This window comes from Aplidium turbinatum, chromosome 18, assembly GCF_918807975.1.
Source record: "Aplidium turbinatum chromosome 18, kaAplTurb1.1, whole genome shotgun sequence".
Taxonomy (NCBI): domain Eukaryota; kingdom Metazoa; phylum Chordata; class Ascidiacea; order Aplousobranchia; family Polyclinidae; genus Aplidium; species Aplidium turbinatum.
This window is the reverse complement of record NC_137489.1, coordinates 13,450,411-13,522,499: the sequence shown is the minus strand read 5'-3', so window position 1 is coordinate 13,522,499 and position 72,089 is coordinate 13,450,411. Positions and strand designations below refer to the sequence as shown.

Here is a 72,089-nt window from a genome sequence, read left to right as displayed (position 1 = left end):
ATCTCAATGAAGAACGTTTTTCCGGCTTATAATTACGATTGTATAATCGTAGTCCCGTAGCCAGGAGAGATCCCGGGTGTCACGACCAGTAGTCTAGTGTTCATACTTGGTAGGGGTCTAGGGAATACTTTGGACGCGAGTCCGAAAAGATTTTAGGAGGCTAGAGTCTTTTTAAAGGGCCAGAGAGCTGGAAGAAAACACCACATATTCTTTGAAGTTTAATAGTGGTATAACGGATTTGTAGTGCACCGATTCCGGAGTCTATTTTAAGAGATAACTCTTTGATGAGTAACTTTCTCTTTCCTAGATCATCTTCGTTTGTAATTTCCCATGTAATATTGTCTTTTTTTTTATAGTAGGCTGTGACAATGAAGCCAAAGTTATCGTTTTCCCAGGAAAAGGTTAGGATAATTTGATGACCATTGTTGCTTCATAAATTTAGGCAAGGGGTGTCCAAACTTTTTCACAGGCAGGCCAGATTTGATGATGCAGAAGTGCCCGCGGGCCAACATTTGACAATCTTGTTTTGGATAAAAAAATGTGCATCTATAGTGATATAGTGTTATTTAATGTCATTTTTATATAATAAAGCAATATGAAGGTTTAAGTATTTTGTTATATATGCTACATACCACGAGATGTAATAAGTTAGGCTGTATAAGTTATCTGCTTTTCCACCAAAAACTTTGTAAACACAGCTGTGTTATTGTGAACTTGTGAAGGATGAAACTGACGCCTAGATTTCTATACCTACAGTAGATCTAGTGTTGTTACGGCCAATCTCTGTACAAATCAAACGTCATATAAAACCGTTCAAGTCTACTGAATATTACGTCATGGAAATTCCTAAAGCATGTGCCAAAATTGCACCATCGTTCATAAGACCTGTTTGGACCTGTTTGGGCCTGTTTAAACAGGAAATATTACATCAGCTTAAACACCTGTTGGAATGACTTCATAATTGTCTTTCATTAATTGCGTCACAGTTACTTTCTACGTGAATTTGAGATATTGATATCTATTCTGGTCATTCGTAAAATGATTGTTTGAAAGTTGGCCGCACATTTAACTGTTGGCTTAGTGCTTGCTAGCTGGACAAAAGTTCCGTCTTTTATCCAAGTAATCTGTTGTGTAGTGACAGTTTAAGTGGTGTAGGCGTTGCACCCCCTCGTTTTCGGTAGCCTCGGGCTAATTTTACAGGAATACACTGTTTGAAAAGAAGTTCAAGTGTGTGTTTCTTCGGTCATTATATGCAGACGAAAGGATCCGGGAACTTTAAGTTACAATTTTCCCACGAAGAAATTATGGTTTACCGCTGTGACCATAAAAAATAAAAGACGATTCTCTGTCTAGTGTTTGGCACAGAAGCACTTAGAAGCAAAAAAATAAAAGACGAAGTTGGTTAGTTGGTAGGCTGAGAAGCACTTAGAAGCAAAGAAATAATAAAAGAAGATCTTATTGGTTGGTAGTCTAAAGAAGTAAAGAAAAGTAAAGACATTTCTTCTCAGTTTGGTACAGAAGAAAAATAACTTTGACATTTATTGGCAAGAAAGAAGATTAAAGGCAATCCATCTGTGCTTGAAGATTCAAGTGGAAGAATCCAAGCAAGTTTTGTGGACGTTTGGACTTCACATACTCGTACAGCTACGGTATCGTGCATTTAAATTCTTTTTTGTATTTTTTACGGTCTTTGCAGTTAAGTTTTTTATAACTACTGTAATTTGTGTGTTTGTGTAACTTAATTTTTTAATTGTTAAATTTAGCCCTAACATTTAATATGTCTACACTCGGTGGCGACAGGGACTCGACCGCCGTCGACTCGACTGAGTTTAAGCCTGATGATGTTCTTTGCAATCGGGCAGGCCATTCTGGGGAGGGACCCAATAACGATGAGGCTAAGTCAGTTCGAGAGGCCCGGCATCTTAGACGGGATATTTTGACTCAAATTGGGAAACTTTCTGTGGCCCTAGGTTCTTTGAGTGATAAGCAGGAACTGTTAATTTTTCGATCTAACTTATCTACATTAGAAGAGGAATTACGGCATTTCCATGCTCTCTTGAGTAAAATTTTTAACTCTGCAATCTTAGCAGAACTTCGTGATAGGGTAGATCCCGAATTTAACTCGTTAAAAAATAACTTTGAACAAAAAGAAAGTGAGTTCTCAGATATGTTGGATGCTGACATACATCCTGAAGATAGCGCCTCAAATGTAAGCACTAGGATGTCTGAGAGCTCGTCACGGATAGTTGCACAAATTAACTTACAGCTAAGACGAGAGGAGCTCCAGATACAAGCCGAAGCCGAAGCGAGAGCTGCTGAGGCTGCCATGAGAGCTGAGGCCATACGAACTGAGGCTGCCGCGAGAGCTGAGGCCATACGAGCTGAGGCTGCCGCGAGAGCTGAGGCCGAAGCGAGAGCTGCTGAGGCCGCCGCGAGAGCTGAGGCCGTACGAACTGAGGCTGCCGCGAAAGCCGAAGCGAGAGCTGCTGAGTTCGCACTCAAAGACGCTCAGTTGAGGGCTGAACAACGTAAGGAAGTGGCATTAGCTGAATATCGATCAGAGGTGGGCTCCCGGCGTAGCTCTAAGAAGGGATCTTCTAGGCATTCCAGAAGTGAACATCAATCACAGTTTAATTTACATAACCTTTTCCACACGCCTGTTCAATCCGTAAGTGGACCTGTACAATCCACATGTTTTCCAGCTGTTTCAGGAGGTCTCGGGGCCGCGGCTAAGGATCTTCCGAAGGCTGTAGAGCCAAGGTCTGCAAATTACAACCGAACTCCTCCCCCAGAGCGTACAGGTCACGGGGCCGCCATTAGCAGTAATGCTTTGCCCCCTTCACAGTTTTCAGCGCCGCTAGTTTTTGATCGCCCAGCTACACGTAATTTGGGTGGTTGTGAGAGGCGTATCGTGTCTCCTGATTTTAACGTATGTGAGGATCGTGATCGGGCTGTGCATGTGACTGAGCCCACTCAGCCCATTAAGGGATATAGCTTGTCTTCTCCCGCTAAATCGAGTTCTCAACAGCAGGATTGCTTTTTTGAATACCAAAATAGTAGGACGTTCTTCGATAAGGCGGCCTTGATTGGTTACGATGGTAATAATATGCCATTTGTCTTCTTTAAAAATCGTGTTATGGCCTTGATGGCAGCTTCGCCCTTTAAGGGAACTCGTTTGACTTTGTTGCAAGCAGCTTGTGTTAGAACAGCTGCACAAACGATTGCTAATTTGGTTTCTGACACTCCTGGCTTGTCAGAGGAAGACAGGATAGAAATGTCGTTAGCTCGCTTGTCCCAACGTTTTGGAGTTCGAGGAGGTCTTTTCGCAGAACCAGAAATTAGAAAGTATCGCTATGGTAGCAAATTGACTTCTATCTCTTCAAGTGATTTGAAAGAGTTTAAAGATGAATTGTCGCAGTGTTTGCTTTACGCGAAAGCTTATGGTCAGCGTGATAAATTAGAAGGACGTTTTGTTTTGGATTTGGCTAAGCGACTCCCGTTTGACGCTAAGCAGCGTTATCTTGACTTTTTAGGTGATCAGTATGGTAGCACTGAGGAACCTACCTTTCAGAGTTTGTTTGATTTTGTAGTACGGGAGGAAACGCGCAAGTCGACTGATTTTAGCATTATGCTAATGGGCGATTCTGGTGAGTCGCAGCATTTTAAAAAGTTTGGCAAAGGAAAATTGCCTTCATGTCCGGTTAGGCAGACGTCGGTAAAGCCCCATGATAATGTGATTTCAGGGAGTTCGCAGTACTCGACTGCTGTTGGCGCACCGCGCGGCGGTGTGGCCAGACATAGTGACATACCGGCGTGTTTTCGTTGTTCGTCACGTGGTCAAGTTGAATATCATTTTTTGTCTAATTGTAAAGAATTTTTGCGCTTGACACCTAAAGATCGGAGAGATGTCATTGTGAAAGCTGGCAAATGCTTGAATTGTTTGCGCCAGCATATGGTTAGAGACTGTAATCATGCAAATAACTGTCGTAAGTGTGGACCTACCAACGATAGGAAACACTATTTTCTTCTGCATGATTTTTATGTGACGTCACGTGATTCTCTGGATTCGGTCGGTAAAGATGATGCTGGTGCCAGAGTTCCTGTGCGTAATGTTAAGATTGGAAATGTTAAAGCAGCCTTTAACCGCGTTACTGCTGCTAGTGTTTTGAATCCAATGACTGGCAAATCGAAGTTGGTGTATTGTCAGCATGATCCTGGTTCGCAGTTGACCTTTGTTTCGAGTGACTTGGTGTGCGAACTTGGTCTTAAACCGTATGATAAAGCGTCGTTTAAAATAGATACTCTGGCTGGTCAGAAACCTACTTGTGCTGACCTTGTTAAACTCAACATCCAGTCGTTAGAGACTGATGAACTGTTTTGTGATATAACCTCGGTGGTTAACCCAGCTTGGGCTGACGATGTTAAAACTTTACCTCATAAACAAGATTTAAGTGGTTTCCGTCATTTTCATGACGTGAATATGTTTCATTTGAATGATTGTAGTACTGTAGATGTACTGATTGGCAATGACAACGCTTATTTGATGTGGGCAAAAGAAGAACGTGTTGGTGAAAATCGCAGTGAACCGCATGCTTTACTCACTCCTCTCGGTTGGTTGGCTTGTGGTGGTAAGTCACCCTTAGTTGAAAGCGTTGCTAAAGTGTGCAGAGTGCAGACGTCTTCAGAGTCGGATGTCATCTCTGGCTTTCAGCGTAAAATTGAGTCTCGCGATATGGAAATAGCAGACCTGAATAAAGTCATTCAGGATTTGACTTTGCAAAATGAAACCTGTGAATTGTCTCGCAATGATATTTTGGCTAGAGAACTTGTCGAACCGAATATCGAGTTGATAGAGTCAGCTGAATTTCGCGGCGCCCTGAGACGGAGAGAGATGAACTGGGAATTTGTACCTCCGTGTGCTCCGGCGCAAGGTGGCGCCTGGGAGGCAATGGTGAAACAATTTAGAGTACTTTTTTCACATTTTGGACTCTTCAATTCGTGGGCCCAATTTTGTTGGACTGCTTGCGTGCACGGGCGGTGCCGTTCGGATCGTGGGCGGGCGCCCTTTGGTGCCTTTGAGTGGCGACCCTGGGGATTTTGCTGTCATCACCCCTGCCTCACTTTTGACCCCATACTTAGACCCATACTGTGCTGTTGGGCAACCACATGATCGTGACCAATTAAGAAGGGATTATCGGTTTAATTTGTCACTTTCTCAGCAGTTTTGGAGTAAATGGATCGATTTTTACTTGCCAGGTCTTCAGGGCCGGAAAAAATGGCTAAAAATGGCCGAGAATTTGGAGCCTGGTCAACTTGTAGTGGTAGGTTCTCTCCAAGACATTGGTAAACGTGGGAAGTATCAACTTGGGAGGGTGCATGAGGTAGTTCCACAAATTAGGAAAGGGAAGCCTGTGGTTCGTAGAGCCAAAGTTGCCGTCTGCAACTATGATGAGAGTACGGGGAAAGTGAAAGTAGACTACGTGTTGAGGGATATTTCGTGCCTCGCCCCCGTAAAGAACACCTAAGTGTTAGGGTTTGAGCCTGGTTTTGTCTGCGGTGGCCGATACTTGTCTGAGCCCGGAACAGTCGGTTATTATCGCAACTATTGTATATAGCGTCATTTAGCGTGTACCTATGGTACCAATTTCATGTATCGTCGTGTTTATTCTTATTGCTGTTCATTCTTTGCATGCCCTTTGTATTTGCGTATTAACTTAAACGTGAGTGATTCAAAAAATTTGTGTATCGTGTGTTTTATTCATTGGCTCACGATTGTCCTTCAATTCTTTTTTAGTTATGCCATGTTAGACTGTCATAACTAGGGGCCGCTATGTTACGGCCAATCTCTGTACAAATCAAACGTCATATAAAACCGTTCAAGTCTACTGAATATTACGTCATGGAAATTCCTAAAGCATGTGCCAAAATTGCACCATCGTTCATAAGACCTGTTTGGACCTGTTTGGGCCTGTTTAAACAGGAAATATTACATCAGCTTAAACACCTGTTGGAATGACTTCATAATTGTCTTTCATTTATTGCGTCACAGTTACTTTCTACGTGAATTTGAGATATTGATATCTATTCTGGTCATTCGTAAAATGATTGTTTGAAAGTTGGCCGCACATTTAACTGTTGGCTTAGTGCTTGCTAGCTGGACAAAAGTTCCGTCTTTTATCCAAGTAATCTGTTGTGTAGTGACAGTTTAAGTGGTGTAGGCGTTGCACCCCCTCGTTTTCGGTAGCCTCGGGCTAATTTTACAGGAATACACTGTTTGAAAAGAAGTTCAAGTGTGTGTTTCTTCGGTCATTATATGCAGACGAAAGGATCCGGGAACTTTAAGTTACAATTTTCCCACGAAGAAATTATGGTTTACCGCTGTGACCAAGTGTGGTTTGAGCTTTTATCTCAAGCGCTTGTTCAAGTTCATAAACGAGAACATCTGCTTACACAACAATAACTTTATCGGCAGCAGTGGCCGAGTGGTTAGCGCGTTGGGCTCGCAGTCGAGAGCCTGCATGTTCGACTCCAGCCACCCGCACTTGCTGTTGTTTCTCCGGGCAAGAAACTTTACGATAATTGCCTCTACCCAGTGATCGATTTCGAGTAATGGGTAGTACCAAATTTAAGTCATAAGTAGAGTAGACAACCGGAAACAGACATTGCAGTCGGCTGCAGCGTGGGTCAGGTGTACGTCGGAAGGCGTACACCGATGCATAGCGCTCAAGTCCGCTTTCCCGCAATGCAGGATAAAGATATGAAAAACAAACACAAATAGGTTGAGCCGAACAAGCTCAACATTTTGTTTGGAAACTTTTGCATTCCTAGAAATTTGTTTTTATCCAGCTGCTGGTAAAACGCACGAAAGAAAGATGAAGCTCATTTAACTGCGGGTGAGCTGGAGCCTCATCATGGTTCAAGCAAAAAGAAATGGATAGCAATAAGCTCTTTACAACTGCGGCAAAATGTCGAAACCGATTGCTGAAATTGCCAGAAAGAAAATGAATAAATGCTTGACTGTTTTCATGACTCTTTACTACAGTCTTCAGGCTATAATAGTTGATTATACAATTATGACCAGGGCCGACTGAGCACCATCTTACCCCCCCCCCCCCCGGAATCCACTAGTGAAATCCTATGTTTTGTGATGGCTCTTAAAAATAGGACAAGAAAGCTTTAGGTTATGGCCGCAAACTCTTTCAATATAGGAAAAAAATTCACAATTATCATTTCACCTGAGAGTAAACAACAAGGTTTTTTTTAGAAAAGGCTAGTAAATATGCCAACAACTCAGTAGCGGATCTGGAAAAAAGTTGGGAAAGAACTTTTAACAAAGTAAATTTATAAGAAAAATGGACAATACAAAACTTAAGATTTGAAAAAGTAAAGGTGGATTAAGGGGTGTGGGGGGCTAGCTCCTCGGAAAATTTTGACAAATAAGTTATGATATTGTTTTGGTCACTTTTTAGCCATTTGTGGTGCAATAATGTTTTTTTTAAGATGTACACTTTGTATGTAACCATAGGTCGTGTTTTTGTGTAGCCTACACACATTCATAAAATTAAAACTAGATTTGCGTAGAAGGTTTGGTTTGAAATACTTTACCATTTAAAAAAAATATGTATATTTCCGACCACAAAAGCATTTCAATTTCTTAAAATTTGCATAGCCTAGTACGCTATATGGTGTAGCCTATCAGCAGTCTAAAACTTCGCAAAATCTATCTGAGGTATTCTGACCTTCGCTTTATCTATACTATTTTCGCCGTTCATTCTACTTAATAACCTAAATCCATTATCACGGAAATTTATCAATTTTACTGTCAATTAACTAGGCTATTTAAGTGAGCAGTATGTTTACTTCGGAAATTTACCTTATTTTATTTTTTTGTTGGACACAGAAAACGTTTTACTCCCCACTTCTGAAACTATGCATGTACTGCAGCCTATATTGTCCAACAGCGCTGATTAGGTAAATAAAATATGGTTGAGCGAGCAAGAAAATTTTACAAAAATGGAAAAATTCCATACTAAATGTTACCGTACATGTGAAATTACACACCGAAAAACGCCGTACAAACTAAATATGCGTGGGCCCCCAGACGGGGTTTGAGCAGTACATAGGCTACGGCCTTGCGTGATAAGCTATCAATTATCGAGTTTATGTAGCAGACTTTTTTATTTTAAATAGTTAAAAAACATTATACAGATGAAAATGAGTGGGCTAAACAGCCGTGCCCCCGGACGGGAGGCACGTGGGTGGTTAACACGGCCCTGATTATGACGCAATAATAACTAACTTTTCTCGCCGGCTTTTTGTTTGTGAGAAATATTGTCTTCACAATCCTTGTTAAAAATGAAAGTTGAATTAGTAAGATTTCTTTGTGTCTGCGGGCCAAAAATAACAAATATGGCCGCGCCATTGTGCAACAACAAACGCAGCCATAAAAAATATATTGCGGGCCAAATTTGGCCTGCGGGCAGGACTTTGGACACCCCTGATTTAGGTTAACTCAGCATTGGAGACAGTTAAAATCTCACGTCAGATAATATAGGTTTAAAAATATATGATAACGGTAAATTTGTTGATCTAGTAAGTATGGATCAGGTTGCAACCGGATTTGTAGAAAGAAACGATTTATGAAATTTGAAAAGTTTTTTCAGCTAACAATCCTTATTTCAATACATTTGTCGGTAATAAAACACGACCTAGCCTATAAACATCGGTCTCTTTTTTTAAACTTATATTGCTTGTAAATTCTGTGCTGGCATAAAAAAAAGAGTAATAATAATAAAATGGAGGGAGTTCGCCCCGATAGCTCAATTGGTTAGCGCGTCACTTCTGGAACAAAGAAGATTCAAGATCAAGAGGCGCTGGTTCGACTCTCGGGGTGCACTGTGCGCTTGAGCAACGCACGTTAAGGACTGCTATTCAGCGGCATCTAATGGATGGAATAGTTCCCCGGCAACACGACTGCAACAATCGGAAACTTCACTCTGTCTATCTCGGTGACCGGGCCTGCGTCAGTGATTCAAAGCCTCTACAGTCTACAAGTATGCGAAACTGCCAGGATTAAGCTCTGCAAGAAGCTTTCCAAGTCCGAGGATAAAGATTCAATCAGTCAATCCAAAGGAAGATCACAGCTGATCAAACATGATTAATCTGTTGAAAAAGAATAAACATCTATGGACGTTTGAAGATAAACTTTATGTTTGTTCTGTTGATTGAAAAAAATTAACCGCTCAAACCTGATCTCGGGCTTCATTCATTGTAGTGTTTGTTTCCATTGTTACTTCAGGTTGCACTTTAACAAACCACACTCCGATCACGAACAGTTCCACTGAGGTCAGAGATGTCGCAATGATTACCTGAAAAAAATCATACTTAAGAACGTGATTCTACGTCAAGAAAGCAGTCAGTATAATTATATTTTTAGGTATTGATTGTAGCGTTAATACAAAGTGCTCAACTAGCGCAGTGGCAGTGCTAGGGGCAAAGCAGTAGTACGACAAATGGTATTAATACTACAGAAGAGTGCTTAATGCCAAGCGCAATGCTGAGCAAAGATATAGCCTACCAAACAAAAAGGGGGCTTGGTATTGAGCACTCTTTTATAACATTAATGCCATTTATCGTACCAATTATATTTTTATGTTGGTCAAGGATACGTTGTTCACGAATCAAAATAAAACAGGATTTCATTTGAAGTGGTATAAATAAAGCTCTTTGTATCACTCCAACGAAAAAAATTTCTCAGTCAAAATCATAAAAAAGTTAAAGCAAAAGTCTTGCACCGGTATTGCAAGGTATTGGCATTAGCTGCTGTTAAATATAACCTAATCTCGATCAATAATTTAACCATTATACCTGCTTGACATATTGAAGCAATATTTTAATACGTTTTACAAGTTTAATTTATTTTTGTCCTCAACGTGAACTAGTGGTCAAGAATGTACTAACAGGTATGGATTTCTTTTCTTGCTAGTTACATTTATAAATGTTTTATGTTGCGACCCATTCTTAGAGCTAACATTAATCATGTGCTTACAGTAATTGGTGATGTCAAGCAACTAAGCTTTCATTACATTCTTATTGGAGATTGACTGCTAAAGATTTAGGACTCACCTGTGGCGCAGGCTCAAGGAAGCGTTTGTAACCGCTAATCAATTTTTTTCCCAAGCTGTTGAAAATATATGATATTCTCACAGTCTTCACTAATAGGCCTGCATAAACCACGGTGAAGCACATTCCGGTGCATACTCTCCTGTGGAAGAAACAAACAATTGCTTTTTCTGCATTCAGGCCAATACTATAGGTAGTTGAAAATAAAAGTGAACAAGTAAGGAATGTGTAGGCAAGGCAACCAAACTCCGTGTCCATCCTTCAAACGTATTATTAAGTGTAATGTCAAAACAAAGACGCAACAGGTGCCAAACCTGCGCCCTTACGATTTTAGTACAGGACTCTAAGCCATTCGGCAAAGCAACTACCAGCTAGCAAAAGCATTGGTCACGCAGACTGACAAAAACAATGGATGAAATTTATTGGCTACTGCAAATATATTGGCACGCATTAAAGCTGACAAAATTCTCATGATCAAAGCCAATGAGTATATTTGTGTTACAGCCGATATAAAGTGAATGTATTAGCCTACTCTTGGTCAATACGATTATGTCAACTTTAAACTTTATATTTTGTAATTTTAAATTTTAACGCAGGACATAACAATAAAAATAACTTACCGTAATGTGCAAAGAAGAACAGTAGGCTCAAAACAAAACAAAAAGGAAACTGAAAACACCAAAACCAGTCCGGACAAAATGAAAACAGAAAGCTCCCTTCCAGATGCTTTTATCAGAGGCGTGTTCCAAGCATACGCGTAAACGATTGCAGTGAAAATGGTCAGCATTAGTCCCAGGCAACTTGCAGCCGCTACACACCAACCGAGCGGCTTTTCAAAGGAAAGGTATGTGTGTGGTATATGATGGCAGTGAGCACTGGAACAAGAAATTAGGTTTTTAAGAAAGCAATAAGGGGTAGACCATTGAACTTATTGTAGGAATACTTGGGCTAAATATTCATGTGAGACCGTGATGTCTGATTCCAGCAAGGCAATTAAAACATAAGAATTTAAGGATAGACTATGATACGCTAAAAAAAAAAAAAAACTTTAGGTAATATTAAAACTTTACATTGATTTTAAAACGTTAAACTGCTTGCAAGCGGCCAACAGTATAATCAAATTTTTTAACCTGTTGCGCCACCCGGTGGAGGCAGTAAAACATGAGATTTATGACAAAATCAGGCAGAGTGTTGATAACAATTGAAAGAATTTGCAAAATATTTATAAAGCCACATTATTGGTATCATGCACGTGTAAAGTATACACAAGTTCGTCCTGTAAGCCCACCTCAGAGCATATTCAAACTTTCCACATTCAGAACAATTTGAGACATTGCGATGAGGAATATTGTTTGTAGAGTAATTCCAGGTTACAATGCTATTGACTTTGCATTCATCGCATGTCCAGCAACACTTTTTACTCTGATGAGTTAGAAAATATATTTTTTGATTGTGAAAGAACAACTGCTAGAAATGTTAAAAAAACGCTTTTTATAAAGATATTTTATTCTATGAAAGACTGTTTGAGAAAGGAAACAATATGCCTTAATAACAAATTTAGCTTGAAACGAAGTTACTGCAGGGCAGAAATATTATGCACCGGAAATTTAGTTCTAGCCGTCGGAATTTTTTTCAAACACTTACAAGCGCTTTTAGTAAATCTTCGAATAACATGATGTGACGTCACGCACTTCAAATGTTACAGCATTTTTTCACTTTTTTTTCAACCACATAGGCTAACGTAATTTATTCGGTTTCGAAATCAAATGATACTGAGCTGAGCGAAGGATACAGATTCCTACAGGGCTTCCCACTACTAAATAAAATACTTCTGTATTCCAAATGTTGTTTCTGTCACATGTTAAATTAGTAGCAATGTACAATACATAAAAGAGAAAGGCTGATAGTCGTTAGACAGAAAAAAATTAACAAAAGATCCATTTTAAAAATGCAACCGATTTGATTTACCTCTGATACAGACATGTGCTGAGTCTCAGAACACTCATCACTGCAAGTAGAAGTAATATTCCCCCTGCCTTCTTCAGGGTGTCCAGGAAGGTTCTCATTTATTTCTAAAATGTTATTTATGCGTTGTATAAAGTGTGTACAATTCAACAACAAAGCTTTTTCAGCATTATAAAACAATCCATGGGCGACTCCTATAAGCTGTGGTACTAAGCTGTGGATATCGCATCTGTGATCGCAGTGTACTGTATGTTATCGCAATGGGCGCAAATAAAAGCATGATTATTATGATTATTATATTATTATTATTATTATTATTATTACTGGTAGTTAACTAAAAACGTCGTTAAATATGTCGTTAGCTAAAAACTTACTGATAACATTATCCTGAACACAGCCGATGTTTTGCCAGCCATTGGTGTCGCTTTTGTTGTACCTCCAAATGTTGTACCAGGCCGGACCATCTTGCTGGTTGTCTATCACAAAGGGTTCATTGTTTTCATAGGAAAAAGTAACCTTTCGAAGGAAAGTTCTCAGTTGTGTCCCAGACATTGTTGTAAACTGAAACAAGAAAAGTTAAACGTAAGTTGTTTGCAACTCCAGGGAAAATTAACCATCCTTCTTAAGGTTTCGGCAGATGGTCTAACTTGAATTGTGATTTTTATTATTTTCGGACTGCAATGTGGAACTAAACACAGAAAACTGCGCAGTTTTTAAAAGTAATATTAACTCTAACTGCAAGCAAACTTTTCCGGTTCCTATTCCAAGCCTTGACATCATTTAAATTTTTCATCGGCCAAAGTGTGCACAACATGCAATTGAAATTTTGTAATAAAGTTAATTTTTTTTATTGTAGGCTAATAATAACTAGTACCATTAACATTTATACGCTGGGCCGTTAAAAGAATAATTTGGTCCCTGTACCAAAAAGATTCTCGGGCCTAAATCAAGAAAATTCTAAAAAAACATATCCAAACAATACGAGGAAGTTTTTTTCAAGTTCTATGTCCCCTTGGAAAAGTTTCGGTCCCCTAAAATCATCCCTGCCCCTGTCAACGTACTGCATATATGGCACCGCATATATAGTGCTCATCGTGGTGTCAGATGCTTCAGTGCGATGGTGAGAAAACAATTCATTAAAAGTCAAAATGTTCAGTGAAATAGAATCCTTTCAAAAGAACTTTGTATTTATTATAAATTTTTACTTCATTTATAGGTCTACAAAGCCTTTCATTTATTTAAACAGCTAATGAGTTTATAGTTCTTCAAGGCAGATACATTTTAAGTAGAGTCTTAATTGAAGAAACATTTAAATTTAACCTATTTAAAACAAATAATATAAAGATAAATAAACAGATAGATAGATGTTTATTGGCTGCTGCGAAAAAGATGTACGGTGCAATAAATCAAAACACAATGTACATAGTAAAACTGTTGAAATGATTACAATTAAAAAATAAGAAAATGATGATAACATCACAACAGCGGGAGGCTGCGAAGTGACCATTCAAGGTCTTTAAGTCAAGCAGCCACCCCTTAACTCGTCAATGATAATTATAATTGGCTAATTGAGAAAGAGAAATAATAATAAATAAATAACAGTGAAGCTGTCCAAGATAATAAAAAATTAAAAAAAGTCAGGTAGGCCAACGTAGCCTCTGCTACAATTGCAAGTCTGATTAATTTAGCATTTACCTAATATGTGTCAATAATTTTCTTTTTGTACATTCTTTTAAAAGTTGTGAAGGAGGATTTGCGAATTTCAACTGGTATATTATTTCAAATTTTTGCGCCAGAGTATTTTATTGAGCGTTGTAGTTTGGTGGTTGTGTATAAATAATAATAGCAATCTAGGTTGGTCGAATTTCGAGTAGTAAAGTTGTGAATTTCGTTGCATTTTATAAAGTAGTTTTGAAATTGCATTTTTAAAGTAGTTTTAACATTGCGGGGCACTTCTATCCCCACTTTAAAGTGATTAAACTCACTTAATCATGATACGAGTTCATGAATTTTGAAACGCACCGTTTATTTATTGAGTTTCATTGAAATGTTTCTTTCCCTATTAATAACCAGGTGGTCCACCCGGAAAAGAATCTATTGTTCTTGTTACTAAATTTAAAATCTTTGCTAGCACAAGGCTCTAGTTGTAGTTTATTGGCGGACACTCTCCTGACAAGACAATGTATAGCCTTAATGAATTCATACCGCTGCACACTCAGTGACAGGTTTGTTGGGATCACATAGAGTCTGCCTGGCCTCTTCCAAAGCATGTGCAAACATACGCACTGAAGTCGAAGCTGACGCTAACGCTGACGTCAGCGTGACGTCATCAGGAAGAGTGAGATTGTCTCGGCAGATGTTACTGGAATTCTGAAACAAGAAAGTTCAGGTTCTGTTCAATTTGTTTTAATTCTGACAATTTTATCATCTATAAAAAGTAATTTTGGGCTGAACTTCAATGCACTAACATCACATTCAATTTTCAACAATAATAACAATTTGAACTTGACAAGGAAACACTGCTTTGCAGTACCAAACGTACTTTACCCACAACACAAAATAATTTTCCATGCAAAATCGCAAAATCAAAATGTCAACGTTTCGAAAACACTGAGACATTTGTCATATCGAAGATTGTGATCAGGCAGTCGTCGACTTATCACAGCTGCTGCAATCGTCATTTTGACAATTCACCAGGAAGTTGTAGGATCATTTAATTATAACAATTACCATTGCACACTTTTGAACATTTGATTTTTGCGATTTTGCATGGAAAATTATTTTGTGTTGTGGGTAAAGTACGTTTGGTACTGCAAAGCAGTGTTTCCTTGTCAAGTTCAAATTGTTATTATTGTTGAAAATTGAATGTGGTGTTAGTGCATTGAATTTCAGCCCAAAATTACTTTTATGGATGATAAAATTGTCAGAATTAAAACAAATTGAAAATTTTCTGAATTCAATAACAGACGAAAATCGGCCAAGCCCGGTTTTACTTACAAAGATATCAGTATTTCATGATAAAAATTTGTTTTTGGTTTTTAATGAGTTGTTGTTTGATAAACTTTCATAACACCAATGAGAATGTTCTTACCTCTAACATACAACCTTCAACAAAAGCCAGATATTCGTCAAAAAAATGGTTGGTAGTCCGTGCTTCTTTCAGAGTTTTCTTTCTAATGTAGCTTTCAAAAGTATTGGTGTACTTGTTTTCAGGAAAGCGTCCGTTAAAAGCAATAGTGCCATCCAAGATATCAGGAATGGCTTTGGTAACATTTGTACTAAAAATACGGATTATAGGTCATGATTAACTCTTTGTTGTAGAACAAGTTTTAGTGGCCAAAATAATGACATGTGAGTGTTTTATTTCTGCCTAATAGTCTAATAATAATCTGAAAATCTGGCTTTTTAATATTCGGCTAAATTAGTGATGAGCCAATTTCGTGACTAATCTTAAACTGATGTGGGCTGTTCTACTCATGCTAATTTTGTTCTGCAAAGGCAAATATTTTCAATATATTACAGTTCATTTGAAATGGATGAACTAAAAAACAGTGGCATATCACATTAGATTACGGTGTCTTGAAATGCGTATTGCATAAAACAATCAAATGAGCAGGTACAAATTTTGGCCGCAATTTTCATGACCTCATTACTACATTAGCCTGCTACGTCTGCTACCAATGCAGAAAAAGAAAATTACAGGCTATGCAAACACTATAGAATAGCTTAAAAGTTACGTGCCCAAGCCTATTAGCTACATCAATACAGCATGCGAGAAATATTGTCAAACTTTGCCAAATAAAATAGTAAAATTTCAAGAATAAAAGCACTTCAGTGAATATTCAGAGATTTTTTTTTACTGTAATGTAGCCTAACTGTGATTAAAAAAATAACCGCATTTTTCTTGCCAATTGTTGATTAGTTTTGTTTTATGCTAACAAAAATGTCTGCAATGGCGCTTCTATTTTTTTTTCTCTTTTCAACATGCTTGTGATGTATCAATAATTAAATACGGCGGCTAGACGTAACATTTTTAGAACAATTAAAATATCTCAGGATGACATGCTGCTAGTTTCAAAATATTGTATTACATTGTGGTTGGCCAGCAGGTTACTGTTTAAAATATTGAAAGCCTTGACATTTTCCAAGTGATGAATTATACATTATCAATAATATAATCAGTATCCCAAAAATACTTTCGACTTATTATAAGCTAAAAAAATAAACACAAACACATTTTAAATATTACACGAATTGATTTTTTTCTCTGAAATAAAATTTGCTTTGAATTCTTTTAGACGGAGGGTTGTATTTTCTAGCAGGCTATTGCGGAGCTCACTTGGCAATTAAATTTTGATATTACTGACAAGCACCTACTCGTTTGTATAAAGAGAAAAGTTATTGTTCATGTATGTCCAAGCATCTGAGCCGATAAGCTGAACTCCTTCCAGCATCTGATGTTTGTACATTAATTCAAGCATTGACACCAAGTTGGCTTCTTGAACGAATGCAATCACAACTGTAAAAACATATTATAAAATTAGATATAAAAAAGCAACCTTATTTTGGTTTGAATGATTTATTGATTGAATCTTTATCCTTGTGCTGAGAAAGCCTTTTTGAGATTTTATTCTTGGCAGTTTTGTATACTTGTAGAGGCATTAAACTACAGACTGACGCATGCCCGGTCACCGAAATTGACAGAGTATAATTTTCGATTGTTGAAGTATTGTTGTCTGAGGTATTCCATCCATTATATGCCGCTGAATGGAGAGCTGCCCTTGAAATGTGTTGCTTAAGCGCAAATCCCCGAGAGTCGAACCAGCGCCGCTTGATCTTATAGTGTCTTTGTTGAGAAAATGTTGAAGTGCAAAAGGAATTTTAATTTATAATACCAAACAGCATGAAACTTCGTCTTAATTCTATTTTAATGTGTTCGATATAAATCATTTTTTATTTTAGTTTATACATTTAATCATCATTGCGTTTATGTGTTTTAGGTGAAAAATAGTAAAGGTCCCATACTTGATTCAAGTATCGGGTATGAGAAGATAAGGTTCTCATTGTACTAAGCCTTCGGCACTAAGGTGCCGTCTTTTCTGCACTAATTATGCCCACCCGATTTGTTACACCCTAGGTAGAGGTGAGCGGTGCTTTCAACAACCATCTGAAGCCGGGAGTTGAACCAGGTTTGCATAATTGGAAAGCCAACGACTTATCCCTTGCACCATCCCTTTACTGTATGTGGGGGAAGTTTGTTTTCAACAATTCCAGCCAATCAAAACATTAAAATATTGGATTTGTTTCTGCTTTGGAGGTTCTGATCTATGTTACGATTTTTTAAGTTTTACGTAAAGTGTAAAGTCATCTCTCTGCTCTTACAACATATTACTGTAGTTACGGTCGTAAGTTCTATGCTAAAATTGGGAAGAGTCTACATTTTCTTATTGGTGTTAGTGAAACTTTTGACGATTGATCTCAAGTCGATTACGATATCGTACTTCAGCAGCTTAAAGTTTCAAATTACCTTTCGCTCTGTGCTCGTTATTCAGTGTGTTGAGATTATCCATCAAATCTGCTTCATCTGGATTGCGTTTGATCTTTACTCCAACTGCGAGACATATCGAAGTGTTTTCTATTTCTGTTTGGAAAGCGTCAAAAGCAGCGTTTCCTGTAATATCACAAAAATTAAAAAAGTAGTAATTTCATGTAAAAGCACGACCACAAAAGTACAAATCTAAAAGAATGTGACGTAAGAGCTAGAGCTTAAAAAATTCAAAGTTGAAGTCATGCATTTTTGGATGAATGTTTGTTGAGAAGTTAGGTTTAATAATTTTTGCAAAAATTCTATCAAACACCCCTATTAAGGATTCAGGATCACAGACGAATTTTGACGTTTTCGACGTTGCTTTTTGAATTAAATGGTTTGGTTTCACAGCCCAAGTTGTTATCTCGTAACTAATTTAATGCAAAAAAAAACAAGTTGTATTCTTAAGGTAGCAATACTTGTGAGCCTATTTGCTTCATTTTTTTAATGTAGTTTTATCAGAGTAACAAGCTTATTTTTTCTATTTCGATATTTTTTTGCTTATATAAATTTTATGAAAGGGTAGAGAACGCACTATACTGTACATCCTTGTGGGCTACTTGGTATCTGATTTCAGTCGGTTTGTGTTTTGTAGAAAACTATTTCCTGCTTTGTAAACATCTCACCTCATTGATACTTTTATACTTGTTCAAGCACCATAACCGTAGCCTAATTTAATTTCTTTGCTTCAATTACACAAGCAGCAATGCAACTTACAGCAACATCTCTTCAAACCGTTTTGTCAATATGATCTAGGCTTAATGTAGGCTACCAACAACTTGAACACACCACATACCATAATTGGTGTTGTCGCGTATGAACGAAACATACTCCCAACTGTTATATACCAATAAGTTCACGATGGCCTTGACCTGAAATAAGACATTTTACATGAAATCACAACGGCTTTGTTTCACATAGTTTTTTTTTAAACAAACCTTGGCAACCTGATGTCCGCCCCGTTAGCTCAGTGGTTACGCGCCCGGCTCAAGATCATGCGGCACAAGTTCGACTCGCGAGGTGTGCGCTTGAGCAACGTATTTCAGGACTGCTCTCCATTCAGCGGAACCTAGTGAATAGAATAATTCCCCGGCAACAACACTTCAACAATCGGAAAACTTCACTCTGCTAATCTCTGTTACCGGCCCTGCGTCAAGAGCCTCTACAAGTATGCGAAACTACCAGGAATAATCTATCAAGGCTTTGTCAGTCCGAGGATAAAGATTCAAAACCAAACCGAACCAAACAATGTGTTTTCAATCCGTTTGTAAACATGCGTGTTTCTTATGATGAGATGACCCTCAAGTTGGCAAGAGATCCCAGATTAAAAGTGAATTTGATAGAGATCACTCAGTGATTTGCACACGCTGTCTAGCTAGTGGCGAGTGCGAATCTAAGAGGAAAACACTAATAACTTACATGTAGTTACATGTACCTAAAAATGAGATGGAAAAAAATGTTTTGGAATCAAAACAAGCCAAAGTTTGCTTCTTCATGGAAGGTTCATGCCAGTGCTCTTGGGTGCTGACTCATTGTCCTTTTTCTTTTTCTTGTCATGCCTAACGCTGAACAACTGCAATACCATTCTAAACCTTTTTTTGTTCCACTAACATTTAGGCTACTACATTTTTGTAAAAGCAAAATACATACAGTAATTTGTCAACCTTGTAAAATACGAATAAAGTAGGTACGATTACATCTTTTCTCTGTCTGAGCTCCTAATGTTTAAGTTATTTTTTCACAAGTAAAATGATTAAGTTGTTATTCCTAATATCACGGGTAAAGTATTGATAATAAGTTTCCAAAACGTTTGTTACAGCTGCAGATTGCTGTTACCTGATGAACATCTGATGATACAGTTCTGAAAAAGTATGGAAACCGACTCTTCTCACTCAAAGACGGCGCTGTTGCTGAATAGCTAATCTAAGCAAAAAAAATTGGCTAGTTTGGTAAGATACTAAATAATGTGGTGTGACATTACATCAACATTATCATATAGTTATAAGACAAATCGCTTACTTTTGCATGGAAAAAATATGAAAACCGTTAACGCTGGAAAATAAAATTATGGAATTTTGCTTTGGCTTAAGAAAATTTAAGCAGAGAGAGAAAATTTGTTAGTTTCTTTGGTGTTTCGTAATTTGTATGGTGATAGTCTGGACCTCAATTTTTATATTCACCTTACAAGAGGGCGGTTCGCCCAATCATCACCCATGTCAGTTAAGCCTATACAATACATCTAGACAACTCACTTGCGGTAAATTAAATAGACCAAATAGTTTTGCGGTTGGTATGGCAACTTCAGTTGTTTCTGGGCCAATTATTCCCCAATAAGTGTTGTTTCTTGATTTTTCCGTAGCAGTGATATGATGAGGTAAGATGTCATTGACAATCTGTGAAGAAGCAACAACAGTTGTGCTTGCAATAAAAAATACTAATTCTATTCCGAGTAGCCTACAATAACTAGGCTATGTTTAAAAGATGTAATTTATAATTTATTATTATCATTTAATTTTGCTCCTTTTTTGTACACAAAGGCATGAGTGAAGGTTTTTGTGAGGAGAGAAAAGCATTATTATTTCAATACAGTTTTTGTAAATTATCTTGCTCATGAAATACAAGTAGGCTAACTTAAAAGAGGACACTTAGCACATTCACGTCACCTGAAGGAGTGACTCACTTTCCTGCCTTCTGAACATTTACATGCAGATAACCAACAGTAATAAACAATTTTTCGGTATCACACGCTTTCACCTAAATCACGGCTTTAGACTATTTGGTTTACACATGCTCATGAAACTTATACATCCATTATCTTCTTACTTGTGCCAGTGCTTTAGTGTCTATGTTGCAGTTAGCTTTTGCATCAAGAACGATTTTAATCCCAGGGAGAATATTTGGGTCAGCATTGACTTTGTCAATTGTGTAAGATATCATCTCGTGTAACTGGAAACAAAATCATAAAAAAGTTTTGATACTTTCAACTGCACAAATTTCTTAAAAAATTACACAAATTTGCTTAGTTAGAAAGTTTTACAAACAACAACAATATAATTTCCCATGAAACAGATCGATTGCGATCTTATCTTTGATTGGAGAGACTTTTGAACACTTAGTCTTTGTGCGGTTTTTGCATACTTGGGGAAACTTTGGGAAAACATATTTTTATTTTTCTAAACATATTTTTATAGACAGGACATTACAAGTCATAGCTCATATTCTGCAATGGCAGCTCCAAATGACTCTATAAGGTGAAAATCATTTCATCAATAATTCATTCAAACGCTAAACATAAAAAATAACCAGAAAACGTGATATGACTTTGCATTTATTACCCGGTCCGCTGTCAAGTATTTGAAACATGCTGGTCTGTGGGCTGCAGCAGTTTCCGGTCGTAAAAAACATCACTTCAAAGCTTCAGCCTAAGATATCAAATCAGTTACGCTAGATGCATCAGTTCAATATCGAAGTCAAAGTCAGAACACTGGTCGGATATTTGAAAATACTGTTGGTTTACGTTGTATAAACATTATTCGTTAACATTTTTATGTCTGTGTTTAGTTCTTGTTTTGCTTGTGCGTCACATACTGTTGTCTACATTTCTCACGCTATCATTTGGGTATTACAACTTAGCCTACCAGACACCAGAATCTGTCATGTTTACGTTTAAAAATAACGGATTTTTCTGTCTGGGTTGCAGCCATCATATCAGTTTCAAAAGAAGCTATACAAAGTAAATTGGAGGGTTTTCTGGCTTGAAATTGCTGTGCGTTTGTAACTTGGGTCTAAACGGGTAAACATCATTTCAAAGCGACTAGTGCTGTACAAAAACTCCATTTTGAAATAGTAAATCGTTAAATCGCAGTGGGCAAATTGGTAAGGTGCTCTCTCGACCATCACACAACCGTGCTTCATGCTTGGCACTTAGTAAAGCAGTGAGTTTAGTTTTCCTATCCTACTAAAGTACTCCCAGACGTCATTCGCAACCGGTGAGTACTGCTTTCGGTGTGGGGGATAACCCCCGCTCCCTTGAAACTGAGCGAATTGCTTTCGAAAAACAAGGAGGACTGATTAAAAACACGGTAGTTGATTTTAAATCTTAAACCGTTTCCCAAACACATCGGCTACATTTTGAAGTTCAGGAAAACTTGTTGTCGAAATTAATACTTGTTCTGCATCTGCATACTCACATAGAAATTACGAATCGTTAATAACGCAAAAAAAGTGCTTTACTTCGTGAATAAAATCAATACAAAAGTAGCACTTGTTTTCAAAACTGATTGAAAACTAACATTTGGGAAAGTGTGTGTAGAAGGTTGCTGCACTTATGGCATTTCGCTTGCAAATGTTATTCAGGGTGGTTAGCACTTTTGAACTGAAAGTTTCTTGTTTCGATTTACAAAGGTTCAATCGATCAATGTTTGAAAATGTTAATGTGGACACTTTGCATTTTTTCTCTTGTTTAGGCTTACACCCAGTGGGGGTTGAAAGTTTAAGTGAAGAGGACGCAAAGGGAAGGAAGGCAATCTTTATGTCGGCCGTTAGGCATGCCAGTACAATGTACAAATATAAAAATTGTTTGGGATGTGTTTTTAGGTGCTAAGCCAGCTTTTTAGACACCTTCTTTTTTGAAAAAAAAAATTTTTTTTTGCTCCACCTTATCAGTACATGTCCTCATAAAGACACAACCGCATGCTTTTGAGCGGTGTCAAACTGACTGCCTTTTATTCTAGTGATCTCAACACTCGGCAATGCAGTCGGCGTAAAAAAATGACCATGGGTCAAGCAATCACAATAAAAAACAAAAAATGTAGCCCTCAGTCTGCTAGAAAAATGAGTGTCTTCCTTCCTGAATTGTTGACGACGACAAATTATGAGACATTTAATCAAACCAAACAAACAAAATGTAAAAAGAGTCTAATTTGCTAACTGAGTTACACTCGCACTGAGCGTTTTCTTTATATTTTACTTGATATTATTCTAAATCCGTTCATTGTGTTCTCAGTCACAACAATTCCTACCGTCCTGAAAGTTGAACCAAATGTCGCCTGAGCTGAGCGTAGGAGTTACAGTACGCCTATAGCTTTTATGCTCCAACATGTTGGATGACATAGATTTTATGCAAATCCTACAGTCCAGAGAGGCTCTTGCCTGGGACACGTCTTCTTGCTAACCTTACCTGGACCGAAGAACTTAATATGTTGCTCTTGTCGCACGTTTCCCTTTCTCCATTGTATTGCCTCTTGTATATTTCAAACAAGCCACTTAGTCGGATGACGAAGGGATTTTGTTCGATAGATTCTCTTGGCTGATGAATGGTTACCACTGATGCGTCAAATACTTTGCTTGAAATTTCCAAAACGGCTAAAACGAGCAATAGCTGAATACAAGTTCCACACGGCATCTTCAACTATTTGAGAAAGAAGCAAATTCAACAAAGCACATTATTTGGTAGCTATGAGCCTAAAAAGTAAATGAAGTCACTGTCAATAGTAATTATTATTGTCAACAATACACTTCCGGTATAGCCTACCTTTTGCTAAAGGCACCTGCACCCAATAGAGTTGACAGGGGTCCAGTTGGAGCCGGAATAATTTCAAGGGCCAAGAAACATGAAGAACCACACCGTATTCTTTGGGTATAGTCTGTTTTTCTTATAAATATCTTGATTTGGGGCCCAATGATCCTATTGGTACTGGGCCCAAAATATCCTCTCAACGGCCTTGCACGGAATGCACGCACCCCTTCCATATTGGTTATAGGCAAATTGTTCGTAAGCAATTGTTCGTAAAGCAATTGTTCGTAAGCAATTGTTCGTAAAACAATTGTTCGTAAACTGTTTTTCGTAAAATGAAATCCGTAAAACAATTCTTCGTAAAGCATTTCTTCGTATACATCAAATTTTAACTGCATGCACGAAAAAATGCTTTAGGAAGAATTGTTTTACAAAGAATTAATTTTACGAACAAATGTTTTACGAACAATTGCTTTACGAACAATTGCTTACGAACAATTTGTCGGACACCTTCCATATTCCATAACAGTGGCGTTTGCGTACCACAAACGTTGTTTCATGGCGACCTAAAGACGTTTGTGTACCAACGTTTGTACCAACGTTATCAACGTTTGCGTACCACAAACGTTGTTTCATGGCGACCTAAAGATACGGCCTTGCAGAAATTTTTTTTGCATTTTGTCACATTTTGCAGAAATTTCCAGATTTTGCTAACTTTGGGCGAATGTGTAAATAAATTTTTATAGAAATTATCTTTTTACGCTTTCTTAACTGTTTTCCCCAGATGACATAATAAGGTTTAACATGCACAGATCTTGAAAATCAAAGAAGTTTGATTTCGAAGGTTTTAGTCAGACTGTTAATTTTCAATAACAGTCTGATTCAGCGTTTTTCAACATACTTTTTCTCATTTGCTATTGCTTCCCCAAAGCAACAAAAAGCTTTTATATCATTCGGAGACAACAAAAAGTAAAAAAATCTCAGAAAATCTCAGTCAAACACTAGCAGTAGCTGTAATCAAAATCTGCAAAATGTGGCAAATCAGGCCGCATCTTCAGGTGGCCATGGTTGTTTCAAAACAGACTTTCATGGTTTGTTCATGACAGAAAGCATTATTAAAATAGAAAAATTGCTATGCCGTAAATATTTCCACATCTCTGACCGCACTTGCAATGCTATAGAAAGCTATGAGTTGAGTAAGAACGAACCCGAATAGATATTTCTTAAAGTTTACTCGCTGTAACAAAACCAGGTTGTCGGTAATGCACGGTTTCGTACTCGGCCTCTCTGTCGCATTGGTTGCAAGTAATAGCCTAATAATGTTATGGTTTTATTTATTGTCGCTCTACAACAGCTAAGGTCTTTTAGCGACAGGGCTCATTTTTAATTTGTATCAGGTTTACGATGTTATCACATTATTACCCGACTCATTCTCACTGCGCTATGCAGGATAGAACACAATCGGTACCGTTTTTAAAGTCTTCGGTTTGACCCGACCTGGAATCGATCTCAGATCTACCAGCACCAGAGCCGAAGGCGAAACCACTCGGCCACTGAGCTGGTATTGGTTGCAAGTGTACTTGCAAACTAACTGTAGTATAATTTATAAATTTAAATCCGACCGTAGGCTACAAGGCTGTAAACTTCACCAACTTGCCATTGTTTCTCGGGCAATTAAAGCCAATAAGGTCACTTAGCCTATCTGAAAAATAAGTGTGGACACAAGATTTCACGGTTACAAGACGAATACGTTTTTGCGAAGATAAAAAATGATATCTTCTTTTTTTTATAGATTAGTCTATGCATTTGTCTGGTCGATTTCAGTGCATTGCTGTGTTTATCAAAAATCATCCTGCCTGCAAATGCACGGGCAGCTGCATTCACAACATACTTCAATCATGTCACGCCGTTTAATCATGCCTCAAAACACCTATTTTACTGCTAACGGGATTTCGTTAAATGTCGTGAGAACTTACCCATACTTTTTAAAGCCATTCTCTGTGCGAGCAAAATTGGTCCTGTTTGCATTTATTATACGTAATTCATAAATGCAGTGTAAACAAATTTAAAACCAGCCAATTTTGGTATCTGGACTGCTATATGAAAATTGTTACTAGAAGCTGGAGTTTCTGCGTTTGGCTCCTACACGACAGTCTTTGCTTGCTTTAGCAACGTTGAAGCGATATAGCAAAACCCATTTACAAATCGACTCAGCAGCATAACTTCTTGTCTTGTAACAAAAGCCAGACCTTCCGCCAATAAACTCTAGAAATTACAGTAGTTACAGCTCGTGCACTATCTTCAAACTGAATGCAGACAATTTTGCTACCCCATTGAGTCTAAACTGTAAATTATGCTTAAATAAATAACGCTAATTTGGAGAGTGTGCTTGCGTTTTTTAACTATTTTCAAAAACAGGTTTTCTGACTAACCTGGTCTTACACAATGTAATCTATTTAATTCTTCGCGTATAACAAAATAGGCTTTTAAGTCACTCTTGACCTACTTTGCTGACACATAGTGATTGACAAACAGAATCGAAAAATGATCTTGTATTTTTCTTACTTCCGCTTAACTGTAGCCTACGCTTGGTTAAATATAGTAAGGCCTACGGTTAAGTTATTTAATTAAACAAGGTTTGAGTCATGCCAACAAAAATTTAATGACACATTGGTTTAAGATAGAAAACACGATTGTGGCGACTGATTTTCTGATGAGGTTTCAATGTTTTTTGGAAGGAAAAAGTGTTTTTCATAGTAGGCTAATGAGCAAATATTGTGAAAAAACTAATGATGACTTTACACTAAAATAACGTAACTTGATGCTGTTTTTTACTCATATCATTTGGCATAAATATTTTCAAATGCTATAAATTTAAATTTCTAAGTAACTGTTTTTGCAACAAGTAGGCTATTTGAAACAAAGTCTCGTCTGAAGAAATGCATGGTCATTGGTCAATTCAACCTTTTGCTCATCAAATGCAAACCGCACTCGGCTATCAGTGGCTATTTTAGACTGCAGCACTTCACTCGTATAAGTTTTTCCAATTAAACTGCTGTTAAGTTTTACAGCTGCTTTGATTATTTATCAGCGTATAGCATGCAAATTGCAAATGCAGCTTTTTGTGACAGTTGGGCTAGCTATAAATTCAAGATATAGAGAACTATTGCAGACCGCCGTTTTTTTTTTCACAGAAAATGGAATGACGCTGTGACGCTGTGTTTCTACTCACACTCAGAGTAAACTACTAAGCACGTATTTCTGCTTTTTATTTTGTGGCTAATGGCACCTTAGAAGGACCGGCGTATAAATTTACTCTATTTATCTGTGGCATAGGCTACTTAGACTAATTTTTATGTAAACTCACAAAAGCATTCACACGCGGTTCTGCATTTTCAATTTTGCAAGTTTATGTTAGTAGCGTTTTATCAATTTTAACTTTCAACAGGATATGAAGTTTCAAGTACAACAAAGACTTTTTTAATATTGAATATTTGTCTCAATTCTTATTCTCACCACCAGGAGTGGTGATAATTCTGCAAAAGTAAATTGTCTTTGAATTCAAAATATTCTACTTGAATAAGCTGAAGATGCTATCATAACAGCAAAATCGATTCTTTAAATAAATTATGTTAAGAAGATTATAATGCTGCGCAAGTGCCAGCATTCGATGAGTGCAAATTAACAGTAGGCCTTGCCACTTTAATGTGAAACTACTGAATTAGTGAACTCAACCATCTCGGTTTGAGCGGCGACGCAAGAAGGGTTTGCAATAACTGCCTACAGAACATTTTTTACCATCACAAAAATTAAATTAAAAAAGTAATAGAGAAAATAAAAAGATTATCACAACACCAAAAAATCAAATGCTCATGCAATGTTTCTTAATCTCTTTTTTTGCTCATTTGCCCACCCTAATTTCCCCCTGGCTACACCACCGGCTTGTAGCCCTGGTACCAACAGCATGGTTGAAAGTTTGTATTTGTCATTTTATTGTAGATTACGCAGATTACCGATATGTTTCTTACGGAAAGACCGGCGCTGAAAAAGTCTATTTAGTTTTTAAGACACCATGTGCATAAGTCAATGCCAATGTAAATCTGAATAAGTTTGCACACGAAGTGATTTAAATATTACTTTCAAAGTTCCTGCTTGGGTCATTTAATAAGCTAAAAATGCTATAAATGGACTATAAACTTCTCCGAAAATTACTTAACTACTTAGGAAATGAAGAAATGAAGTATTAACCCTGGCTTTGTCATTTTCAAAGTTTTGTTCCAAATAGTTCAGTGATTGATTAAATTCTCACAAATATTGCTAAGAAAACCTCGACATTCGATAAGTTGTGAACAACTAAAATCGATGGAGAAGATTTGACAAATATGATTAAATCTCAGCTGTCAACAAAGTTGCAAACAGTCCTTCCCCAGACAGCAAATCAGTCACTTTTTACATTGATTCAACGTCTGCAGACGTTGAATCAATGTAAAAAGCGACTGATTTGCTGTTTGGGTCAAGGTCAGAAAAGTAGAAAAGACTTTAGAGAACATTGTGAAGTGAACAAACGGTATTTGCATATACGTAATATCTACATCGTGCAATTTATATTTTATGTAGCTGTACATATGTTGTCTTTGGTAGGCTACAACTTAGTCTGCTATGGAACAAATTTTTGCAATACGTTTCAATCAAAAAAATATTCACTCCGAGTTTAATCCAGGGGCGGATTCAGCGAGTATCCTTAGGGGGGGGGGGGAGACTTCAGCAAAACACAATAATATGTGAGTTTTCATTTTAATTTGACTTTGCAAATACACCGTGAATAAAGTCACCTTTTTGTGTTTCAGTGAAGGAGAGAGATCTCGTCACATAAACAGCAAGTTATTAGCTTTAGTCCAATCTGGGTTTATTTTTTAATAAAAAATTAAGACTCGTGTAGCCTGCTTGTAGCCTACTTTTTAGTGTTACACCTTGCACCAAATTCAATTGGTAAATTGCTGCAAATGCTGCTTTACTGGGTAAAATTTTAAGACGTACTATTGTGATAACTATAGCTTTTCTGCGACAGTTGCTGAAAAAAAACACTATTACGAAACTAATGCCAGATTACAAAACCAACTTTGCCAGATCGTTTTTAAGTAGTAACGCGATAACTACGATTTTTAGCGGAAATAGAACGTACTATTAAAAGCTGTACTGCTACCAAAGTAACCGAGATCAACAGAAATGTAACAAGTTGAGTGCCGTTTTGCCTTCCAATTCTATGACACATAAACACATGAACTGATCACAGGGTAAAAACAGCTTATGTTTTAGTACAGACTAGGCACAATTATAAATCTTTTAATGACACACCAAAATAACATTTTCACATGAGTAGGAGGTAATGTCGTTTCAACATCAAAACATTGAAAATGCGAAAACTCTGTTATTGAAAGCTTTAAAGATTCATCATTAACAGAAATATTTAAACAAGCATTTCTCAAGGAAAAGGACGTGTTTTTGTTTATGAAAAACTGCTAAGTTCTCAGACAGAAACTCCAAATTTCTATTATTTGTTGGCTAGTTTTGGCTTGAGTACGTATGCTGCAGAGAAGTGGAGAACACAAATAAGGCTTGTAGGCCTATGTTAATGTATGATGGACGTTTGTTTATTTATTCATTTTAGTAATTTGCTAAATGAAACACTTCTTTTCAAACGGTAGTGACACTAAGAAATGTGATAACAACTCGATAGGCTAAAATCTTCAATACAACAAAAAAATATATAAATAATTCATGCTTTCTGTGCTGAACTATGTCAGATGCTCAGGCCAGGGACAGGCACCGAGCCGTGGCAACAGGGGTGTAGGTTGTTTTGAGTCATAAACCAATTACAGACCGACTGCAGCCTAACCCTGCTTAAACACTTAAAACTTCTGAAAGTTTGTTAGAATATGGACTTCATCGAAAAACTCAGCAAAGGAGTTTCTCTAAAAAAAAGTTGCTCACATCTTTCTTTGCTCTAAAAATCAAGGAATCTGTAATTTTTCTTTCTCAACCAACACGAAAGAACATGACACGTTTTTAGATTGTTCCCAGCCTTATGTCGTAGGCCTAATATCGAAATAAAATACTTTCTCAAAACGACCTGTTGTTTGTTTAGATAACCAATCTAACGCTTTTACCTTTCAGAGTCTTGATAAGCTGACAAAATCTTGACTAGTAAAATAAACTGAAATTAACTCGGTGAAGGGGAACGATAAACAACATTGATTCTAAATTTTTCCGGTTGACCCATTACTCTCAAAATTATATTGATTTTACGTGAAATTAACAAATCCAACCGTTGAATGATTGTAACAACAGTTAGATCTGCCATCTGGGCTGACATAACGTATCTGAAAACACACAAAGCAACATATGATGAGCTAAAATTTCACGGGTCTCCGCTTCGTATCAGTCAAGCACAAAATTTGGTTAAGTTACCTACGTCATCCAATTTCTTATAGATTGTGACGTGCGATGGGCAGAAGAAAAAACGCACTTGAACCAGAAACAATGTTTTGGTGAATAAATCCATGACTGCGCATTGGTAGATAGTTTACTTTATTTTACCACAAACACCTTGAAATCCATGAATCAACAGCATGTTGTTAAACTCGATGCCATTGAAATACAGAGTAGCATTTAGCATAAACAGCATAAACATAGACAGACAATCGATAACAACTTAATAACATTGAATTGCATAATTCAAAATTATTGAATTTCAGTCATTTATTATTAACATTTCACGAATAATTGTTTTGTTTAGATGAATTAAGATATTTTCCTGAAGAGGGCAGAAAGTTTTGCCGAAAACGTTTGAAATTATGTATCTATTTCATTTCTGTATTAATTTTGAATTATGCAATTCAATGTTATTAAGTTGTTATCGATTGTCTGTCTATGGTTTTTAAAAAGTACCTCTCTACCAAAGCTATACAGCATAAACAGCTGTTTAAGCCGGAGAAAAGTTTTTGCTTTTCTAATTTAGTTATTATTATTGTTGTTGTTGTTTCAAACAGCGATGTCTGTTTTTCAAAACTCGCAACCTGAACGATACTTATCCTGTCTAAAATTACTTTTTAAGATCATTCGTCAGATTATTCTCCTTTTACAATTTTTTAATTTGTGTCAGAAGCTTTTACCGTAGCAACATCAGTGCCATTGTTCTATTTCTAAGTTTCACTTTTTTATAAATTTTATCTAGAAAATTTAACTTTCGAGTGTTTTTGAGGTTTCAAATAAAAGTTTTGATAAGTATCGTGAAACCGAAGTCTGCTTTATTTGGGAACCTTCAGCCAACTTGTAATTGCGGCCAGGATAACTCAACAAGAAACCATTATGCATTAAATGCAGGTCGCTCACAAGAACACAAAACAAAAAAAAACTGGTGGGTAGGAAGCACGCTAGTGAAAGGATTTAACAAAAATAAAGAAGGTACGGGAGGTAACAACTATTAAATTAGTCAAAACGCTACAAGGCAAAAAAAAAGAGAAAATTGTTAGATTTATAATCGAACTCGGGCTTGTAATTTTTGGTTTATAGTCAACTTTGCGGTTGTATAATATATGACGAAGCTGCTCTGTAGGCTACTGGGTGTGAGGCAATGCATGGAATAAATGTCTGAAATGACACTTCAATTTTTTTGCTTTAAAGTGGAAATCATGATCGGTTATAAGTGGTAATACCGAAGATTGCGAACTCAAAACGGAAACGAGTAAAAGAAAACCTCAAGAAGGGTTTGAAAATTGATTGGCTAAATTAAAATTTGCAAACTGAAGATTTTGCTCTAAAAAGCACTAGATATTTTGAAGCATATGCTAGTTTGCTACCGATACCCATTGAACTGTTATAGAAATAATGACTCTAACTGTATAAAGTAAACTCTTCAAAGTAGACCACACACATCCCGCTGTGATAAACAGCTATTTTGCAAAACTTTACCTGTGCCTTCTTTTGTCCTCGATTTTTGTGTTCGTTTCACATGTTGCAAGTAACCAATCGAATCGATTGCTTAGGTTAGCCTTGAAGTCAGTTTTCAAGATTGTGCAAAGTGACCCTGAGGTCAGTAGCAGTTGAACTAAAGACTTTATGAACACCAGGCTTAAACGACTGTTGTGTTTCTACCTCAGTCAACAAGTTATTGAAACTGGATTTATACTGTCATGGTTTATTTATGGTCGCTCTACAACTGCTAAGATCTTTTAGCGACAAAGCTTTTTTCAACTTCAAATCATTCTTCCGATGCAACCGCATTATTGCCCGATGTATCCTCGTTGAACACAATCTGTAGCCTACCGTTAGTGAAGTCTTTTGTATGACCTGAGTTGGAATCGAACCCACATCTAGCAGCACTAGAGCTTAATGCGAAAACCACTTGGCAACTGAGCTGGTCATTGTCTCCATCCTTTGTATTGCACAACAATATCATATAAAAGACAAAACAAAAAAGAATATAGGGAAACACTAACACTAAGATCTGGCACTAAAGCACTTCCTCCCCAGACAGCAAACCAGTCGTATTTTACATTGATTCAACAACTTCAAACGTTAAATCAATGTAAAAAACGACCGATTTGTTGCCTGGGCCAAATTGAGCGACCACTATCTTAGGTCAGTTATTATCATTTAATGAAAGAGATAGTGAGATACTAAAGTTTTTTCATCTTCGTCAAACCTTCGAGGCAACCAAATAGCAGGATCACTCACAGAGCATATTGCAAGAATTTATTTGCTGCATAATCAATTTTTATTCATCAGGACTCCTCAGTGCAACTTAAAAAACGTTGATTTAATCGGTAATCAAGAAAAATGTAAGCACCCTGAAATCAGGTAATGTGCCTCAAGCTAAATTACTGAGGGAAACACAGAGCGAAGATAGGACTGTAAGTGATGAAGAAGGACATAGACTACAAAAATTAAACGTTATTGAACATAAGTACACAGCAACAAGAAAACGCCAAGATCGAATGATGCTTGTTCACTTTCTTGTGTGTAAGTTAGGCTAACAACAGCGGCACGTCGCGAATGAATTTTTGCCCATGTAAATTTGTAACAAAATATGCCACATTACGCAGATAAGTATAAGGTAATTGATTTTACTTGCAAACTGCAAACAATAATAGCCTATACTTCTACAGTAAATAAATACGGTAAAACTTTTTTAATTTTTAAAACTACGTTTAATTCTCATATTTGTGGTCCATGACCGCTTTACAAGAATTGGCTTCAGACAAGCCTAGGGGATCAAAGTTGTTGTCAATTACAATGCAGGCAGTGCTGCCAAATTAGGACATATTAAAACACGAATGATTGCGTCAAAATACGTAAGTTCATTATCGTGTTTAAGTTTTATTTCAAAATTAAATTTTCAAAGTTTAAAACTTTGCATGTTCTGTTTTACAGCTGTATGCGAAAATCTAAAGCTTCACATTTAACTTCGCAAAGAAGACGGATCCTTTAAGAAACAAGATGACAGTAAAATGATCGGCTAGATGACGTCATGTTTGCTATCGACTACTTCAATGGAAACGGTTTCGCATCAAAGCACAGCTCGTGTATGACAGGGGCGAATCCAGAAAATAGTTTTAGGGGGGTAATTTCAACAAAACACAATGATGTGTAGGTCTACATAAATCTGACTTTGCAAAAACACTGCGAATACAGTTACTTTGCTGTGTTTTAAGGGGAGCGATCACCCCTATTGCCCTTCTGCATCCACCATTGGTGTATTTTCATTGGCTAAGTTCAAAGCATCCAACACCAGAATCGTCGATTAAGAAATGGAGTCGTCATTAAAGAAAGGCGGAGAAATAAGCCCTATTACACAATATCGGAGTTAAGCATTAAGAATATGACACTTTTTGTGAGGTCATTACAGAAATATTGAGGCAATTTAATGAGCACGTCTTGTTAGACACGATTAGTTGAAGCTGATTGCAAACACACTCTAAGTTATCAAATTAAAGTTTTTGATGCTTTTAATTATTTTCAAAAATGTGAAAAAGAATGCAATTTCAAATAGTTGGCAGCAGTCCGGAAGCAGCCAAGGTGTTTCAATTTCAATATAGATCTAATTGTAAAAAAAATAATTTTTTTGTTCGCAAATTATTCTAATAAAAAATAAATAAATACGAAACTTGAAACAAATAGATATTCTTGACCTTGGTTTTTATGGTAACATACAAAAGAAAATTAAGTTAAGACACCTTTTTGTAAACTACAGTAGCCCACATTAATCAAAGCAGCCTACACACGACACACAGTATAGTTATTCACACGAGAATTCATTGTACGTAAATGTTTTTATCCTTCTATTATGAGGTTAAGCTGCAACTGCAATAACTGTATAATGACAAAACTAACTCTCTGAAGCATAAAACAGATGAAAAATAACTTTAAGATTCAGGTAATGAATACAGTGGCGATCCTTTTCAAAAGCACTTGACTGCACGTTTGTAAAAAGTAATTGGAGGATTTTCAAGATTTTTACTGCAGATAAAAACTTTCACAACAAAGTTTGCGTATGAAAAAAAAACGTGATGATGCGGAATGCAATAAAGATGTTGAAGCTTTCTTTGAAAGGTAGTATAACTTTGATCGAAAACTATCGATTGACTAACTTTGATACAACTGTTAGTTCGCACACAAAAAAGTCTCTTTTCTTGCGAAATCTCAACAGTACAGAAAACTCTTTGTATAGGCCTACAAGCTTAACAATGGTGATTGAAGATTTTGATGAGCAGATGAGAAGGTAAAAAAGTCAATTTTGAAGTTTACTTTTAAGTATTTTATGTCATCGCCTTTAAGTAGCTATCTTACACAATCCTACATGCCCTCGCGGGTGTCGAACTGACATCCTGTCGGGTGTCAGGCAGGCTCACCACTTCTCGGCCTTGCAGGAAAGTTCAACTGTTGACTGAGATCTGCCACCCAAGGGCCAATATGAAGTTTCCAAGTCATTACTTTTAAACATCCAATTTACTTAGTGCCACTGGATGATGAGTTGTTGTGGAAAAGCATTGCGCAACTACACAAGCACAAATTTGAATGGACTTTCCTTTGAGTCTTTTGTGGCCGTGCTAGCTACAACCATTTACCTCAAAATTTAATAAACTCTTTAGGCCTACTTTTCACAAGTTAAAACTTCAAGGTTTACTCCCTTTTTTTCGTTCCCTGGCTTGTAGTGTTTGTTTATTGAGCCAGCGTTTTTTCTTTGTCCCGGGATATGTCAATTACAAAAAATAAGTATGATATATCCTTCCTTCGTTTTCGGTCGGAAAATATCGACAAAGACGGAACTGTGGTAATAAATAAACGCATTAAAGTTATTTCAAAAGTTTAAACTAACGTTACTGCATGTAGCCTAGTTACTACTTTGTTTTAAAGTTACTACTGTAGTAACTTTAATAACCTGAGGTATGCTGATGACACTGTCTTGGTGGCTGATTCGGAAGCAAAACTACAAAATTTGTTGAACAAAGTAAATGAAAGAAGTAAAGAATTTGGAATGGAAATGAATGAAAAGAAAACGGAAACGATGGTAATCACAAAGAAAAAAGAAAATGAAATTCCAATTTGTCAAATTAAAATGAACGGAACAACTATAAAACAAGTAAAAAGCTTTCGATATCTTGGAACAACAATAAACTGGGACGCCAAAGATGATAAAGAGTTCAATATACGTATTGCTCAAGCAAAAGCCTCTTTCCAGCAAATGAAAACAATATTATGCAACAAGAACATATCTTTCGCAACCAGATTCAGAGTATTGAAGTGCTACATTTATCCAATTTTTAAATATAATTCAGAAACCTGGACAATTACCAAATCAATTAATAAAAGAATAAATGGGTTTGAAATGTGGGCATTCCGAAAAATGCAGAGGATTTCCTGGACTGACAGAAAAAGCAACCAAACTGTTTTAAATCAAGTCAAACAAACAAACAATCTTCTAAAAAATATCAAAGAAAAACGACTTCAATTTTTAGGACACGTACTGCGAAAAGGAAAGTTAGAACATCTCTCTCTCACAGGCAAAATTGAAGGGAAGCGTGCCCAAGGCAGACAAAGATTAACATACTTAAACCAACAAACCGACAAAACTAACACCAACATACACCTAATACACAAAGCAAACAACAGAGAATCCTGGAAACTTTTCATACACGAGGCAGTCAATGCTTGGAATCAAGTGCGACAATAAAAGAAGAAGACTGTAGCAATGCAAAATAATTTTAATGTTTTGTTCTTAGTAAAAATGAATTCTTTTACTACAGTACGCAGAGAATTCAATAACGATAATGCATTAGATTGGGACAATGGGCATGCGTGCATGATGCAAGTCAGATGAAAGGTCTAAACGTGGACCCAAAGATTGGCTTCCTTGCCTTCCCGTACCCTTAATCTAAATCTTCAACCACCGGGCATAATCCTGGATGTGACTCAAAGTAGAAATAAAAAAGGCGATACTACACTGCATGCAAGTGATTGAAAGGAACTTTCAGAACATAACAAAGAATTGACATTTGTACAAAAGGACACTAATAGAAATAAAATCATTTTACATTTCAAGTGCTTGAACTTTCTGCTATAACTATAAAAATGCTACAGATGGGCAAATAAGAATAGATTTAACACTTGAGGGGTAGCTACAAAGAGTAAAACACTTCAAGAACAATAAAAGAATGACACTAAACGATGAGGATACTAAACAGTAGGGTTGACAGAAGGGTCCAGGGGTACTTTTGGACCAGGACTGAGGGTGATTTTAGGTGCCAGTAACCTTTCCAAGGGGTCCGAAGAAAAAGTACCGCATGTTCTTTGGATATGGCGCGTTTGTCTTAGAACTTTGATTTGGGGCCCGAGGGTATCATTGGAAATAATCCTCTCAACATCCCTGATGATACAACCACGAGGTCATAAATAAGTAAAATATTTAATGCATGTTAATTGCAACCGTGACAAATCCTTACATTGAGTAAATTATTTCTGTCTTGAGCACGCTTTAACGTTCACGTTTTGTTGCTTCTACCTCTTTCTAGACCCATACTATGCAATGGCAAGTAGCCTCATGTTTTTTGGTAAGAAAAAAAACTGAAACTTAAACAGGAAGACTTAAGCAAATTATATAGCTCCTGCAAAGGTAAAAAAATCTTCTGATGAAATTTTTGCAGGACCCTTAAAGAACGTAGCATTTCATTTTCAATAGAATTACGCCGTTGGAAAGCGAATTATTTTTTAAAAGGAATCTTTTAAGTCCGTTCATGCCGTTTTGCCTGATTCGCCATAACCGCTGAAGCTATTTGATATTCCTGAATGACTTTCTTGTCTAAGAAGAGCGTCACTGCACCAGGGGATTTCCTTGGATTTGTTCGGAAACCGCCTTTTTAGCTCCATACTTGAATGAGTCGATGAAATAAGTCGTTTGATGGTTGCATGAGGACCCTACAAAAGTTTCATATTAATACTGTCAGAAGTTATGAGGTCACTTGACTTCTTTAAAATCTGTTTTTTCACAAATATATATTTTTTGTAATTGGTGTTTTACAAAGCCAACAACTAAAGTAAATTGATAAACACAGTGCGTCCATTGATATATGAAATATGGCTTTAGTAAAACACCAAACGTAAAATATGTTCGTGAGATCAAATATTTCGAGTGGTCTCATAATAGAAAAAATGGATGTCAGTAAAAACAAGGTTATGGATAAGGCCTGACATAATTCACCTGCAATTTATCGCTTTTTTTTCACAAAATTAATTGCTCAGGTCATTTGGTGAGGTTTACATTATTCGAACCACCTTAAAAATCTAATATACTTTTCCCTAAAACATAATACATCAGCTTTGTATTTATAATCACAGGACATGTAAAAAAAGTTTTCAAAACTAACTTACAAAAGTTACACTTGTGGAATTTGGTAAATTGGGAACTTCTGTAAGGTCTGGTAAGCTTCGCCTTTTGAATCTTCTTGGGCTTTTCAATTCCGAGTCCCAAAATTTCAACTTGCAGTTTGAACAGCAATTGCATTCGCCATACATCGCAAAGCATGCGGAAGAAAGAATTTGTCTCTGATCGGAAGAGACCTCTATTCTTGGAATCGAGAGCTCCTGAGGTTTGACAGCACTTTTTGACATTTCTGGGCTGTTTTGTCTGTTCCCTGATCGTTGTCTCATGAGTTCAAATTGAGAATGAAGCGAAAATCTTCCAGCTGAATATAAATTAAAAATACCGTAAATTAATTAAATATTAATTATGAAGTAAATGCCAATATGTGTTTTCCATGTCGGAATGATTGTGAATGTAAAAGGGCAAAGAATCACTTTAAACAGAGCCAGTAAAGCATGTTAAAAAAGTACTGTGTAGAAGATCTTAGACTAATTTACTGATGGCTCTAGCAAGTGACTTACTGAAGACAATTCCAAAAGCCTTTCAGTTTCAAACACAAGCATACATTAGAATGAGGTTATTCTGCAACATCTTTGTGCTTAACTGTTTCTATGACATCGCCAGATTTTAAATAAACGAAAACGAATTGCTGGATTGGAAATTCCTAATTTTTTTTCTTGATTAAGGTTCATCTACGAATTTACAACATCACGTAAAACGGAGTTACAACAGAGACAGCTGCCACACTTGGTTTTGCGCAATTGCAACTGTACACTGTATCAGTAAAATACAATACCTTGGTACAAGTGACAACTCACCAGACAACTCCATGACCATTTTCTGAGTGTTCTTGTCTGGACGAAACAAGATAATGTAAAGTTTTGGTCCAAACAATGCGAGAATGATGATGAGTCCGTTCAAGGACAGGCCAAAGCAAAACACAGAGTCCCGTACAACGATATTGTAACTTGTCACGGCAATGTACGTAGCAAGCTGAAATATGATGATGCTGATTAAGAAAAGAAGAAACCAACCCTGCTGGAATAAGGTTTGATTTGTAATAGAAATGTTGCACATAAGTTACTCCATTTCAACTGTGAATCAAATCTAAAGACAGTATAGGTTATACGGGACGCGCAACTCCGCTGTTCCGGCAATATTAGAAAGGTCAATTGCCAATTTAACATTGTTTTACGCTTTGTTACTGGCTTGCTTTCAACTAAAAACCTTTAAAACTTTAATTACTTTAAAACCAACTTCACTCGCCGTATATAACCCAGAAAAACTTCCTTATTTTGTAAATCAGAAACAAACGAAACCCTTCTAGTGTTGCGGATAAGTCAAAAGCGGATACAATTTTGCATGTCTATGATCTACAATCCTTAATCAAACCTTTTATCAATCTTTTAACGTTTATTTTATTTTTTTTTTTCAATCAGCATAATTTTTGATCTGAGCTTTATTTGATTAGATTAGGTTGATTAGCAATCAAATGAATGTTGCAATGCAGATATGCTTACAACAGAATATTCTCATCTCACCTGAGCCAACCATATCACGAAGGTTGTATAGACTACAAATCCAATGTGTTTTGCTTCGTTGAAACCGACAGGTACTTTACGAATCTTTACAGCAAAGATGATACAAACGAGTAAAAGGACTATCGGGTACGACAAGCCCACCAGAAGCCGAAAAGATGCAAGTCCTTTGCAGTCAATGAAAAGTACAGTATTCTGGAAGAAAAAGTATGAGAATAATCAGGCTAAATGACAGCAAGTAAGAAGTTTTTTGACTTTCGGTATCTACTGTAGGCAATACTCGATAAATGCTAAGGCTGTTTAAAGCAAGCATATTTTGAAAAGTGTACAACGGAGACTATGTATTCCTGCGGTAACAAAATAAAATCTCGAATGAAAAGTTTTGTTACTTTTGATTAGTTTTGAAATCCATGCAGCAAAATATCCCAAACGCAAAGGGAAAAATTTTGCAATAATTTCATTTTCATAAAAGCACGTTATTACTATCAAAAGAGCGAAATCTTCGTTTTTGTTAGTTATTGCGTATAGTAGAAAAAACGTTACAACCTAACAAAAAATGATGACAACACACCTATGGATAAAATGATGGCAACTTGCCTATTAGACCGCTTCAAAAAAACCGACTTTTGAATTTTTTAAGTCTTACCCCCCAAAAAGTTTCCAGTTACTACAAAAACACCTTGTGTGAATTAATTTTCAAAAATATTAATGTTTAGGGGTTCTCCTGCCCTCCGAAATTTTGGCTTTTTTAACGAAAAATGTCCAACTTCAGATGGCTGTATCTCAAAAACTTTTCATGCAAACATATAATATAAGTGTTGGGGTTCATTTTCATCAGCATGGTGAGAACTGTTGGTTGGAACAGAGTAACAGTTCAAAATATCTACTTTTTCAATATTCGATTTTATAAATTTTATCACAATTTTTTAAGAAATGGTTATTTTTGATAATTTCTCAATTATTAGTCTATATTTTGTGGCCACTGTCACAAACACAGAAATGTTGATTAACTCTATAAAAGTCCAATAGTCCATATGATGCAGCTAATTGTGCATGATCATACCTGGTCTCCTTCAACCCAATGAAGAAGAACAGGAAATAAAACTGATTTTGTAGAAACACAAAAAGAGGGATACAGTTACTCAAGTAAGACTTGAGGAAGAATTTAAAAAATTTTTCGAGGACTTGTTTGATATTGCTCATGCTAATGTATTAAGCATGATGACAATTGAGGAAGATAAAGCTTTTCTCTTGGCCCAGCGGGAAAAGGAAGTCGTGGATGTATGGGTAAACTTGTTGCAACTATTCTGCAAAAGCAAAGAAGACGTTGCTCTGCGTTACAAAATGAAAGTAAGCGACGTCGAGTAGCGCTTGAAACTGCTGATGAATCTCAGGCAGTGACTATTCTAGAGGACAGCCGTTCAACTGCTGAAGAAATCAGCCTCCGATGATAAAGATGAAGCTGGTCCATCTTCTCGGGTACCCCATATAAGAAGGAAGAAAGAAGAATGAAGGAAAGAAATAATATCAGCGAATCTGTCAGAAAGGCTTGACCGTGCAAATGTGTCGGATCGAGCTGCTATGTTTGTAGTTAGTGAAACTGCAAAGAGCCTTGGTTGCAATATGCAGGAGTTCACCTTGAGTGCATCCAACATACGGCGCAATAGGCGTAAACATAGGGAGACGTTTTCAAAAGAAATTTTAAAGAACTTGTCTTCCAACTCACCTCTAACTGTACACTGTGACGGAAAACTCCTTCCAGATTTAACTGGGGACAATAATGTTGATTGTCTTCCCATTCTTGTATCTTTTGACGGAGAATCACAATTACTGTAGGTACTAAAGCTTCCATCCAGAACAGGCAAAGCTCAAAGTCAGGCAGTACCATACGGTAGTTGATGCACTTGTTGAAGCCATTTGCTTTGACACTACAAGCTCCAACAGACCAACACTGGCCGCATAAATGGTGCTTGTGTAAATATCAAATAAATGCTTGGTAAAGATTTGTTATACTTTGCGTGTCAACATCACATACAGGAACTTATTTAAAGAAGTGATGACACCACCTTCTGCACTAGAGATCCAGCTCTTCAAACGTTTTAAAGTGAAGTGGAATTTCATAAATCAAGAAAAGTGGGAAGATGCTTCTACGGATGATGTTGCAGATAATGGTGTAAAGGACATTAAGGAAGAGCTAATAGAGTTCCTCAACAAAGCATTGACCATGAAATCGCAACCCCGTAATGATTATCGGGAGGTTGTGGAGTTAGCATTGCTAATTCTTGGAGCTCTATCATCTCAAGAAACCCGGTTTCGAGCCCCTGGTGCTAACCATCATGCACGGTGGATGGCTAAAGTTATTTATACATTCAAGGTATGGATGTTCCGGGGCCAGTTTCCTTTGACGTCCAGTGAAGAGAAAGGACTGCGTGATCTCTGCATTTTCTCTTCCTGCATTTATGTCAAAGCGTGGGTTACTACTCCACTTGCAGTGAAAGCACCAAATAATGATCTATTCCTTCTGAAAAGTTTGAAGGGTTATGCAACCACTAATAAGGCGATTTCTGTGGTGACGACAGAGAAGATGGCTCACCAATGGTTTCAGAAGAGTTGATTGGTCTTTCCCTTTTTAACGAGGATGTCTTACAAAACAACAAGTACCAGATGGTAAAAGCAATGTTCCATAATGATAACAAAGAGGGCCCAGCAAAAAGAGTTACTGTGGCATTAGACAGCATCGACAGCAAAACATTGCAAACCTTTGCTACTTCTAATACACAATCACTGTTCCAAAAACTGAAGATTCCAGATTCTTTTCTTCAGCTGCCAGCAACACAGTGGGAAGGAAATGAAGATTACCAGACTGCCAGAGCTTTCTGCAAGTCACTTGTTGTAATAAATGACCATGCAGAAAGAGGCGTTGCCCTTGTGCAAAGCTTTTCTGGGCACTTGACAAAGGATCAGCTACAATATCTTTTGCAAGTTGTTTCTCGTCACCGCAAGGACTTTCCCCAGCCAGTTAAAAACACCTTAACTGGGCAGCAATGAGTGGTTGGTCACCATGAAACCCCTGTTCTAAACAGATAATACCCACTTTTGGGGTGAGGGACCCATTACGACCTTGTGTGTATACTGTTGAGAGATCTGAATTCTGTTAAGCAACCAATTTCACACAGGTGAATTTGTAAAATTCAATTTTTTAAACTCAATCCTTTCCATATTACGATAAACGAAAAAAAAAAAAATCGAAAATATTTTTAATATAAATTTTGCCTTGTTTGACTTTCTCTACTTTTAGTGCTCACCATGCTGATGAAAATGAACCCCAACACTTATGTTTGCATGAAAATTTTTTGAGATACAGCCATCTGAAGTTTGACATTTTTCGTTAATAAAGCCAAAATTTCGGGGGGGTAGGGGAACCCCTAAACATTAATATTTTTTAAAAATATTTCACACAAGGTGTTTTTATAGTAAATGGAAACTTTTTGGGGGGTAAGACTTAAAAGTTTCCGAAAAAAAATTTTTTGGGCTGTTTCTGAAGCGGTCTATTGCCTATTCGTGATGACATTGAGTATAGCCTATGGCCAGCTAAAGCTATAATCAGGTGCACAAGTGCATGGTATTAAATACAAATAGTCTTACGAGTACAAAAAGTTTCATAAGAATAGTTGTAACTTTTGTTTGAAGCAAATGCATAAAACATCGATTTGTTGATCAAAAATTTCGAAAGTAGCCTGGCGTTGAAGCCATATTGTTTTTGGAGCATTGTATCCACTATTCAGATCACAGTTCAAATTTTGACGCAAACTGTACCCACATGTGTATTTATCAAAGCAGCTTTCTTCAGTATATGTAAGAAGTATTGCAAATAAGTAACTAAAAGTAACCTCAGCCATTACCTTGCTTCTTTGCTCTTTCGGTCCGGTATTCGGTCGGTTCGTTACCTGCGGCTGAGAAAATGCAAACCAAACTCCAATAACGAATAGTTCAGCTAGTGTTAGTATTAAAGCAATGAAGACCTGAAAAAATTCTTTGTTATATGCATTTTAATAGAAGCATTCTGAGATCTGATGAACAGCATAGCCCATACAACAAATAGAATCAAAGAACTATTACAGAAAACATGTAACAACGGCCAACAGTACTGTACGAGTGTACGGTATACATTGATGCTTTTTTCAACTGTGTGACGAAAACACTGCTAAAGAGCCTAAAGCCAACTTAATTGAATAAATTGTACACTTTTCAAATAAACACATTATAGCTTACTGGAAATGTAGGCTGCACAAAAAATAAAAGTAAAAAATATATATAAGTTGCTTTAAAAAAGATAGCCTGCCCCTGAAGCAGGAAGAATCAAACACTTCTACTAGGTAGAGCTTTTAAATTTTAGAAATGCCGAACAAAAGAACTTTTCGACTTATGTTAAACGAACCATCTGCATAATCGCTAAAATTTCACATTTTATGGAACATTACCAACCTGAGGCATTGGTTGAAGCAAGCGCTTATATCCTCGGACCATATTTTTTCCCAAAGTGTTGAATACTAGAGAGATTCTGACCGTTTTTACCAAAACACTTGAATAAACTAACGCAAAGCTCATACCGACACCAAGACGTCTGCGAACATAAGATAATAGTGCTATTTTTGTAGTAAAGTTGTTTTTTTCAGTTTAGGGTAAGGAACATGATTAAGTGCCCCCTTTGGATCTGCTACTGCATCGAGGTATGTTTTGTGAAAACGTTTTTCGCAAAGGGAATTACTTAGGCCTATTTTTGTTTTGTTGATTGAAACAGCTCAATGTCTTTGACTACCGTTTGGTGAAGTCTGCTGGAGCTAACGACATAGAAAAAACACTCTCGCATTTCTACAGCAGGTATTGCAGAGTTCTTCAGTTTACAATCAGCTATTTTATGACCTTTATTCCTGAAAAAGCAGCTTTTTCACACAACATAAGAAAATGGATTACAAAGGGTAATCAAAATTAGATCGACAAAGCGGTATTTACATTTTTACCATTGCTATATAAACTGAATGCTGAAAAGTTTGGGTGTTCATCAGGACAATTATCGTTTCTAGCACTAGTTGCTACGTTCATCAGATGAACGTAGCAACTAGTGCTAGAAACGATTGCTATATAATGTAGAAATCGTATTTTTAAGACAAAAGAACCTACGTTTTTCTTTCACAGAGAAACAATAGCCTAAAATTGTTTTATACTTTACTGTTCCCGACAATTATTCACCAAATCAAACGTCATATAAAACCGTTATGGTCTACTTAACCTAGCTGGCATCTTACGTCATGGAAATTGCTAGAAAATGTCCAAATATTGCACCATCGGTCGTAAGACCTGATGAAATATTGCATTAGCCGCTTGAACACCTGTTTGAATGACTTCATAATTGTCTTTCATTATTGCGTCACAGTTACTGTCTACGTGCATTTGAGATATCGCAAATTATTCTAGTCATTCGTAAAATTGTTTGTTGGAAGTCAGTCGCAAGTTTAACTGTTTGCTTGGTGCTTGCTAACTGGACAAATTTTCCGTCTTTTATCCAAGTAATCTGTTCTGTAGTGACAGTTTTAGAGGCGTACGGTGTTGCGTTCCATTTTCGATAGCCGCGGGCTAATTTTACAGGAATACACTTTTTGAATAGACGTTTCGAGGAGTGTTTCTTTTTCGGTCATTACATGCAGACGAACGGATCCGGGAACTTTATGTTACAATTTTCCCACGAAGAGATTATGGTTTACCGCTGTGACCACTTACCTTAAAGAGCATATTAAGATAGTAGGTTGAAAGCAAAATAGAAATGGAATGGTGTAAATGAAAAATAAACCGATCAGAATCATCACAGATAGTTCTCTCCCGGAAGCTCGTACCACCGGTGTATTCCAAGCAAACCAATAAGCTGCCGCTGTGATCACTGTTGCCACAATTCCGCAGCAGCTGACAAAGGCAACGGCGTAAGCTGCTGGCTCATCGAATGAAAGAAATTCCACAGTAATGTTTTTGCATTCATTGCTGCAAAGTAGGTACCGGTATGCATCTCTTGTATTGCAGTAGTAGCGTGCTTCAGCATTTGTTGACTGTTATTTTTAAACTTAGGTTTTATTGTTTTTTTTATAGGTTTTATATTAAACAGATGCAAAACAATAAACAGCCTTGGTGCGTTTAAACAGTTTCTTTGCAGAAAGTATCGCTCACATAACTTTAATACAGACTTGTATTTATTACATTACTTTATTGTTTTGTTGCGTTATGTAGGCTATTTTTTAGTTTTTAATTTTGAAGTGCCACGAACAGCAGTTGTTCAAATATCTAACAACGACTAAATGTACTGTACAGCATAGCCTACAGCCGAAAACCTTGGCAATTTTTGTTTTTCTTTTATAATAATGGCGTAGTGTTGCTTGGTTTGCTGTTGAGTCTAAGGTTCTATGAAACAAGAAGTAAGTTTTAAAGTCTGAACGTTCTGAAAATTGAATGAGGCTGTTCACCAGGCATTAAATTAAATGATACGAGATGTTCTACTGGTGCAAATTAAGCTAAACTATCACAAGATGTATACAGTGACAATTTGCTTTCTTAAATGAAATTGGTGTAAAAGTCGCTTTGAAACCTTTCTTGACAATAAGTAAATTTTTGCCATCTTTAAAAGACCCCTTGAATCAAAGCGAAATCTCAGGTTTAGTGTACCAAGTTTCTTGTGATGATTGCAATTTAATTTATGTTGGCCAAACAAAACGAGATCTCAAATCTCGCATTAATGAACACAAAAGAGCTTTCAAATATCAACGCCCTGAACATTCCGCTCCTTGCATGCATGCCATAACTTCAGATCATAAAATAACTTGGAGCAATTCTAAAATTCTAAAAGTTGAAAGTGATTATAAAAAGCGAATGTTTTCTGAAAGTTGGTTCATCAATCAAAAGCCTCATGTAATGAATCGCAATGATGGCATCTCTTTTCCCGCTATCTACAAAAAACTATTGTAAGTGCTGATTTGACGTTTTTTTAAATTGGTTTCATGCTGATTGTAAAACTGTGCAGTAGTGCGTACAAAACTCGGTTCATGACTCATACCGTTCACTCTTCTATCTTGTTGTTATTTAAGTTTCTTGTTGATCGCAATTAAGTCCCCCTTTTTCTAACTTATTTCAAACTTTGCGCGCGATAAGTTTTTGTCCAGAAGTTGAATTTTCATTTTGCATGTTTAGTTGTTTTCAGCAATATGTCCTGTGTTTTGCCATGCTAGACAGGTAGTCACTACCTGGTCTAGCCCCCTGAAGAAGTCAGTCGTGTCTGATTGACGAAACGTCGGAATAAAAGCAGATTGTCACTGTATACATCTTGTGATAGTTTAGCTTAATTTGCACCAGTAGAACATCTCGTATCATCTGAACGTTCTATTAATAACCAGTAAATTAGTTATAGTTGTTTATTGCCCTGCAAAAGTTATAGGCCACTCTGTGCAGCCCACACAAAAGAAACTTTGCCTACTTTTCAGCATATTGATTTTCTTCGCACTGCACGCATTTCTCGTCATTTATGTCATTCATCCCAGAGTAATTTCTTAAGACAATGCCATTGGGGCCACAATCATCGCAGGTCCAACAGCAACGGTTATTCTAAAATTACAAAATAAAAGCAAATCTCTTATATTAGGTGTGTAGTCCTTTCGAGTTGAGCTATAAGGAAAAAAACATGTCACGGTCTTCGGTCTACCTGGGTTCATCTATTTTAAATTTCTGCTTTGATAGAGAAAATCTGCATTCGGATTAGAGCAGGGGCGGAACTAGAAAGTAACCATAGGGGGGCGGGGGCTAACTTCAACAAAACACAATGATGTGTAGGTCCATATTTATCCGACTTTGAAAATACATCGTGACTTTTTCTGTGTTTTAGGAGAGGGGATTGCACCAATTTCATCTTGCCCTGAGTCCGCCACTGGATTAGAGAACACGTTTTCCAATATGCATATGAGCCTATTTGTAGTTGACTTCATGTCTTCAATGTGGGGTAAAATACCACATAGCTCAACTATTTTATCAAACAAGTAATGTGGGAAATAAACTTCTTGTTATTGCACGATCTACAATGTTTTTAAAGTGATTCTAAATCTTAGCACGAAATTAAAAGCAAAAGTTCCGTTTCAGCAGAGAACGGGAAATGATGCTTGAAAACGGTTTGATGCTGCTCGATTTCGGAAAGCTTGCTGCAATCAAGAAGTCAACTGAATGACAAAGTGTCACAGTGTAATTGTGAGATCAGGCGCCTTATAGTAACCTGAATAAATTCTCTGATTTCAAATATCTCGCACTGCTCAGAGCATCTTGAAGTGAAATTTTTTTGTCCTAACAATGGCACTGTGTAATCCATTTCACCATTCTCTGAAATTGAAAATGCATAGGTCAGCTATATGTAAACTCAAGAGAAAATGTGTAATTACAAATTAAACAAACTAATAAATGACTAAATGAGTTTAACGTTTGCACAATTTGTATTATAGTTTTTTTTGTTAAAATCAAAATGTTTGTTTTGGTCTGAGCTGCATCTACATGTTTGTTATTACTTTATTAGGGTTGCTTAAAAGGATTTTTTGGCAAAATAATCTTTTTCCACAAATACTGAATGAAAATGTGACGTCACTAATCCTCATTGTAAATTTAACAAAAATGATTTAAAACAAACTAAAATCACGGCAAGAAATGTTTGCAGTTAAGACACCTTTCGTGTTATGTAAAAAAAATTTTAATTTTGTTTTGTCTCGAGCACTTGCAGCTTTATGATAAATAAATAAATAAATTATTTTTTTTAAACGTAAGTCTTGCTACGAGGCCACACACTGTAAGTTTTACTTTGGTTTCTTCATTTTGACAGCTTCTTGTATTTCTTTGTTGTTTTAAGCTCACAACGAAACGACATTGCTTGGGTTTCAAATCTTGTTTTGGTTTAAAAATAAATTATATTCTTCACTAAGAATATAAATTTAAAACGAAACCGTAAGAGCATCAACGCTTTCGACTTCGTATAAAAGAAACACAATTTCATGTGGAAACACCGTTTGCAATACTTCTGTTACAGCAGCTGTAGAGGTTCAACTGCAGAGGAGTTGGGGTAGTTAGACTAGCCTACCTTCCGATGTCGTTCACAACCGCTGAGCACTCTCCTCTCGGTGTCGGGAATAAGTAACCCTACGGACTGAACGAATGTGTTCGGACAATAAAGAGAACTCATTAAAAATAAGGCAGTTGATTGAAATTCAAGAGATCTCAACGTTAGAGCATAGAAAGAAGCCCAAATTGTTTGACAAACAAACAAATAACAGCTGTAGTTGTTAGCCAGGTTGTGACATTTATGTAAAAAAGTGAATTTGGTTAGCTGGGCATACAAAAGAGGTAGAGCATTATTTAAATAAAAACCTTCTTGCCATGTTTTTAATTGCTATAAATTTATCAACTCACCAAAATGGCTGTCCGAAAACCTGGCTATCTCCTGCCAATAGCCCTTGTAATCTTTATTAAACTTCAATAAGCTGTAGACAGCAGGCCCATCCAAGTGCTGATCGAAAAGTCGGGTATTGTTCAGGTCTCCGACGCAAGTAACATTTCTCAAATAGTTCGAAAAGGTTTGTCCTGTCATCTCTGTAAACTGAAAGTACAAATAATGCTAACTCAGACTTCATAAAAACAGAGAGAGACTGTTCACCAGGCATTTTATAATAAAAGTAATTTGCGTTCTTCTGGTGACTATTTACTAGGTTACCTCCTGATGTTAAAGATGATAACTAGCTTTTGTATTTCCGACGTTTCAGACTTCATAGTTACACAGAACCACAAAAAAAAAAGATTAATAGCCTACATAAACAGCACTGAATCCCAGTTTTATGACAAGCAGAAGAGAAAGCATAACATTTATCATTAAAAAGTTTATGATTTTAAACAGACTACTTTTAGCTAGTTTTTGCAGCAAAAAGTTCATTGCAACTTATGAAACTTCATTTTGACAGTTTTACAATTTTGAAAACAAATTAACCTCTTAAGCACAGCTTTCTTTTGTAGTTTAGAACTGAGGTCGATGATCTATGTTTTACCGCCTCAATATATTTATTACCTGTAGGGCCTACCTAGGCTAGATGTAAATTTTAGTCTACAAACCGGAGTTATTTTCAGCCAAAGCAACTAAAAGCTCAATAGAAATTTGTAATTTTATAATCGCAGCCTCCAGTCTTCATTTAAAGCTTTAGTTGTTCGACCCAGAGTTTGTCTTTCCGTCGAATGGAAAATTGGTTACCCTAAGTTATATAGCAAGTCTACCTGGTGGATGAAAAGCTATTTTTCTCCTTGAAAACAATTTAATCGTGATCTGTGTTCAGTTAGCTTAGATTTAAACCATGAATAAACTGATTTAACTTATGCAAAAAACAAAAAGCAGGAACAAAATCATAAGACCCGTACATCATCGGCTTTGCAAGTCAATGTTGTTGCATTAAATGTGTTATTGCTGCATATAACTTACTTCATGACATTCACTGATCCGTATCGAATTATTGCACACGTCATCCTTAGCGTTTCTCAAAGCCTGAGCAAACGCGTAGACTGCAGCATCAGCGTATGTACCCAACCGTGTCAACTTGACGTGATCAGGGAGAGTGAGATTGTCATCACATGATGGAAGAGAAGTTTCTGTTACATTCTGTCAACAGCAAGATAGTTTCATTGTTTCAAAGTGAAGACAAAAGTACTGAAGTTGTTAAGACAAAACTTACCTTCCATGAGCATTTATGCAGCTGAGAAAGATAGTCAGCATAGTAAGGGTTGTTGAGCTTTGCATCTTTAAAGGTTTGATGGCGAATGTAAGATTCAAAGTTGACGTTTAAAGGACTAGAGGGCAGATATCCAGCGATAACAATAGCACCTTCTAATGCTTCCAAGATGTCTTCAGCAGCAATTGAACTATGAAGATATTGAAGCAATCAAATGAAGTTTTGCTAGGTTATGTGTGATATATAACATGGTTGCCCTATCCCCAACTCTTTGGTCGTCATTCGGCAAGCATAAAATTTAAATAAATAAAACTCCTAGTCTCGGCCACTGTCTGGAACCTGATCAAAGACAGAACGTCTTGGACTGACAAAAATGTTCATACAAAGAAGAAACTAATTAAACAGCCATGTTGATGTCACTTTGATGTTAATAAACCATCTGTAACATGCAGCATCTAAAAATATATTATGGCGCATTTCCTGATTCACAACACATGCTCGCACAAAATGCACCCCATCATGGAGAAGTCTATAAGGATATGGGTATAGGCTAACTGTACCAGAAATAAAAGATCAAATATTTTTAAGTCACAAAAGTAATCTAGCTAAATTGTTCAGTAGTTTCTACTAAATTCAAATCATGTTTTAAGATAGTCGCTCTTTCTTAATGTTGATAGTAAAATTTTGCTCAATTATAACTGACCTGTCAGAATAAGCTGAAATGTTTATTCTCAGGTCGTGCCATCCGTCCGCTCCAATCCATTGAAATCGTTTCGAAGCTCCCTGTTTGATGACTTCTTTTAAAAGTTTCACTAGGCTGTATTCCGGTGCAAATACTATTACCACTGCAATACAAAGAGTACATAACTTTCTTTGGTTTGTAAATCTTGCCAGCTACATATGATCAGCAGCGTTGACAGGGGAGTCCAAAGGGTTTTGAACCCAGGGCCGGGTTGATTTTATGGACCTGTCATCTTTTCAAGGGGCCCAGGAACTTATCGGAACCACTACTTATTCTTTGGATACCTAATTACTATGCGTTTTTCTTGGAGGTGTCTTGATTTGGGGAACAAGGATCTCATTGGTACCGGGTCCAAATTATCCTCTCCTACCTGCAAATGGTGGTAGGCTACTGTATTTTAAAAACTAAATTAAAAGTACAAAAACGAAGTTGCTTTTGCAAGGTCAGCTGATTTTAGGCTTGAATATTTTGTTAACGCAGTTTCCGAAAAAAGCTTGACACAAGGCTTGGCGGCGACTGAAGTTGTGATCCAAAACGAATTAAATACAAATTAGTTTATCTTTTGTCTCATATAGGTCGGGCCACTTCAGATTGGCACTACTTTCTTAAGCGCATTGCATAGCCAGTAGCGTAAGCTACAATCCCACGCAAAGTGGTCAGCAGGGGGAAAAGAATAAAGCAAATGCCATCATCACAACATGAGAAGGAAATATACTTCAAATCTCAAAATATGTGTCACAATCAATAGGTATAGCCCAAACGGCAGGTTACATTATATGTTCTTGAACAACTGCGCTATTTTGATTGTGTAATTCCATTAAGGTGTTTCGTCGATTACTGTAGCCTACTATAGTAACCTTTAATTACGCAATCTTTTATTCCGAAACTTGCTTTTAGAAGATTTTGTGTTTGTGCTATTTTCGAAACGTCTTTGACTTGTTGACCAGAAGAATGAGTTTTTATGATGTACTGTTACCATAGTTTCTAGAAACTTCTGGTCAAAGCAAATCTGTTATAAATGGCCTTATGATTTGAGTATGACATATAGTGTTGTGTATTATGGGGATTAGAAGTTGAGAAGCCGTAATGAAAAGTATGTTGAAGATAGTTGTGGAGTTCTACAGTAGCTGATATTCAATAGTTTGTAAAAGTAGAAGTTATTGACGGTTGTAAAATTGTTGTTGCAAGTAGCATCGTATGCCTATTTTGAATTCGACGAAGAAGTTTGTTGTATTTCTGGAGGCAATCCACACTCTCAAAAGTAGAACTATTCGACATTTAGTTGATTGTTTAACGTTTGATATCCCAATAAACTACGTCATCAATCTTTCCAAAGTCTTTTTAGGAGTAAGAGATAGAGAGAACTGTGACATCGATAAAATGTTTGAAAGCACAATTCACACATTCAGTGTCGAAAAGCACAGTCCATTGTTTGTTGCTAGTATAGCAAGCCAGTCAAAAGCGGGTATGGTTCTGGATGAAGAACAGAAACTATCTATGACATCACAAAACAAAATGAATTGTTGATACTATACTAAAACAGTCGTCGGCTTCATGTTTCCAAACTTAACTTTTTTATGCAGCATGTTTTTAATTCAGTAGATGGTTGGAGATTTTTTTCTGATCCTTTTTAGTTTAGATTTAGATATAAAGGGAATTTTCTTAACGTCATGCTTTGAAATATCTGTCATTCCGTATTTCCTACTTCTTTAGCATTAGAAAACTTCCGGGTTGGTGTGTTATAAATTGTTTCAACGCTGGTGTTAGAATATTTTTTTATTTTGGCAAATGACTTTGGTTTGGAATTTCAGGATTGCCTTTGACAAATATTTCTACACATCGTTTTAAAGCCACAAAAAACTTTCATACACCGACTTTGAAAATACTTTAATTTAAAACATTTTTTGCTATAAATGATCCCCGTTTATCTGGTAACAATAATAACGTATTTTATCGAATGTTTTTCTGTAAAACCTTTTCCGCATCATTTTCCAACTGAAAAAGTACAAATTAATCAAATTTTGGAAGTTGAAAAATAATTCCTAGTTATAGCAATTTCACAATTGTCACAAAATTTGTTGATATGTTTTTGTATCATCTGCCAAAGTTATGACATAGCTTACTTGCTCAAGTTTACTTTCCTCTAATGAAAATTAAAATTAAATCTTGTATTCTTGAGAAGTAGTCTACCTAAATCCTTTTTTACAATCCCTCAATAAATTCAGCAAGCTAAGCTCCAGTTATCGGACACTCCTCTCTTTAAGAGTGCTAGCATGCACACTGCACAGCTGTTTCAAATTTTCACTGGTTTGTGATCCTGAATATGTCTCATACCGAGTTTCGAATAATCACTTTGAGATAACAATAATTTTCATCGGGTTTGCTCCATTAATAGTTTAGCATACGATAAACAATTTAATTATAATTTACTTTCTAAATGTTTATTCAAATATTGTTTCAAAAATGTAAGACATAAACGTTTTCCAAACCTTTTGCCTTATCAGCATTTATTAGTCTTTTTACGTATCCTTCCCAATCCTTATCTTCAGCATCACGCTCCAGTTTTACCGATGCAGCGAGACAAACACTAATGGAGCTACTTTGAATATTGTTTGAGAAAGTTCGAAAAGCATTGTTTCCTACAAATGAACATAGCAGTGAAAATTACAGACGCCAAGCATGGGAGTTGTCAGTCTGCTTTGGTGACTACAATTTTTATCGCTAATTGTTTAGCGGTTTGAATTGTGAAAGTCGAATCTCAGAAGTATAAAAGTAGAGTAAAAGGTGCTACTGTAGATTTAAGTTAAGTTATAGCGTATGTATAATTTCATATTTATTTTTAAAATACCATTTGTACTGCTTGTTTAAATATAGAGTGGAGCAGGAGCGTGATCCGTGCAGCATACACGTAGATCAGAACACGGACTCCTTACTTTGTACAGTCAATCAACCCAAGAAAAACTACACTTAAATAAACAAATTTTTATACACGTTTAACTTGCAGTTACACGTAAGATAGTACAATAATTCACTTTGTTTGCACTTTTTCTCACAGTATTGTATGATTTTTCCTACAGCAGCCTATAGCAGGTAATAAACTCTTTGTGAATATGCACATAAGCTACTTTAAACTTTGCTTACAACTGCTTGCTAATTGAGTATGTTGCTACGATTCATTCAATTGATACTGAGAAACAAATGCAATATTTTTTGCTGAACATCTTACTTACCATAGTGTTCATCCTCGTATACAAAGGAAACATACGTCCAGTCGTTTTGCTCCAGAAGATGAATAATTGCACGTATCTAGTTCATGAAATGTTAGAATAAATTTGAAGTGCAGCTACAAGTTTTATGCAATGCACAATATTTGCTGTACTTTAGGCTAGTTTAGTCATAAAAATACAAATGAGCTTTTCGCCAGTTTAAATTTCACAAGCAACTTTTTCTTGCCAATTATGGTAAAAGGGTCTTATTTATTTTGTACGGTATATAAAACACTTGCCTCTGATGCAGAAGTGAGAAAATGGACTTATCCTATACGCTGCTGGTTGCATTTTCGTATTTGTAATATAATTGAGCAAAATGATGTAATGCCTGATATTAGACATGGCTCAACATCATAACGCTGATGATCAGTTTTGAGAAGGCTAACATCTTTTAACATCGAACGAAAAACCAAGCTTGTCTGGTTTGTATTATAGAAGCAAAGATTTCTCAAAACTGTAAAGAAAATTATTATTGATACTTCTAAGGGTCTTGCACAGTCGAAAAATATTGCATCAACCAATTCCTTATTTCAAACCATAATGCAAATATCAAATCATCAAACCATGTAATTGTCAGGTGGCACTGTCCTAAAAAAGTAGGGGAATCTCTTTTTGTCACTCAAAACTGAAGAGGTGGCTCCGTAACTGATCTGCAAGAAAAAGCAAGAACCTTTTGTTGCCGTGTTCATTGTTTTCCAGAAGTTTTTGGTATCGGTAAATAAAATAATGGTTTATATTAACACAAATAAGAATGGAAAATCTTAGGTCTACAGCTTTTGATTATCCAGAATCTAAATTTATGCAACACAAATAGGTTGTATAAAGTCTGCCTGAAGCTTTGTAGTGTTTATGCTTAACTCTTTACTGTTAGTGGTGGGATGGAACAGCGGATAAGATGCGTGAAGCTTCCGTTTATTATTGGTGTTTGTGAATTTGTCCATTCATTAGGTGCCACTGAATGGAGAGCTTTCCTTGAAATGTGTTGATCAAGTGCACACTCCGAGCATTGAACCATCGCTGTGTGACCTTGAAGTTTCTTCGTTTATACAGGAAAGTAACCAAATGCACTATCGAGGCGGGCGTCCCTCGATGCTTGGATCAACGTGGAAACCTTTTTTTTTAATTTTTTCCATACATTTTAAGTATGGCTTTACTTATCATTTTTATGCTTATTTGTTCTGTGTAAGCCTATAGATTTCTTTGTTTAGACTTTAGAGAATATAGGCTGAAGTTGATTGCATGATAGCCTATACTATTTCCGATAGTGAAACAATCTTTTACCTGTGGAACGTGAAAAAGTCCGAGCAACTTTGCAACGGTAACAGAAACTGTACTTGAATCTGACCCAATCATCCCCCAATATTTCTTCGACGATCCTCCTTGCAATTGACACCAGTTCAAAAAAGTCTGAAACAGTATCACAGCAGTGTGTGAGGCCAAGACATTTTTATCTGGACTCTCAAACAGTAAGCAATCTTATTATAAAGATGCAACAAATTTTATGAAATGGCCTACGTTTTAGCCTCAGAGAATTGTCATTGATGTCTCTTTGACGTTGTCTGTTTGACTACGTCACTGTCAAAGGTTAATTGAAAACAATTGAAGGGTTTTGCTTTGTATGTCAAAGTTATTAGTTATTTGAGACCGTAAGTTTAAAATATGAAAGTTTTTTTTTCGACAACTTGTTTCTTGTTTGCAAAGGAAAATTAAAGATTATAACTAGGGCAACCAAAAGTCAATAAAGTCAAAATTTTTCTGCCTTGTTCAAAGTTTATAAAACGTCCACAAACTAAATTTCAGGCTGACACGAAAAGAAGTTTCAAAGTTATTAAGTAAAAAAAAAGTCAAAATTCATGGTTAGGTCAAAATTTTCTTTTAATGTAGTTTTTCTTCTCTCTATTGATATTTTATTAAAAGCTACACAGATACTGATTTTTTGTTGCAATTTCTGTTGCTATTCTGACGTAATAATCGATTTGTTGCAATTTCTGAGGTAATAATCTTGTTTCGCCCACTACTCACGATTGAATATTAGCCAACTACCCTGCTGTTGATGAGTTGGTTGCCAGGGTTAAAGCAGTGACCATTAAAAACAGGTCAAGAAGAGCTAGTTTTACTTCACTTGGCCAACCTCCACAGCCAAATGTAACTAGATGGGCCCTTGGTTGAAAGCTGCTTTCTATTATTCAATAAGTCTACCAGAAGTAAGGAATATTGTGAAAGACTTCCATGATGGTGGTGTCTTGCTGCGGCGTGCTCAAGATGCTGTAAAAGCTCCCAATTTAGCTACTCACCTTGTAGAAATAGAGGAGCAGTACAGCGCACTGTTCGATTCAATTCAGAAGATGGAAGACAGCCGATACACCATTCAAGAAGCTTACCAGAAAATGAGGTCCCTTAACTTTGGTGTTGATGGCTGCCGAATTGGAAAATATATTCAAGCAAGAATCTCAAGGAATGACATCAAGTGCATTGTGAAAATGGGACGAGATGATATTTCACCACATTTTTATAGCCTGCTGAGGAACTCCCACGCAACTTCTGTATTTCTCTATTTTAAGAAAAATTTTGGCGAGAGACAGGAACTTCAAAGGCGATAATGTGAAACATTACTTGATGTTGAAGTATAATAGTGCAAAACCCTCTCAGTAATTTCGGGATATTTAAAGACACTCCATATTTATCTTTTGCAGTTTTTCGAGTGACTTTCATTATACCTGTTCGCTGTTCGTTAGATGTGGTGTCCTTGAGTCTTCCACATTTTTCTCATATTTCATTAAAAAAGAAAATATCTTTACCTAACGCTTTGATTTCTAATATACTTTGTATTTCGCATTTGGTTGCAAACGCAGAAAGCTATTGGTCAAAATTATTTCAAAATTTGTAACTTATAAAGTCAAAATTTCAAGTTTTTAGGTCAAAAAATTGGTTGCCCTAATTATAACGTTCACATTTCAAGGCAAAGGCTACTCAAAGAAAGTTTACGAAAGTTTAGAAGAAACTTTACTTTGTTGTTTGACATTGTAAACCTTGCTAGAATGCGCAAACTGATGGTTTCAAAATACTTTTGTAATTTTATAAGGCTACTCAGGTTGTAAATAATAAGTTGAGCATTTCTTGCTGCTTCCATTTGATGAAAATTAATTTGTGGAGATTCGAGTTAAGAAACTCTTCCTAACTCTGAAGCTGACACAAGCATTTAGGTTTTTTGAAAATGCCAGGATATAGGCTACAGACCAATAATAATCAAGTTTGAAACATGAACAAATATCAAAAAAAGAAAAGAAAATTTAACACTAAAAAGTTGACAAGGTAAGAAAAGGGCAGAAGTAGAAATGTGTAAATAATTAAAGAGCTTTGCACTTGTTTGTGTGTTTTCTTTTGACGTTATCTGTTGTTTGTGACAACTCTGTTATTTTAGAACTGTAGCCTACATTCTTAATTTATTAAGTTTTAGTTTGATCAATTATGCAAGTCAACACAAAGCCTACAAGCCTAGTTTAGATTATTCTTGTGGGAAAGAACATAATAGCTTTACAAGTAATTTACATTAGTCTCTGCTTGCAATAAGCGTAAGTTGCTTGCGCAGAAAGTGGCGATTTTGCTGTTTGAAAATAAGTTATAATGAATGGGCTACTATTTACATAACTAAAACATCATCAGTACCAGTAAGAACTTTTTTTGAAATAAAAATTTAATCACTGAATTTACTTTCTAGTTTGAATTTAAAACAACCAGAAAGGTTATGGCCTCGTAAAAAGCAATTATTTATAAAGTCAGATTATAAATTTCTTTTATCATTATAATTCTATTAATTGATAAGAGTGAACCACTTCGGTTGACCACAATAGTTAAACTTTTATAGTTAAGCCATCACATGTTCAAGACAAGGCAACTGCAGTTTGACGATTAGGAAATCTCAGTTGACACACCAAAACTAAAAAAACACGTTAAGCTACATTTTTAACCGCTTTCGCGTTTATCAGCCCTCTATCACCTCGTTGGTAAGTTAGTAGTAACAATGCAATCGCATCAACGTTAAATTTCGTTTTTTTTTTGTCTTTTTTTATAAATAGGTATAATGGTCTGATACTTTAGCATTTTCATTCATAGATGTAGGGTGTCAATATTTTGTATTTTGATCATAGCCCTTTCCCAATGAACAACTTTAAAGCAACAATGATAAATCAAGTCCTTTTCAAAACTTAACAAATATATTACCACGTTCAAGCCCCTCGTATCTATCCAGCAGTCCTTCTCCTGTTCAAGAACTAGTTCCATACCTTCAAGCAATGGGTGATCGTTTGCTTTGCTAATTGCGTGAAGAACCCTGGCTTGTTGCTAAAACATTACAAATACAATGAATGAAAATGGAAAATAAATTTCATATTTATGCAGCCTATCACATACGTTGATTGATTATGGAAATATTTTTTTACGACTGAAAAAAGTAATTTCTGCAAACAAGTCTTAGAATAGCTGAAGCTTGAAAGTTGTTGACGATAACCTGCAATTTTTGCGTAACTGCACGTGCTGAGAGCTGAATGGTCGTGGTGTGAGATTTTCATACAACTGCAAAATGTTTTGTAGCCTATTGTCTTCTGCTCAATGAGATGGTGCAATATCGGTTTATTTTTAGGTTTATGATTTCTTTCAATGTAAAATAGCCTATTATATCTCAAAATTTTAAAAATAACGTTGTTTTTTAATAGCCTACTGTAGGCCTATCTCTTTGCTACAAATTAGGAAAACTATAAACTACATAGACTAATTTACTAATAGTTGAGTTAATGTGTGATATATTTTGTCGTTCTTTTGTCAGTTAGCCTACGTGTTATCTTTTGAGTGAATAAGCAGCAGCACAAAAGCGCGTTACCAGATGACAAGTTGTCCTTATCACAAGTATTACCAAACTATATGAAAGTCAGTGGTAGGCTATTGCCCACAGGAGCAGAGTGATGAAACCGCCCTTTGACAAACAACAATAAAAACCGAATCTGTTTTTTGTTTACATTTTGCTGTAAAATTTGTGTGGTGTGTTCATGGCCACTACGTGTAACTTACTTTCTGACACTAACGTCCAGTCACACCACTTGCGAGAGGGTCGATTTTGTTTGCTGAGTTTTTAAGCCGAGTAGGCAAATTGCTCACAGACAATCGAGGAGGAAATTAATTTTGTTTATTGGCTACCAACATCTGACCGCAGCAACAAAACCAACTGAAAGATCTTGGCTATTTTGCAAACAATTTTAGGTGACAATTTTAGGTGACAATTTTAGGTGACTATTTTAGATTTTAGGTGACTATCATAAAAGATTCTTCCAATTTTCCTTGCTATACTATGCATTGGTATTACAAAACTATCAACATAATCAACTTACATTTCTTTGCACACAAAAGTATGTAGTTTAACTGTGCGCTCTGTTTTGAATTTCTAATAAAGATAATGTTGGCAGAAAAATAAGACGATTGGAAATTAAGAAACGAAAGCGAGGAAGGCCAAAAGGACGACTAAGAGATTGTATAGCAAGACCTTGAAGCAGTAGGAGTGAAAGAAGAAGATGCTTCTGACAGAGTGATGTGGAGGATTGCAATCTGCATTAGCGATCGCACTTGAAGTGGAAATAAAGCCCGAGAAAGAAGAAGAAAAAAGAAAGGAGAAAAAGAATAGAAGATGAAAAAATAAAACAGTGGAAAAAATTAACTCGAAAAAGTGAAAAATACGATTTCACGTGTTGATGTTTTCACCTTAACAAAATCAAACTAATCCGCAGTAGCCGAATTTTTCAATTAACCAAATAAAAAGCGATGCAGCAGCAGAGAAAATTTAAAGGCAAGTGCATCGTGCAACTTGCATTTCCGCACCGAAACCATATCCGCCAACATACGGGCTTGTGCAAAGACAATCAACTAACAGCATGCTGCGTTCCCGGAATAAAAATACTTTTAACAATTTATTGCGTTCACACTAAAACAGTAAACACATGTTTCGCATGTTTAGCGGGCTATAAGTATAGGATTGGTCAACAGTAAAATGAAACGTAATGATTTCTTCGAAAATTTGAGATCATGCGTGTGTATGCGCATCATTGCTGAACGGTTGTGAGATTGTTCATAGATCACTGTATACAGATTGAATTGACTCATATCACACACAAAATTCCAGCTTTTAGACTATGTGGTTTTGCACTTTCAAGTCGTGATGCATTTGTTAGTTAAGTTTTTCACCTTGTAAACAAATAAACGGCAAGATAGATCGTCGCTAGTTCAAACTGTGTGTGCTTAAGCAATGTATCTCAGGGACAGCTCTCTCTGAATCGAATAGTTTACAGGCAACTACATAAAATAGGTACTTCAATAATAGGAAACCTCCCTCTGTCAATCACGCTGAGCAGACTTGCCACAGCGATTTAAAACCTCTGCAAGTCTACAAGTAGGTTACACGAAACAGCCAGGATAAAGCTTCCAAAAAGTTTTTTTCAATTCAAGGATAAAACTCTCACAATCAATCAATTAGCCTACAAAGTGTATGCAATTTTACAAAAATATGCTTCTTATCGATCCAGTATCGGCTTTAGTTTTAAAGCCCTCGTCCATACTCGTCTTGTCTACACGAATCAACTAGTGTTTAAAGTAAACTTAATAGAATCTCATGTTTCAATGTCATTTCTGATTACAACACAATCTGCATAACATCGCTCAAAGTTAAACAAATGTGTTAGGCCTGCATGCGTTTAAGTTGTAGCCTACACTGATGTTATGTAACAACGACACTTTGCGACAGTCAAATGCAACTTTTGTTTTTTCTGTTAAAATTGTCAACTCATTGCATTTAAAAAAACTAAAAAATGATAACCATTATTAATTGAAAAATGAAATCAAGTCTTTAATCATAGGCAAAAGTTAGTCATTTTGTGTTGAAATTGTTAAAATAGAAATGGGCGCAAAATAAAACATGATTGTTTATATTATTATTGACTTATTTCCTTTCGTGATCAAGTTTTGTTAAACTAGTCATCTTACTCAATGCTCACCTGAATAGAATAAGAAAAAATTTCATTTTCAGAGCAACTTTCATTGGCGTTGTTATATATGGCAAACAATCCTCTTAAGTAGATTTTATACTTTCCGTTGTCAGACTTTGAAAATTCCACTTTCCTTTCAAACTGTTGCGAGCTGTGGGAACTTGAATGAGAAGCTCCAGACCAGCTGCATTGTGCAAGCAAAATAATAAATATTCTTAAACTAATGATGCAAAGTTTCTTTGATGGAGTCATCTCAAATCTCCGGTACCAAAAATATAAAAACAACAATATGAAACTCAATAATTCATCTGCAAACAAAACAGATACCGGTAAAAAGTTACAGCAACCGGGAAATATCTTAAAACGCTTTTGCTGTCGCACTGCCAAAGAATAAAAGTCTCCTGCAAAAAATCCCTAAGGAAAAAATAGCTAGATTTCGTTTTAAAAAATTTCAACCAACATTAACGACACCCCTTGATGTTTGTTAGTTTGAGCTACTTTGCTATTCCTGCTAACACTCATGAAAAATTAATGTTCTGTCGTTGCGTTTAAATTAAAAATAAACTAAGAGTATCAGATTGTTAAAAAATAATGCCATCGCTAGAACAGTGGCAAAGGTCTAAAGCAAAACCAACATTTAGTTTTCTTAAAATTAGTTGTTTTTTCATTGATTCAATGCAACGTATGCAAGACGTGTTTTTATTTTCTTTCTGTTTGGCGCAAAACATTTTTTTTTTTTAAAAGGATAAAACAGCCAATTTGAAAAGGACAGATTTTTCTGGCATTGTAGACGTAGTTAACGAGACCTGTAGTTTTTTGAGTTTGCCCTAATGATAGGCCTACTGGTACGCTAATAGCCTACGTTCATATCTTGTAAACAACTAATGATAAAAAATTCTCCAGAACAAAAGAAACTTCTCTGAAAAATGACAATTCAATCATGCACAGCGTCTTTTTGAACGGCTGAGCTGCACAATGTATTTAAAAGCTGAGACACTGTTTGGGACAAAACAGTCACTCTACCAACATGCAGCTCCATAATACATTTTTAATCTAATGGAAGACTACACGACAAAACGATCAAAATAGTGAAACAGCTTGCTATTTGTAGTTGATATTTTCAAAGCCAAGTCATGCGTCAACCTGTTTCTGCAAGGATAGTAAATTAATGAAATGTTGTTGTGCAATTGCGGACAGTGTAAGTGCACCAGAAATAATATATGCATAGTTTGTGGTCTATGGTAGATATTGCAGCAACTTTCCTTGTGCGATACAATGTTAGGAGTGTATTTGATGTCATTTTGTTTCTGGGCATAAAAATCGCTCTTTTACGGCCATCTGGAAATTGAAACTTTAAAATGTAGATTAAGTTATTGCCAAATATTGTCTCGTCATCAAAAAACGTCTTTCTAGTGTCATGGTTTGTAAAAGGTGAATTGGGCCTATATTTTACTAGTAGGCCAATATTATTTTTTTATAAGTTATACTTTGAGATTTAATAAATTGTTCATCCGAAGAGTTGCTTTTTTGTATTTGATGCTTTTATCTGCAAGCATACGAGAGAAGTTTTTCCAAACTTAAATTTATAAACTTAAACTTAAGATCTCTTCTGGGGAAAAATAATTGTTTATTAGATCGACCATGTTTATAGAAAGTGATACTGTGTAGAAATTACGTTTTCAAGATAGCCTACGTATAAATTCTGCATTTTCTTCTACCAAGCTCGAGAAATTGCTCCTTAAATTGTTTGTAAAAATTAACTAGTAGGACTTCATTGATATTAAAGCTACACTGATTGGAGTAAAAATTGCATTAGCTGACAATACGCTTGTCTAAGGTCCTACATCAGTAGTGTTTGTAATTGTCTTTTTCATATTTATCAAGGTTTTGCAAAAGCAAGTAAATAGTGTTTTCAACAAAATAGCCCAAAATTACAAGATGCTAATTGTTCAACATAATTTTGCCCTTGCGCAAAGGAAGATATGTTAGTTTTTGCTTGGCAATGACGGTGTTGGTTCAAACTAGCGTTGCTAAATCTATAACTATATTTAAAAAATTGTTTTATCAATGCTGGTTAACTCAATATCTATGATCGAAGCGTTGCATAAACACTGGTGAAATGTATTTATAAGATCTGTGATATGTATTTCTGCCTTAAAGTAAAATTAGCATAAACCACAACCCTACACTTGGTGTTTGAAGTAGCCTATACTAATGCTATGAAAATTTTAGCTTAAACCGCATAAAAAGGTTTTGTGTTAGTACACTCAGGGGGGTAGAAGGGGCAGATGCCCCTTCTGCCTTCAAATTTTCTCTAGATGGCGGCAATGGTGCCCTTTTAAGGTCATGTAAGCTACTGTACATTTTACAATATATCAATTTCTGCTATTTGCTCTCTGATGAACTTAAAGATCTGCAGGTGCGCACCAAACTTTACAACAAGCAACGACGATTTTGCCAATAACGAAGATTGGCTACGATATGTGAGGTTCTAAACAAGCAACAAAGACTGTCTTTCGGGAATGCACAAACTTTTGCGCATTTATCGAACAATCGAGCCCGTCCGCCTCGGCTCGTATCGGTCAATGCTGAACGCAGTTTTAGCGCCATGAGGCGAGTAAAAACGTGGCTTCGTACCACAATGACAGACAACAGTTTAAACAACCGAATGTTTGCGACTATTCACAAACAGGTGATGGACACCATTGACTTAGAAGCTATTGCAAATGAGTTCATTCGAGCAACCGACGCGCGTAAAATGTACTTCAGATTGGTTTGATATTTGTCTATACAGTATACAAATTATCTCGTGGACACATTTTATACTTTTCAGCAGATTGTGACGCTATGAACGTGAAATTTATCTTTCGTTTCTTCTTGTTCAAGCTATTTCAATATATTTCATTCATTTATCTGCATCTGTCTCACATTTTCACTTATATGGCTAGTAGGGGGAAAACGATTAACGAACTGCCCAGCATTATCGCTATATCTTATCTTAAAACTTAAAAAAAAAAACTGGCCTTTCAGCAAAAAAATGCCCTTTTTTCATAATTGTACCTCCAGTCAAAAATCGTTCCGGCGCCCCTGAGTACACTGTAAGTTACAATATAACCTAGCCTACATGTGGGTTTAAGATATGCATGCCCGACGTATGTGTCCAGGGCTGTTGAGAATATTTTCAGCCAGGTACTAATGCGATCTCCAGGACCCCATGACAAAGACAGCATAACAACGAAAAAAATTAAGAAAATATTAGTAAATGCATGAACGAAAGAAAAAGTTTCCCGTCAAAAAGCAAGCAAACATGATCGAATGTAAATGTATTGCAGCAACAAAAAGTTTTTTTTTGAGTTCTTGGGCCCTTCGAAAAGATTCTGGAATCTAAAAATTATTCTTAACTTTGATCCAAAAGTACCCTCTGGACTCCTTGTCAACACTGCTGCATGTGTAATGCGTTCATATCTTGCATTACGACTTAGACAGCTCACTCTTTCCACAAAACTATACAAAATTACGGTACGAAATTCAACAATCTAAGCATATCCCACATTATGATTATCTTACAATAATTGTAAGAATTATTACCGGTCTTACAGCTTTATGTTTCATGGCGTACCTTAGGCTTACATTCGTTTCTACCATGAAGTATAAAAGTAGGTGATTAGCCTACTGCCTACGGTATAATGTAACCTTATGCCAAAGAATCAAATTTCACTTTTTTCTTGAAACTTTTATCCGAAGACTACGTCAACACTCTGGACCTATTAGTTTTTCAAAGTGATGCCGGCTTAGTATCACTTCTCTATCCTTTGTAATTCTTGCAATTTTCCTACTTTAGATAGAGCCTAAGCGTGACTTATTGAAACATTCACAGTGAGTAACCAAAACTGCATGCACAGATATATTCCACCGGTATTTCTGTGTGGTGCTGCTATCTACAGCTTGCTAAGCTTTTAAATTCTGTTTGGCTTGCATAGCTAATGCGAAACTGTAGACTATGCACGTCCATGCATATCGGTCAAATCACGATATTTCTAAATACTGTATTGTTACTTGCAATTCCACCCAAAGCTATTTTTCATGAGTAGCCTGCAAATGGTGGCCATGAGTCATAACCCAAACACAACGTAGCATCCTCTTTGCTGGACAAAAACAAGGTAAGCTGTTTCAGTTGGCTGTCCCACTGTGCGACACTCACAATTGGGGTGGCCTAATTTAAATCGATGACAATTGTTTACAAAAAAAATGCAGATGTAATTGTAATAGTCATCGATTGTCTGAAGTAATGTAGGCTAATTGTCGAAGTGCAATAATTGTAAGTGGTCGAGTGGTTAGCGCGTTGGGCTCGCAGTCGAGAGCCTGCATGTTCGACTCCAGCCACCCGCACTTGTTTCTCTGGGCAAGGAACTTTACGATAATTGCTTCTACCCAGTGATCGATTTCGAGTAATGGGTAGTACCAAATTTAAGTCATAAGTAGAGTAGACAACTGGAAACAGACATTGCCGTCGGCTGCAACGTGGGTCAGGTGTACGTCGGAAGGCGTACACCGATGCATAGCGCTCAAGTCCGCTTTCCCGCAATGCAGGATAAAGATATGAAAAACAAACAAAAATAACCTTGATGAGAATATAGATCTGCCTTTACACGTAATGGCAATTGAATGTTGCCAAAATAGTCGTAGTCTAACCAAAGCTTCTTTAATTTAGAATAAATTGAAGAATATTGCATTTGCATTAATTTACCTCTTAACATAAATAAATAAGGTAAAATCAGTGTAGGGCGTAGCGTAGGCTATATCTCAATGCCACCCAGAGTTTAATTTTAATACCTCTTGGTCTAACTGAGAAAACAATGTGGTAACTTCATGTTAGCCCACCTTCTTCAGAAAGGGTTATGACTTTCTGCATTCGAAAATTCACGGCAGGCGTTTTGTGATTAACCATTTATACCTTTTATAGTCTTCTCCAATTTGACAGAGCAGCCAACTAGAATAAACAATCACCTTATGACACTTCAAATTCAATTCATTTTTGGTCAACATGCAACTATTAAACTGTTGTATTATTTAAAAAGCAACCGTTTGTATTATTTAAATAACTTAAGCTTACAAGATATTCTGATAAATTCTGGAACAAATTCATTTGTTTCAATAACCTCAATGCAGTAGCTACATTGTATTGTTTCATTCATATAACTGTATGTGCATCTGTGAAACCATGCGGTTTTTATTGATAGCTCGTACATACGTCCACTTCACTGTTGTATCGAGTCTCCTACAAGTCAGCAGTTGTAAACTGAGCAAATAGTAGTTGAGTCAGTGACAACTGAGCTATACAATAGACCAGTGCTCTTCAATCTGTTTTGTTATGGTGTATTCTTGAATATGTTGTGACCAACTCATGCACCTTATTTAGGCCTACTTAAAAGGTAAACCGAGGTGAAAAACCATATGAAAATCACCTTGCAAAGAAACTATTACACTACAATATTACGTAAAACAAGTATACAAAATCGAGAAATATACTAGCCTATTATATGATGTTTTCGATGTTGTTGCATTAAACAAGAATGTCCGTCCACCCGCCCCGTTAGCTCAGTGATTACGCGCCCCGTGCCTGTCTATGGTTTAAGCGTTTGGCCAGAGAATTATAGAAATCTTGAAACCTGTTGTCATGCCATTCGAACCGTGACGATCGCAATTCTTGGAACTTCATTGCGCATACCAGCTCGGAGCAACCAAGCCTATACGATCCAAACCTTTCTATGAGTACAGAAAAACAATCAAACCAAGAACATCAAATCAATTGAAATGAGTTCTATGTAGTGAAGCAAAATATTTCACTTTGGACCGAAATCTTAATAAGTTGAAAAGAAACAGCGTAGTTGACAATAAACATAAACTGAAATATATTTACGTTACAATAAAAATATAACACGAAAGAAAATGTGCAAGGCAGACCACTACTGTTTGTTTGTAATACAGTAGGCTACCTAGAAATCAGGCAGTCAGGCTATTTGACCAGTTAAAGCAAAAAAAAGAATAATTTCCTTACCTCGCATCGTAACAAAACTGCAGTTATATCAAACGTTATAATTGAACAAATTGATATCTTGTAGCTAATATTAACGCTAAGCGTAGTAGCCTATTCACAGTTTTGGGAGTGTCAATGCTCAACATCTGGTAGCGCATGGAATGTAACTATCTCTGCACTCTGCAGTGAAGAAATGACATCAAGAAAACATACGGTACAGCAACGTGGTTGTCAATTCTAATTTCGGGCCATCTAAAAAAACCTAGAGATTTCGTTTAGAAAGTGAGGTTGAAAATGACCGATTTCAAGTTTTGTTATTTTCGTATAAGCCTTTTACCAAGCTGGAAAAACTGGCCCCTTTTACATTAATTCAACGTCTAAAGACGTTGAATAAATAAGGTACCTTCAGCTAATAAGGCCCACCTAACTTTGATTGCTTATATTTCACAATTGCTTTGATAATATTGGTTCATACTTGGTAGGAATATAGTGCTGATAGGTATCTACCAAATATTTAAAATTGGACTTGATTTGTTACTTCTAACTCTATTTATAGCAAATACAAAAATACGAGCACCCGGGCCTTAATGCTCGCATATTTTGGCAATAAGGCCCACCATATTTTTGGTTAGGGCATGCTGGAAATACAACTCTTTTTGCTTAAAATCATTCAATTTTCTCTACTGAAAGTGATCAAATGCATAAACCAGGCTTTGTTTTAAACTGCTTAACAGTAACAGTGGAAGGCTTTGAACTGAAGACAATTAGAAGACTAAAACGCACACAATGAACCAATAACACTCTCATACTCAGAATTTCAGTACATGCTGGGCCTTATTACCAGTACCCAGTCAGTCAAGTTAAACTAGCTTCAATTTAACACCAGAAAACAATTTTCGCATAAAACCGGAATTTTCCCACGCTTTTATGATTGACAATGTGCCACAACCCTCCAAAATCTAATAAAAAACGCGCAACTGTAAAATCCGACAATTCCAAAAAATGGAAATACAGTAATAAAATTTTGCTTGTTTGACCGTACCAGACTTCTTGTATTTATTTAACTACTGGAAGTTGGCCAGCTCCACTTCAGCAATCGGTGTGACCTTGGTAAAACTTTCAAAAACAGTTGTCATGAAATTTAGTGCTGTTCAATTTACGAAGATACGGCAAGTGGGCCTTGTTACCAGGCGGGCCTTATTAGCTGAAGGTACTTTATAAAGGAACCAGTTTTTCCAACTGGAAGGGTCGACACTAAAATCGGTCTTGCATTAGTTAATGGGCGCTTTTTCTAAACCGCTTCGATGTGTGACGACATTGAAACGGTGTTGAAAAAACAACTTCTCTTTATTGAAATGATAGGAAACACACAAACTATAGATTTTATTGACTTCAGCTTTGTATGATGTAGTATAGTGATAAAGGTTTGCATAAGTGGATAAGGCAAGGAAGTCAATTTTTCGATCCATTTCCTCTGATTACAGGAAAGGTCACAGGGAAACAATAAACATAATTACGTTGGATATTAATTTCTGAAAATTATATTTATAACACATAGACTACAGAAATCACAACAAGAATTGTAGGCAAGCTACATTATGAGCATAGCCGTACGAGACCAAACCATTTTGGGGAGGCAGAACGTAAATTTGCCCAAATCTGCACGCTTTTATAGAAATTGCCCAAATATAATGTACGTTGTGCGTCTGTGCGGTGCATGATAACAGTGAAAAACTAACATAACAAGATCACCAGCTAGCTAGAATTTCTTACCCAAGTAATCAAGATAGAACAATTGAATTCATCTTTGAAGATACCTGGCTTGTGCATTGCTCGATGCTTTTGCACTTTGGAATGGTAGGTAGGAGTACCATTTAATAATAATAATGTTAGTTTTTATATAGCGCTGTATCCATCGCAGAATGCGTTGCTCCTCAGCGCTTTACAAAGCAGATAGTGTCAGTATTATACATTTAGTCAGTATTATATTTGTCAGTATTATATATTTAGTCAGTATTATCTATTTCGGAGTATTATATACTTTAGCAGTAGCATTTTAAATGTTGGTGAAATTAACATGGCATAGTTGCATATACAAATTAAATATTTATTTTTTATTTTGGGGCGCAACTGCATCATTTTAATTTGGGTAGTTTTATAAAAGTGACCAAACAAAGTTAAGCAACACCACAACATTAACATTACATTTAACAGGTACACTGGTACAGTATAACATTTTTTCGTTAAATGTTGTGGTGTTGCTTAGCTATGTCCGTTTATGGTTGAAAAAGTACTGTAACCTCTCCACCCGAATTGTTTTATAAAAGTATTCACCAGATTTATATAAATTCATATTTTATAGTTGCCCAAATCAAGATGATGGATTTATGGATATTAGGCCTATGAAAAAAATTAAAGACTTTGTAAATTTTGATGCCGAGGCAACTGCATCATGCCAATTTGGGCAGTTTTATAAATAGACTATGATCAGATAATTTCATATTTTTTTGTTGCCCAGATCTAAACGATACAGTTATGTAAATGGAAAAAATTAATGAATTTGTTCATTTTTGGGAAACTGCCTGATGCTAATTTGGGCAGTTGCATAAACAGACTAATCAGTTTCATCAAATAATTTCATGTTTTCAGCTGCCCAAATCAACACGATGCATTTGTGAAAATTAATAAAATTAGCTATATAGCAAATTTTGTGTTTTGATTTGGGCAGATTCACAAAAGTATTAGAGACATATTTTGGTGGCTGCCCAAATTGGCATGATGCAGTTGGTTAAATTCATTTCGTACTACAGTTTGATCACCATACAATACATGTCGTTCTCGAATGTCCGATCTACTGTATAAGGCACCAAATGGAACGCATGGTATAGCAACGCTGGACGAAGCTACACTCACCTGGCTCTCCATCACCTGCCCTGAAATTTGATTTGATCTAGTCTCAAACGAAAGAAGAAGAAGACAATACATCAATACGGGTGCGCCAAATGAAAATTTTGCGGCATATTTCTTGTGCAAATAAGAGGCTGTACCGTACTTTGTTTGATAGGGAAAAGACATTAATTTGTAGTTTTTCTTAATTCATGCAATTTTGAAGCTTTTCATATAGCAATTTTTGCCCTAATAATTGCAAGATTTTGCCTGAATTCGCGACGTTTTGAAACAACAGGGGAGGCAGCTGCCCCCGTGGCTCGTACGGCTATGATTATGAGAATACGAAAACACAACTTTGTGAGGCAATCAATAACAAAACACACATTCAAATAAATTCAATAAAACAAGAACTTTCTGAATTTTCTAAACTACAACATCCAATCTATAAAAATGCACAAACAAAAATGCTATAACAAAAAAGGAAGGTAGATCTGCGAAAGTTAAGTGTACAATATGCGCGGTGGAATATGGGTAAACAACTAGGAGTGCTCTAAATGAGTGAAATACATGCAACTTGCAAATGCTGCGATAGTGGTAAACACTGAGAGTGAACGGTACAAGCTACATGGCAATGAAAGCACAAGGCTAGCTGGTGATTAAGAATTTGTCGTCTTTTTCAAGTAGCCTATTGGCGGTGTTCGGTAATTCGGCACAAACAGGACGAATACAAAAATCTACGCACATATAACACTTCGAAGCTCTGAAATGGAGACAGACATTGTTCCTGAGAAGACAGCTTAATTTTTTATATTAGTTGTAAGAGATCACCAATAGCTCCCTAGACAGCAAATCAACCGGTTTGACGTTGAATCAATGTAAAAAAAGGTTGATGTGCTGTCTGGGAAGATGCAAACTGAATTTTCCCGCAAATTGGTTAGTGAAGGTTGGATGGATATAGTTTGTGCTCAATGTCCTCACTTGGTTCAGGATGTTAGCAAACAACAAGAAACGTGAGCCAAAGCAAAACAGTATAAACGACATTAAGGTGCGCAATTTTAACGTCAAATCACGATTAGTCATCCAAATACTCTTTTTTTTGTTTCGGTTAAAGACATCGATCAAATTGTACGTAAACAAATTGATTGATATAATACGATATACTCTATTCCGCGACATCAAGATTGTGTTATAAGCATAAGAAAAAAGATTGCAAGTCAATTATATAATTTGCTTTAGGACAAATGGATTTTCTTATCCTATAAGTAGTTTTTCAGTAGGGTGGTGGTGATGCGACGCAAAGGTGGGTGCAGCTGTTCCCAGGGTTGTCAAAATTATGCATCAAACTCGGAATGTTAAGGGTTCTAAAGCCTACATAAATAAATTAGTCATTTGATTGTTGATGCAGGCATTGGGCAACCCTCCTACTACCACAGGCCAACCAAAGATGCCCTACACACGTGCGCTGAATATCAAACAACATAAGGTTACTAAATTTGGGATAAGCCGTTTGCCATTCTCAATGTAGTGCATTTTTGTATAGTTATTAAGTTATTAGTAAATTAAAGTGAGCGTAATTGCCAATAGAACCGTTTGCTTATTGAATAGATTCTGTTTTAGATGAAAATTGATGAAAACTTAATTGGAAACCCTGGTAGTTTTTGGACGACCGCAGTAACAAGTTGCTCGAAAGTTTAATCGTCCGGTCGTGCTAAAAACAAGGAAATTACGTCTAATATGGCAACACAAGGAATTGCCAAATTTGGTACCGAAATAACAACTTCAAATCAATATATATCTCAACTTTACTAACACAAAACTTAGAACAAAAGTACGGAAAATTGATTGATTTTGCTTCAGAACTTTGATGTCATCTAACCTCAAGCGGGTAGGGGATACATAGACTTTAGTAGGGCAGAAAAAAAATCATACCTTTTCTGGTTCTGTAATAACACAAATATGGTCAAGGGAAATCACAAAGTTTGAAGAAAATATGCTTAAGTTAATAACCTCTTCGAGGACGGTTTCGATACGTAGCATTCTTGAAATGGTAGTACATGGTACTAATAGAAAATACAGTAATAATACAAAACGCTTCATTCAAAAGTGGTATAACTTGAATAATAACTGCACAATAATTAAAAAAATACTCAGCGACACAATTGCAACCACATCGACTAAGATGGACAAGAGTACTTCATTCAAAAAGACATGTTCTGTTTAGTATTACTATTCTATTCAGGTTCTTTTTTTAAATAAAAACAAGAGAAAATAAAATTTGCTTCAATGTGATAGACCTGGATAGATGATAGACCTGGATAGATGATAGACACTATAATACTGTGATCATCTTTGCTGAGTATCATTGTTATTTTTTATTATTTTTTTATATCATTGTGCCGAACATGAACAAACTATGCACCTTCAAGGTCTGTAAAGAAGCAGACGCTGCGCACAGTGTCCGCCAACAATAGAGGCGTACTCTTCCACCTCTTTATCTTCCTCCTCGGACGAAGTGGTCCGGTCAGGATGATGTTTGGATTTCTTGTACTCACCGTAAGTACAGATCATTTGTCGATGAAGACACCTCACGGCATCCAAACTGCTCATTTTTGCGTCTCGGTCGAAATCATCGAGGGGTCCCCCTGAAACAGAAATAACCAGCTGGCAAAACTTGTCGTATTTATATGGTTTCGATATCGTCAGA

General features: G+C 36.3%; 3 protein-coding genes across 3 annotated transcripts in view; all 3 read right to left on the bottom strand.

Annotated features, from left to right (window-relative positions):
- Positions 1-23,425, bottom strand: part of LOC145787198 (metabotropic glutamate receptor 2-like) — a 26,465-nt gene extending 3,040 nt beyond the window's left edge. Inside the window, exons 1-16 of the mRNA XM_082598921.1 lie at positions 23,224-23,425; positions 22,854-23,038; positions 20,498-20,620; positions 19,927-20,067; positions 19,511-19,597; positions 18,471-18,546; positions 17,615-17,758; positions 16,465-16,606; positions 15,179-15,365; positions 14,293-14,457; positions 12,462-12,648; positions 12,091-12,194; positions 11,411-11,544; positions 10,743-10,997; positions 10,126-10,264; positions 9,249-9,368 (exon numbers count right to left, since the gene is read on the bottom strand). Of these exons, the coding sequence (XP_082455047.1) occupies positions 9,249-9,368; positions 10,126-10,264; positions 10,743-10,997; positions 11,411-11,544; positions 12,091-12,194; positions 12,462-12,648; positions 14,293-14,457; positions 15,179-15,365; positions 16,465-16,606; positions 17,615-17,758; positions 18,471-18,546; positions 19,511-19,597; positions 19,927-20,067; positions 20,498-20,620; positions 22,854-23,038; positions 23,224-23,425 (2,391 nt within the window). The remainder of the gene's footprint in view (positions 1-9,248; positions 9,369-10,125; positions 10,265-10,742; positions 10,998-11,410; positions 11,545-12,090; positions 12,195-12,461; positions 12,649-14,292; positions 14,458-15,178; positions 15,366-16,464; positions 16,607-17,614; positions 17,759-18,470; positions 18,547-19,510; positions 19,598-19,926; positions 20,068-20,497; positions 20,621-22,853; positions 23,039-23,223) is intronic.
- Positions 23,426-36,479: 13,054 nt separating this feature from the next.
- Positions 36,480-60,711, bottom strand: LOC145787197 (metabotropic glutamate receptor 3-like). Its single transcript, XM_082598920.1, has 19 exons — positions 60,469-60,711; positions 57,656-57,775; positions 54,716-54,841; positions 53,998-54,084; positions 53,396-53,471; positions 52,655-52,804; positions 50,127-50,268; positions 49,427-49,613; positions 49,177-49,353; positions 48,123-48,309; positions 46,945-47,048; positions 46,159-46,286; positions 44,424-44,678; positions 43,131-43,269; positions 42,548-42,667; positions 38,649-38,840; positions 37,926-38,100; positions 37,116-37,429; positions 36,480-36,662 (listed from the first exon to the last, which is right to left on the bottom strand). Exons 1-19 carry the CDS (start codon positions 60,709-60,711, stop codon positions 36,480-36,482), a joined length of 3,105 nt encoding a protein of 1,034 aa, XP_082455046.1.
- Positions 60,712-71,804: 11,093 nt separating this feature from the next.
- The window catches only part of LOC145787196 (arginyl-tRNA--protein transferase 1-like), a 13,715-nt gene continuing 13,430 nt past the window's right edge, over positions 71,805-72,089 (bottom strand). Inside the window, exon 12 of the mRNA XM_082598919.1 lies at positions 71,805-72,027. Coding sequence (XP_082455045.1) covers positions 71,807-72,027 — 221 coding nt within the window. The 3' untranslated portion in view covers positions 71,805-71,806. The remainder of the gene's footprint in view (positions 72,028-72,089) is intronic.

Excerpts from the sequence above, each read along its gene's own strand:
- LOC145787197 (XM_082598920.1), bottom strand. The coding sequence starts at position 60,711 with ATGACTCCATCAAAGAAACTTTGCATCATTAGTTTAAGAATATTTATT. Across the intron at positions 49,614-50,126 it reads ATTTCAGCTTATTCTGACAG|TTCAATTGCTGCTGAAGACA; the intron begins GTCAGTTATAAT and ends ATATCTTCATAG. Across the intron at positions 38,841-42,547 it reads CGAAAGAGCAAAGAAGCAAG|AATACTGTACTTTTCATTGA; the intron begins GTAATGGCTGAG and ends TTTTTCTTCCAG.